Source organism: Anopheles coustani, chromosome 2, assembly GCF_943734705.1.
Source record: "Anopheles coustani chromosome 2, idAnoCousDA_361_x.2, whole genome shotgun sequence".
Classification (NCBI taxonomy): Eukaryota; Metazoa; Arthropoda; class Insecta; order Diptera; family Culicidae; genus Anopheles; species Anopheles coustani.
Genome location: NC_071289.1, coordinates 53,680,040 through 53,752,128, shown reverse-complemented (window position 1 = coordinate 53,752,128; position 72,089 = coordinate 53,680,040). Strand labels below are relative to the sequence as shown.

Sequence of the window (72,089 nt, the reverse complement as noted above, 5' to 3'; positions counted from 1 at the left end):
AAAGTTTTTATGCATTCACCTTCCCGGATGTCGCAAAATATGAATCGGACAGAGATAAACGATAAAAGATCAGTAATGAAAGAGTGTGCTAGCAATACCCGCATTTTTCGCTCCCAGATTATGACTGTGCGTTGGCAATCCCGTTCTGGCCCACTTGAACTGATAGAGCCACGCTACACGAGCCGCAAACTCAAAAACTTTGCGGCGCACTATGGAGCGAAAAGAGCAAATTGCCGGGATAAAATTCGGAATTAAATGTATTGCAATTTTTTTATTGAAATATCGTGTAATACTATTATATTTCACGGAATTATGATGTTTCTGGACAATCCCGCCAGGTGGCGCTGCTAAAACCTCATATTTTTGGATTTTTCTATGGGTGCATTATTTTTTCAATCTTTTTTTTTATATTAACTTAAAGATTTTATTTAGTTTGATATAAAACAAACTAAATTTACAAAAAACTTTCATTCCAAATATTGTTATCCGGAAAATAATTCGTATTTAAAGCATCTAACGTGGACATACACCGTTTTCGAGCCCAGGTAAGCATCGTTCAACTGCTTCTGTATCACCGTTCAACCGCAAGTAAACATTTGACGTCCAAGTGAAATATTGTTGCCTATCTGTGCATGGTTCAAACGTAAATGAAGAAAGTTCAAACGCAACGAAACATTTGATACCTCCAAGCTGATACGTTTACAAGATATAGGTTTAACTTCGTTTAGTTGCTTTCAACTGCAAAGGCCGTTAGAATAAAAATAAACATTAAATTTATTATTAAAGCACATTAAAATTGTTTAACAAACTTCATATTCCGTAAACAAATTTTAATTCATTGTAAAATGTATTTCTTTCTTTCCCTTTTTCCTGGTAAAAAAATATTTTATTCCCACGTATTGTTTTCAACATTGTTATATTTCAACAAACATATAGTTCAACACACATATTTCAACAGTAGTTCATAGTTTGCGACAAAAAAAAAAGTTGCGTATCGCAGAATTAATCATTGATTGGTTCTCCTCTCAAGCACCGTGGAATGTAGCTGTACATATGCAAAAAATAGTTCTCGCAATCGGAAGATGTTATTAGAGACTTCCCATTTTCTATGGCGTTCATAACTTCCTCCTCTGTTTCTGGATTTGCTCGTTTGCAAATTTCCTTCCACTTACTGAACAAATTTTCTATCGGGTTCAGAAAAGGGGAGTAGGGTGGTAAAAATTTAATCCGATCTGGCCCCTCAGCGAACAATTCTTTGATTTCACTACACTTATGGAATGGAACGTTGTCCATTACAACAATTGAGTTGGTAATATTTAAAGACCGCAATTTTTCTTTTAACTCTACCATAAACATCATACAGAACGATCTGTCGATCGCCTTATTACGTGTTTTGTAGTGAACAATACTTGTCTTGTTCATTGCACATACTACCGATATGTTACGAGTACGAATTTGTGGCACAGTTTTCACAGCTCTTGTTCCTACATGCTTACCTTAAAACCAACTTCGTCAACAAATATAATGGCGTTTTCTGAAACACTATTACGAAGGGCAGTGAAATCTATAGCATATTCTTTTCGCACTGTTAAATTTCCTCCTGCATTTCTTCGTTCTGGGTACAAGTACAACCTTTTGAGCGAATAGTTAAAGTCAGAAATCTCTTTGGCTACTGTAGAACGACAAACGTTCACTTGAAATTCTTCCGCAATTTTTTCTGTTAACTTCTGCAACGATATACCACAATCTTCATCTATCCACTGTTGGATTTTGTCCCTTATTAGAGGTGTTATTTTTTTCTCAGTGATTTTTCCACGCCTGTCTGCTTCTATTTTCATAGTGTTGTGGTACTTGCGCAACACATTGTATACTGTACCCCTATTATTATTTAGTGTTTCAGCAATTGTAGCAACACTGCTGCTGTAGCATACGCTACGCACATCACACAATTCCCACGTATCCTTATCACATCACACACTATATTTCAAACCCACATCTCATCACACTTATCACACTTTGTAACAACACAACACAACACGCTAGAACCACACAACGTTCTTAAACCACACTTTGTAACACAATGTACAGTCAGGAAAGTTATGACGAAAACCAGAACCCAGAACCCAAAAACACAAACCATGTAACTGTTACAATGTTGCAGTCACCAACCACTTGTGACCCATAGAAGGAAGAACCTTGACTTAGGTTACAATGTTGCATAACATGCAACGAAAAGTCAATGTCAACCCACTCTTAAGCTAATGAGTCATAAATTAGAAAGAACACAACGCCGACCTTCGAGGCGCTAACGGAGCATAGGCGTGTGTCATACGACACCTAGGGAAAGCGTGAGAACCGCGCGTCGAACCGAGCGCATGACGAAGTGACTCAAAGCGGAACCAGGAAAAAGGTCTTTCTCCAGGCAAACCAGGAAAACTCAGGAAAGGATAACATTAAACAGATGACCAATGTAACAAAGAAAGTTTAACTATAAAATAAAGATCACGACGAACGAAGGGAATCCAGTCCCAGTTGAGTCGTCGGAGAAAGCAAACATCGTCCGTGCCCCTTTCATTTATAGCGACTCACCCACTACGAATTAAACAGCAATAATAATACAGTTACATAGTTGGCGTTAATAGTTGGAGTTAATACATGGCGACCGTGACAAAGAGCTGCAACTCGTATCAAAAGAAAGCTGAGTAAAAATAAAACACTACTAAAAATGAAAAAGAAAAAACCCGCAAAATTTATATATCATATATCCGAACGAAAAAACATTGAAAGAAACATTGCAGGAAAAGAATCGGAGTTTTAAAATAATAAAAAAAAAAAAGTGATCAGAAATTAAAGACAGCAAGTGGCAGCAAGTGATCCGAAATGAAAGTGACATCCGAAAGCATTTTACAGCACACAAGTGTACAGTGATCCGTACAATTAATGAGTGACTATCCGAAATCATACAATATTTAAGAGATTTTCAATAAGAAGTGATTGCGGTACAGCTGAATAAAAGACTGGTCGAAAAGAAAAAAAGAGAGATCCAAAAGTATTTTGTTATATAACAACAAAATCCGAAAAAAGAGTGTAAAATAAAAAAAAAAACGTCCAAAAAACGTCCGAAAGGCACATACACATCCTTATTAGCTCATCAAAATGGGTTGGTTTACTAAGGAAAAAACCACCGAAATCAAGGGAGATCACGCACTTACGATCATTCAAAATCAGGACGCGCACAGTGAGCAGCACTTAACACAGGAGTGGAAACAAAATGCCCTCTTGATTTTAATCACTCTCCTAGTAATTCAAAAACTCGTAAAATATGTGTACAAACTAGTGATGAAGAAGGCGACGAAAAAAGTGATCAAATCGTGCGAACTACCCAAGTGAACAAACGCACATCGCGAAAACTATTAAACACTGTGAACGAACGACCGAAGTGCATCTGGGTGACCGAAGACGACCTTCACCCACATGAAGACAAATGCGAACTACGAGGAAAACGATGACCGAATGATAGCCGCAACCACCCCCGCAGCGAAGGAAAGAACGACAACGTCAGCAGAATGACACCGTAGCAGAGTGAGCAGTACGGCACATCGAGACAACCCCTGCAGCAGAAGCGATGAGCAACATAGATTCAACCCATGGAGGCGAAGCAAACTGATGATGCGGAAGAAAACCCTTAAAGGCGCAAGAAAAAGATAAGTTCACAAATTTTTTTTTCTAAATAAATTATTATAATAAGGACAACATAGAAGTTAGGAAAATGATTAAACACTTGGTATGGACAAGTTTTTCGTATTGCAATTAGAAAGATTAGATAAAATCGGAATAAACCTAAAGAAAACACCGTATAGAAGGTATAGACCACAAACGATAATAAATAAGCTCATTGAAGCTAAAGCGATTTATAACGAAACAATTACGCACTTTAATGATGAGTTTGCAAATGAGAAGAAATTGAAAGAAAAGTTATTGGTATTGAGAACGAAATATTTCGACGTAAAAAGATTATTAGAAGAAAGACTCGGGGAACCAAAGTTGTTCTCGCTAAAAAGCATATCTATTGTCATTATCGTCCTATTGAAGCTAAGAAAAACCGTATTAAACACAAAAATGACGAGCATACTAGAAGCAATTAAGACAGCATCGTCTGTGATGCCAAGATTCGACGGAGACGAAAAGAAACTGGACGGAGTAATAAGTTCCATCGAAGTATTAAATGCAATTGTGGATGATAATAACAAAGCTGTTATCATCAAGAGCATTTTATCGAAGCTTGAAGGGATTGCGAAGGTAGCGGTTGGAAACGCTCCTACAAGTTTGGAAGAAATAATAACCAAACTGAAAGAAAAATGCAGGAAGAAGAGAACACCAGAAATGGTGGTAGCACAGCTCAGCGCGGCCAAACAGAAAGGATCCGTAGAAGAATTTGGCAATGAAATAGAGAAACTCACAAACATGCTCGAAGCAGCATATATTTCAGAGGAAATTTCGAAGCCATTAGCTCTCAAAAAGGCTACGAAAACAGGGCTTAAAGCATTTGCTGATGGAATGATCGACAGCGAAACACGTTGTGTCATTCGAGCAAGACAATTCGAAAAGATCGCTGACGCGATTGAGGCAGCCGTCGAATTGGACAATGGGAAGTCGAGCACGCATGTTTTGGCAGCTCGCCAACAACACCCACAAAATAGACGATCAGATTACAACAACTCAGGCACAGGGAACAGAGAAAATTGGTATCAACCAAGATATCAATCTAACTATCAGCCAAGAGGTTATAGTAACAATTACAATGACAGAAGAGGATTCAGGCAAAACGGATACGGTAACGCAAGAAACAATTGGCGTCCGTCAAACAGAGACCAAAATAATGGTCGCAACAACTATGATCGTAGAGGTTGGCGTGGTAGTAACCAACAAAATAATTACGGATATAACGACAACCGTAATAATTCGGCAAGGCAAGGAGGTAACCAGAACAGAGAGTACAACGGAAACCCCAATCAGCAGCAGGCCAACAGCAACAGCCAGAGAAATAACAACTCTGGTAGGCAAAATGCACCTTGGCAAAATAATAATACACAACCCAATGGAAGAGTGTATGCAACTCAAGAAGCCGAACAACAACAGAACAATGATTTTTTAGGCGACAATCGGCAGTCCAACGATTGCCAATTCTCACAATAAATTTGTCAGCCCATAATTTCATAATCATTCAAACTGATATGGCTAATAATGCAACGTCAACGCTCATTCTAGACACAGGCGCTGATATTTCATTATTCAAGGCAAACAAAATCAAACAGAATCATCATGTTAACAGACAGAACACAATAAATCTAACAGGCATCTCAAGTAACACAGTCCAAACATTAGGATCAACTAGTGCAAACATCACAATAGGAAACCAAGTAATCAGGCATGAATTTCAACTATTACCAAATAACATCGATATTGAAGCAGATGGTATTTTAGGCAGAGATTTTTTCATAAAACATCGATGCATCATCGACTATGAACTATGGTTGTTGAAATTCGATATGCATGGAATCGAAATTTCTCATCCAATTGAAGACAAGGTCAACAACGGAATTGTTATTCCTATGAGAAGTGAAGTAGTACGAAAAATTAGCATCCCAAATTTACAGGAAGATACAGTTGTATTTGCAAAAGAATTGCAACCAGGAATCTTTTGTGGTAACACAATAATTTCCAAGGAAAATCAATTCATAAAGATCGTTAACACAACCGACAAAAATGTTCACATTGACCTAGGTCAATTCAAGCAACATTCCGAACCATTGAATAATTATTTTGTTCTGCATACAAAGCAAGAAAGCAACAACACAGAGAGAGGCAAAATAATATTGAGCAAAGTAAGCATGCAAAATCCAACGAAAGATTTACAGGAAAAACTGAGAGATTTGGTAACAAATTACTCAGACATCTTTTGCATTAATGATGACCCAATCACAACCAACAATTTTTACGAACAGGAAATCTTGTTAAAAGATCAAAACCCTAGTTACATCCCAAATTACAAACAAATTCACTCACAGAGAGATGAAATAAACAATCAGGTAGATAAGATGATCCAGAACAACATTATAGAACATTCTGTTTCATCATATAATTCACCAATACTATTGGTGCCCAAAAAATCATTGGACGATAAAAAGAAATGGAGATTGGTAGTCGATTTCAGACAATTAAACAAGAAAATCCTACCAGATAAATTTCCTTTACCACGGATTGACACAATATTGGATCAATTGGGAAGAGCAAAGTACTTCAGTACTTTAGACTTAATGTCAGGATTCCACCAGATCCCACTCGAAAAAGAATGTAGGAAATACACAGCTTTTTCAACACCAACAGGTCATTATCAATTCACAAGAATGCCGTTTGGATTAAACATAAGTCCAAACAGTTTTCAGAGAATGATGGCAATAGCCATGGCAGGCTTAACACCTGAAGTTTCATTCGTGTACATAGATGACATAATTGTCACAGGATGTAGTGTAGATCATCATCTTAAGAACTTAATTAAGGTATTTGATAGACTTAGGAAATATAATCTCAAGCTTAATCCCGAAAAATGCAAATTTTTTGAGTCAGAAGTAGTTTATTTAGGTCATAGGATTACATATAAGGGAATTTTACCAGACGAATCGAAGTTTGATACTGTTAAAAAATTTCCAGTACCAAACAATGCTGATGAAGTAAGAAGATTCGTAGCATTTTGCAACTATTATCGTAAGTTTGTAAAGAATTTTGCTAAGATGGCAAAACCATTAAACAATTTAATCAAGAAAGATGTACCATTTGTATGGACAAAGGAATGTCAACATGCTTTTGACAGCCTTAAACATAGCTTAATATCACCTACTATACTAAAGTACCCAGATTTTACTAAACAATTTATAATAACAACCGATGCTTCAGACATAGCATGCGGTGCGGTACTTTCACAAATAACGGAAGGCAAAGATTATCCAGTAGCATTTGCCAGTAAAAGTTTCACACCAGGTGAAAAGAACAAGCCAATTATAGAGAAGGAATTGACAGCGATACATTGGGCAATTAATTATTTTAAACCATACATATACGGCAGAAAGTTTTTGGTCCGAACAGACCATCGCCCACTAGTATATTTGTTTGGAATGAAAAATCCAACATCGAAACTAACGAGAATGAGACTAGATTTGGAAGAATTCGATTTCGAAATAGAATTTTTAGCCGGCAAAGCAAACGTAACAGCTGACGCACTGTCAAGAATTATAATTGATTCAGATCAATTAAAAGCGTCTATACCTAAAACGAAATCAGAAGTAACGAAGCCAATATTAATGGTCAATACAAGAACCATGACGAGAAAGAATAAAGTTTCAGAGCAGACGAAACCAAATAAGCAAACAGGGATTGATCACCCCACAGTTTGGGAAACGGATAGGCCATCCGAGGTTAGAAAACTCTTGAAATTGAAGACGACGATAGTAAGAAACAGAATTGAGCTCACAGTGTACAATCACAATTATAATAAAGCGCTAGGAAAAGAAGAAATATCAATGAATAATACTGCGAAGTCAAGCCAAACACTAGAGTTTGCGCTGCATAATGTATGCCTAATCGCAAGGAAATATAACAGAAAAAGAATTGCATTATCAAGTGAAGACAGATTATTTGAATATTATTCCCTGCAGACAATCAAAGAAGTAGCTAACAAAACTATTTCCGATTCTGAAATTGTCATATTTACTCCAACTAGATGGATTAAAGGTCAGGATGAAAGAGAAAAGATAATAAGAGATTACCATGTAACCCCTTCGGGAGGACACATAGGTCAGTACAGATTATACGCAAAATTGCGAGAGAGGTACCAATGGAAACATATGAAGACGGATATCCGCAATTTCATCAGAAATTGTAAAGCATGCATTACTAATAAGACTTTAGTTCATACTAAGGAGAAGACAGTCGTGACGACGACACCTTCAAAACCATTTAGCATTATTTCAATAGATACCGTAGGACCCCTACCCAAAACCAACAATGACAACAGATACGCAGTAACCATACAATGCGATTTAACGAAATACGTCGTAATCATACCAATTTACAACAAAGAAGCAAACACAATTGCTAGAGCATTAGTCGAAAATTTCATACTTACCTTTGGAACATTTTTAGAACTAAAATCAGATCAAGGCTTAGAATACAATAACGAAATATTGCAGAAAATATCAGAAATCCTTCAAATAAAACAAACATTTGCAACAGCTTACCATCCACAAACAATCGGAGCATTAGAAAGAAATCATAGATGCTTGAACGAATACTTACGAAGCTATACAAACGAACACCATAACGATTGGGACCAATGGACCAAATTTTACGAATTTGTATACAATACCACAATGCACGCAGCAACAGGATACACACCATATGAATTAGTTTTTGGAAGACAAGCAAACTTACCACAAGAAATATACAAAACGAAGGTAGAACCAGTTTACAATATAGAGCAGTATTACAACGAAATGAAATTCAAGCTGCAAAAATCAAACGAAATAGCAAGGAAAAATCTTATCGAATCGAAATTCAAAACACAAGCGAAATTGAATGAAAACGCAAAGCCAGTACAAATAGAAGTAGGAGATACAGTTTATATTACCAACGAAAACAGAAAGAAATTGGATCCGGTATACATTGGACCATTCACAATAATAGATATTCAGGATACAAATTGCGTTATAAAACACGATATTACAAACAAAATTTCAACCATACACAAAAACAGATTGAAACTGAGAGGTTGAAGAATAATGTTCCTCATTTCAATCGTAACATTATTCTCATTAGGAGGGGAGGTGTAGCATACGCTACGCACATCACACAATTCCCACGTATCCTTATCACATCACACACTATATTTCAAACCCACATCTCATCACACTTATCACACTTTGTAACAACACAACACAACACGCTAGAACCACACAACGTTCTTAAACCACACTTTGTAACACAATGTACAGTCAGGAAAGTTATGACGAAAACCAGAACCCAGAACCCAAAAACACAAACCATGTAACTGTTACAATGTTGCAGTCACCAACCACTTGTGACCCATAGAAGGAAGAACCTTGACTTAGGTTACAATGTTGCATAACATGCAACGAAAAGTCAATGTCAACCCACTCTTAAGCTAATGAGTCATAAATTAGAAAGAACACAACGCCGACCTTCGAGGCGCTAACGGAGCATAGGCGTGTGTCATACGACACCTAGGGAAAGCGTGAGAACCGCGCGTCGAACCGAGCGCATGACGAAGTGACTCAAAGCGGAACCAGGAAAAAGGTCTTTCTCCAGGCAAACCAGGAAAACTCAGGAAAGGATAACATTAAACAGATGACCAATGTAACAAAGAAAGTTTAACTATAAAATAAAGATCACGACGAACGAAGGGAATCCAGTCCCAGTTGAGTCGTCGGAGAAAGCAAACATCGTCCGTGCCCCTTTCATTTATAGCGACTCACCCACTACGAATTAAACAGCAATAATAATACAGTTACATAGTTGGCGTTAATAGTTGGAGTTAATACACTGCCTTTTTCATTTGCCATCACAATTCGTTCTCGATCTTCGTTGGAAGTCGTCTTCAGTTTCCGCGTCGGCCGATTTCGGGACGGCATTTCTTGAGTATTTTCGTCTGTCATATCTAATATGAAACAAATAAATGTATTTTCAAGCATCTATTGCAATATTCGTAATTGATTCACTTACTCGTTGTCCTCCAGCAGTTAATTGTTTACTTTAAGATTTCCCGCTCAATTATTGTTTATCATCGATTGTCAAAGGCGATAACAGGCCAAGAAACGAAACCGAGCAGTATAAACGTGTATTGATTTCGGCGATGTCAAGAGTTTCGTTGCGTTTGAACTTTCTTCATTTACGTTTGAACCATGCACAGATAGGCAACAGTATTTTACTTGGACGTCAAATGTTTACTTGCGGTTGAACGGTGATACAGAAGCAGTTGAACGATGCTTACCTGCGCTCGAAAACGGTGTAACTTCTGAACTATTCTGAGCTTGTAGCATCATATTCTTGGTTTTGAATTGGCAAGAGTCTGTTACTATTTGAGGAGCTGTAATCTACGAAGAATGTTTTTAAATATGAAAGTTTTATTTAAATTTATTTTTTTTAAATTTAAATAAAAAATTGCTCTCATAAAAATGTCTTTAATATTGAATTCTCGTTACATTTTACGGACGTGTTCTCTTCTATCCCTTCTGTATATTTTATTTCCGCCTTCTGCTGCTTCCTCTCCTAAGGATCCTAATGGACCTTGGTCATTTACAGTTGATGGCTATTAAAATATTTCGAATCCTTTCTATAAGTTCTGTTTCTATTTGCAAAATATCACTCAATTCTTCTATGTTTGAAAAAGCCCGACGACAAACATTTCCCGTCGTACTATTTTTACCCATTTGCCTTGGTACATCTACTTTAACACCAAATTCCTTGTACATCTTTTCCAATACAATGTTTTTTGACCATTGTACATGTTTTTATAATGTTTAGTAACCTTCCGTTTTTTAAATTCAATTCTGTACGAAATGTGAAGCAAGCATTCGAAAAATCTCATCCAACATAAGATAAATTCTCAGGATTTGGAATCTATTTTATAAGTGCTCTACACTGTTCATTTCTGTTAGAATTGCTCCTTCCATACAACATGTTTGCGTATACATAGCGTCGGTTAAATATGCCAAAAATTTTCCATCAATTCAACTCATGTAAAATGAATAATTTACCGTCACATAACTTGTTTCATTTAGCTGAATTGTATAAGGAACTAACCTGGTTATCAGGCTTTTGGTTTCATACTATACTATTTGTATAACTTTTTCTTTTCAATCTTTCGCAATCTTGATCACAATTGGCCTGCAGAACCAACACTTTGGGGCATCAAGTTTATCCAGATGATATCTGAATTGTCACTAATGAACGAAAGACGGATAGGAGTTAATGCTGATACTAGCTAATCACTGTCTCATGCAGTATTTCCTATGAAACCGTGAAACAGTTGATTGTAAATGCTGTGTTCACTAGATCCATCAATGCCCCACGAGCACTGTTACGGACGGACGATATGTTTCGTTCGTGATACCAACGGATAGAAAAACTTTACCCCTGACCGCGAGTAGAAAAACAAAGTATAAGAAATAGAGAAAATGGGAAATTTTATGGGACAAAATTCTTCCATCACAAGACGAGAAAAGTTAGAACAAAGAGGGATGGGACAAAGAAAGAAGGAGCGAGAATGACGCTATCTAGGAAAACCCGAAATATTTGATGTTTTCCAGATGGAAAACTATGCGTGCATAGCAAGTAGGAATACAATCGTGAGCATTGAAGCCACGTGAGATCTTTTAGGAATAAGCGACAATGCATGATGTCGCAAGAGAACGAGCATGCATGCGCTCGAGAGACCAAAAAAGGTCAATTATTAACCACAATTTTTCACACGATTGATAAACTTACGAACCCCGCATCGCCACGTCAGCGTGACGATAACCAGACGCCCCACGCGATGAAGGGTTAATCTTAAGCTGCGGATAGACGGATGCAATATTTCAATGCAATGAAATAAAATTTGACATTTCTACCCAAAATGACAGTCATTGCAATATTTCTACGCCTATTTCATTGCAACATTGCAAAGATCCAAACGGGGAGGTTAAGCATCGAAATATTGCTTTCACTGTCATTTTTGGTAGGAATGTCAAAATTTATTTCATTGCAGTGAAATATTGCATCCGTCTATCCACAGCTTTAGCGCGATCAACGTGACCGAGCGACGAAGCGTCAAGTGGGTCGATGTCGATCGACGCTGCGACCCCTCGTTTTCTCATTAGGAGAAAGTGAGACGTTTAGGAAAAAAGGACGCGTGACAGGAACAGAATACCGCGTAACTTTCTCACGATGCGTAGGGGGCAATCTGGAATTAGAGCGAGATCTTCTATCTTGTTTACACTTATTGATCAAATGTAACCGAAATAGTTTATAAGCGCTCGAAAATTTGAATAAACAAGACATTTTCACCAGGACACTCGTGAGTAAAAGTACCCGAAATTCTTTCACTCCAGTTCATCCGAAATTAGTTCTCAAACTACCTTTCCGCCTTACGCTTGAATTTTCTCTGTTCAGCGGCACGTCACGCTGCAGACCGAATTCACGTAAATCCCTTTCCGAACTTAGCGAAAATTCTGAAGGCTTCTCTCCGACGTCGGCAAGTCACGGCTCGGACGGAACTTTAGAAGATTCAATAAGTTTCCCGCTTCTGCGTGATCCTCTCCGCTGCCGGCAAGTCACGGCTCGGACCGGTCATGCTGACAAGCATTCCCAACACTCCTTGCCCGAAAAGAGTTAAGGATAACTCGCGGAACACCTCTCCGTTAGCGGCAAGTTACGCTGCGGACCGGGTTCTCGGTTCCCCTTAATTTTAGATCAAAGTATCACACGTTGTTTGCACCGTTGTTGGCACGTCACAACACGGGCCGAACACGTTGATACCGAAATCGACAGACCTCCAAACCCGGTGAAGATTCTCGCGTCAGGAACGACGACGCACTCAGTCGAGTTTACCTTCGCGCTCGGCTGGACAATCCGCTTCGTTACAAGCACAATAATACGATGCTTAGTGAATCACACAAAGAAGATGGAAGGTGTCGCAAGATTTCTGCTTTTTGCATTCCAATTATTCTACACGCAGTGTGATTCACCAACTCTTGAAGATTAACTTCAACTTTTACAGGTAAGGGTACAAACAGAACAAAATGTTAGTGTAGGGTACATTTTTAATAGGAATTTTGGGTATAAAAAGATGGGTTTGTGAGCTGTAGAACAAGAAAAAGCGACCTAATGCATTCAAAGCAAACCAAACTAAATTTCATTCTTTGTCATTGACTTGGCTTGTCTTTCCCCATTTACGTGATGTTCAACCACTAACCTGCTACACATTTTTAAGATACGAGCATCGACCTATATTTCATTGAATGAGAATTTCATATATTTCTTACCACACATGATGCTGGATATGGCATGATGGAGACGCCTAGTAGGTGATAAACTATAAGCTTCATATATAAAGTACAGAATAACGTAAAGATGCGCGCGTATGCGCAAAAAAAAACTATTATTTATTGTTACAAAACATTCTAGGCTATAAGTGGCCCAGTTCCTCTCCGAGACTCAAAGTTATCGGACGCGTTTCAGCTACGCTCGCAATCCTTCTGCTGTATTTCTCCACGTGTGCGCCAAGTTTCACTGCAGTTTTTAGTGAAGATGGAGCAAGCCCCCAAATGGGAGAATGCATTCAAAGTTAATTTTGATGCACTCCCGATCAGGCCAAGAGAAGCCGAGGTGCATGATTTACTTACGGTGCATGATTTACGGAATGCTGCTTTCAAAGAAGGGCGTCGTGAAGCGAGCTCATCTGGTCTCGCCGGCGAACACCGTGTTCGTACAGATGAGCTCGAAGGAGGAGGCCGAGGAAATCGTGGAGCAGCACTCTGCTGCTACCCGATTGAGATACAACTCGCGGATGGCGCCACGGACATAAAAATCCTAGACCTGCCATACTTCGTCACCGACTAAACACTTGCAAAAGATCTAGAAAAGTATGGGCAGGTACTGGCCGTTAGAGAGCTTACCCATGGTGAGAACTCTCCGCTAGCCGGTATTTTATCTGGTGTGCGTGTGGTGCGCATGGTGCGTAAGCATCCGATTGCATCGTATCTGCTCATCGGAGGGGAGCTGACACGCATCTCTTACCAGGGGCAGGTAAAAACTTGTCAGTATTGCTGCCTAAAGGCACACCACGGCGTGTCATGCGCCACAAATCGACAACAAAAGGCGGGTACGCCGACTTACGCTACCGCACTTATCAGCGGGCCAAGCGAAAAAACTAAAAAAGTGCCCAAAACAAAAAAGGCACCCGAAAGCATCACGCCTAGGGGACGGGCAGAGCGGAACGAACAGCCAGCGCTCACCGCTCCCCCGAAGCCGTCTTCATCCGCTCCCGTACAAAATGCCGCGACGTCAGCCGTACCTGCCGCGCCGCAGCAACACACTTCGGCTGAGCCAGCCCCAACCAACACAGTGGAAAAGGCCGGCACATCCCTGGAAGACGAGGATCAGCCGATGGTACCCAGCGGTCTGTCAGTCGACGATATCGAATTCGATATCCCGCTCGTATCCCCTTCCGTCCCCCTTCATGACGATGGGACCAACACGCTCACGGGCGTCAAGCGCCCAGGTGACGACCTGGACAGCGATGCTGCAAAGCGTGCTGGACTTGACCCGGTGGTAGTGGTGAAGCGTGCTCCTGGCCGTCCTAAAAAGGCAAAGAAACGGATACTGGCAAATACGGCCACACATTTTATCTGATGAGGTTATGGCCGAGTTTGAATGTAGATAGGACTCGTGGGTCCGTCAGCGCAGGGGCTACGACTCCTGGATGACCTGCTGGATGGAGTGGGTCAAACCCAGGATCGTTTCGTTTTTTCGTTGGGAGACCAACGAGAAGTACAAGGACTTCCGTCTGCACCACTCCATTCTACATGCTCAGCGATCGATACCTAAGCGACCCCGACGAGCTGGCAACCATTAAGATGGTGAAGGGAAGAATGCTCTCCTTACAGAGGCGTTTTTCCCAACACTTCACCAAAATAAATGAGACCCTCGTCGATGGTGAACGAGTTTCCACCTTCCAATTGGGCGAACGGAGGAAGAAACGAACCGTCATTGACAAATTACAGACTGACGACGGAACCATATTAACCATGAAGGAGGAGATCGCCGAGTATTTGTACACACAGTACAAAGACTTATACTCGGCCGACAGTACAAATAACAGACAAATGGACGACTTAAATCCCTACTTTTCCCCACAACGGACGATCCCGGAGGACTGTGATGCCAACAATGACTGCATGGATGAGATCACCCTCAGTGAAATCTTCGATGCAGTCAAAAAATCGGCACCTCGGAAGTCACCAGGCCTGGACGGAATCCCCAGGGAGTTCTATCTCCGCGCGTTCCACATAGTGGGACGGGAGCTAGGGTACGTCCTCAACGAGGCCCTTCACGAGGAATTTCCTCGAAGCTTCGTCGACGGCGTCATAGTGCTTGGGAGAAAGAAGGGGAGTGCAATGCCCTCTTTTCGTCCGCTTTCTCTCCTTAACACAGATTACAAGCTGCTGGCGAGAATTTTGAAGTTACGGGTCGGTGGCATCATCGACAAGTGGCAGATAATTTCCCCAGCTCAAAAATGCAGCAACAAGCCGCAAAACATTTTTCAAGCTGTTCTCTCGGTTAAGGAGAGAATTATGGACCTGAAGAGAAGGAAGAAAAGTGGCAAGCTCGTTTCCTTTGACCTCTCGCAGGCGTTTGATCGCGTCGACCGAGGCTTCCTGTGGACGACCATGACCTCCCTGGGGTTCAATCCCCGGCTGGTCGGCCTTCTCAGGTCTATTGGAGAGCGGTCTTTTTCCCGTCTACTGGTAAATGGCCAGCTATCCTCTTCCTTCCCCATCCAACGTTCCGTCAGACAGGGCGACCCTCTTTCCATGCATCTGTTTGTCCTCTACCTTCATCCCCTTATCACTGAGCTCGAAAGCATTTGCTGCGATCAGGATGACCTGATCAATGCATATGCTGACGATGTCTCAGGCGTTCGGACTGTACTCAGGGGCCAGACTGAACGTGGGGAAGACCATCGCGATCGACATCGGACACGTGACGCCAGCAACCAGGATCCACGTCCCATGGTTACACACCGTGGAGCGTCTCCGACTCCTGGGGATCCTGTTCTCGAACAACATCCGCGAGGCCATTTCGCACAACTGGGACGTGGTGATCCAAAAGTTCCGGCAGTTGGTCTGGCTTCATCGTGTGAGACCCCTGAACCTGGCCCAAAAGGTGCTACTGCTCAACACCTTTCTGCTCCCCAGGCTGTGGTTTGTCGCGTCGGTATGTGGCGCTCGGCAGCAAGACGTGGCAAAGGTCTCTCACATGATTGGATCACTGCTGTGGAACGGCTCTGGAGGCATCCGCGTACCTCTCCACCAGCTGGCATTACCACGAGACCGCGGTGGTCTAAACCTCCACATCCCCTCAATCACTACACAAGCACTACTTACAAACCGGTACCTTGCGGAGTAGGGTTGCTTGGTGATCGGGTCCGAGCACATCGCCAATGCTGGGAACCCACCCGACACCAACTCCGTCCCGTCGTCCTACCCTTGCCTCCGCAAGGTTATCCAGCATCTGGCGTACGTACCAGAGACTCTGCGACGAGCGCCAACAACACGTGGTCTGCGACGCGCAGCAACAAACGCCCTTCCGGACCCAAGGGTGGCTGGAGCTTCCCCACATACGCTGTGGAGAAGAGTGTGGGGAAACATAAGCTCGAGGAGGCTGACGTCAGCACAACGCTCCGCCCTATATCTGCTGGCAAACGGGAAGTTGCGACACGGGGAGCATCTATTCCGTGCCGGCAGAGCCGACACACCATCATGCCCGTTTTGTCCTGCTGTTGAGACCCTGGAGCACAAGTTTGCAGCATGCCCTCGCGTTGCTTTAGCGTGGGACATCCTCCAGACGCGACTGCAACAAGTTGCTCCAGGGTACTAGTTTCGTTTCGTTGATTTGCACTGGCCCGCTCTAAACAGAATAAGAGCGCGTACACGTAGTGCAATACTCTCTGTCCTTGCAAACTACATCATCCACATCACTGGAAACAATGATGCTGCGATTGATGTAGATGTCCTTACATGTTCCCTGTAAAAGCGTTCTGTATGTAAAATCATGCTTTTGTTTCTCATCATGCTGCTTGCCCAACAAGTAACATTGTTAAATAGTACGTAAGGAAAAACTGTTGTACTAGCGTAAATAAATACCATTTTATAAAAAAAGTGGGTATGCATCATATTACAATCTTTCACAATCCTTAGCGATGGCGTAAGGTTAAAGACAGAAAATTGAAAAATTTTCGAGGAGTTTTGCGAAACAATGCTTAATATTTTGTGACATTCAATTTCAATTTTCTTAAACTATCAACAATTTTAGACCATGATAATAAACCTTTCCAAAACTGTGCTTGAAATTCGATTCCGGCCATTATTATAGGAGTTACAGACCTTCAAAGTTGATGGATTTTTTTCAATTTTTCACGCCATATTTTCACAAATCTTGACTTTGACGGGCTGTTTCTCAGAACCTGGAAGAACAGAGGCTCTAGTTTTTGGGTCATTTCTTAGTTTCATCTTGTAGTTTAACAAAATATATCTCATTTTTCTGAATCCAAAAATGAATTTTTGATTTTTATCCCGGCTTCGCTCCATCGTGCAGTGAACCGTTCCGTACTGGTAGCATCGTAGATGGCGATCGAACTGAGAGCAATCTCGATGTAATGCGAATAACGATAAAAACGAAAAACTGATACATAAATGCATATGTCATATAACATACATTATTTTTTATTTTTTAGTACGTTAAGGGAAAAACTTTTGTTTTGAAAAATTATTTTTTCATTTAATTTATTTTTGTGTGGGGGTTGCAGCGCTTCCACTTCAACTATGTCTTGAAGACTCTCGTCTAAGTACTCTATTGGATACTCTGTAGAAAAAAACATAAGAAATATTTTAATTCTGAAAATACCAAACTCAAAGTATCTTGTATTAATACCTTCCACTACTTCTAAGTTTCCCGTTCCGGGCCGAGAAACGAGGTTGTCAGCTAAAAAGCTCATTTGATCCTTATATTTGTATCGGATCGAAGTTGATCCCGACCCAGATGGTTGATTTTCTTTCTCAAGTTTACGTTTATATGCGTCTCGCAGGATGTGCCATTTATTCCGTGCGACGATCCCTAAAACATTATAATTTTTTTTAAATCACGTTAAATTTTCGACTTAAATATTAACAAGGTTTGAAATTAAATACTTAGGCTAACCTACTATGTTATTTGTTTCCGTATCTTTACTTTTAGGTTCCTATCAACTGAAATAACTTTTAAGTCACTATCGTTCTCATTTTGTATGGCCCATAACACAATAAGCGCCATTGTATATGAAACTTGCGATGCCATTTGGAACGTTTTAAACGAGGAATTTATGCCTTTTCCTACAATTTCCGCATTCCAAAAAAAATCGAAAAGTAATTCTTTGAGAAATGGAATTTCCCAAATTGAATTGGAGCCATTGACGGGAAACATGTTAGAATGAAAGCACCGGCAAGCTCCGGTAGTCAATATTTTAACTACAAAAAATTTCATGCTTTGCATCTGCAAGCTGTAGCAGATGCAAAATGCAAGTTCATTACGATTGATGTTGGCGAGTATGGAAGCCGTAGCGATAGTGGTGTTTTCAATTCATCAACATTGCTAAACCTGATTAGTTCAAACCACCTGAACATCCCGGACCCAAAGCCTCTTCCAGGTTTTTCACAAAACATGCCCCACGTGTTTCTGGGGGATCAGGGATACCCATTGAAAACATTTCTTCTTCAGGCCCTATCCAGAGAGTGAAGATGCATCTAAAATACTATTCAACAGTTCTTTGAGTAGGGCAAGAAGGTGCGTAGAATGCGCATTCGGTTTGCTTGTGGCCAAATGGAAAACCGAGCTTCAAGTAACTCCGGAGCATGTTTCTTTTATAGTGAAGACAGTTTGCTTATTACATAATATTTGAATTGATTTGAAAGATACCATCCCAAATCCGGAAATAGTAATAGCAAACTGTAACGCAAACTCTAATAGGACAAACTATTCCTCGCGTCAGGCCGTAGAAATCAGGGATTTTTTCGAAATTTTTTTTTTTTTTTCTGGTTAGATGAAACGTTAGGTAATGTAATGAATTCAAGATTTGATAAATGAATTGTAACGTCCGGATCGAACGCCGGCCGTCGAATTGTAGAAACCTTATGATTATGAACCTTGTAATCCTATATGAACCTTGTAAATCGCGTATCCGGTCAATTGACATGTGTCAATTGACCGCATGGTAATGAAGTGTCACTTTAATAAAGCTCTCTTCATCATTGACCGCCGACGAGGTCGGACGTGCCCTAGTTCGTTCGTTTTAACTGTTGGCTTTGCCGTTGTAATGTGCTTATAATCTCCGTACGTGGAGCCTTATTAACTAATTGTGCCTTTAATCTCCATACGTGGAGCCTTTTACTTATTTGCGCCTTTAATCTCCCTACGAGGAGCCTTTACTTATTTGTGCCTTTAATCTCCGTACGTGGAGCCTTTTGCTTATTTGTGCCTTTAACCTCCGTACGTGGAGCCTGTACTTATTTGCATCTTTTACCTCCGTACGTGGAGCCTTTCGATTATTACATCTCTACCGTTAGTGGCCGTTAGCCTTCCGGCCATTAAAGCTCAGAAGTGGGATACCCATCCAAGTGTTTTCGGACATACATCAACCCGTTAGTGCGCGTGTGCGTGTATGTGCTGAGTTCGCCCTGCTGCTACAATGTTGGGCAAAGAAGACCTTCTACGTGCCCTCGACGAGGCCGGCATCGACGTCTCCGATACTGCAACGATCTCGCAGATCCGGCAAATATATACCTCTTTGGTGCCTGCCGGCCCTGCCCCCGAGTCACCGCTGGAAATCATCACCGCGGAGCCCGTCGATGACGACAACCCTAACCTCACCATCGACACGAGGTCGCAGCAAAATGGCGATGACGCCATCTTATTGCGTGACGTGAACGCATGTGTTCCTCCTACTTCATTGGAAGGCGATGCTGGTGCCAGCCTAATTATTGAACCTGATGCTACCAGCTGCCCTGCTATTCCGCGATTGGTCGTTGACGCTGTTCCGGATCGTCCTCTTTCCGTTCGCCTCCCCGGCCCCTCTGATATGGACGCCCGCATTGACGCGTTACGCCAGCAGCTTCAATGTGCGGAACTTCAGCAAAAGATCCTTCAGTTGGAGACGACATCTACACTTTCCTCCTCTGTAAAGGACTTCACTTCGCTCATCGAACCTTTGGACGCTGACCAGAACCGCGATGTTAAACACTGGTTCCACGACCTGGAATATCTCTTTTTGTTACATCACATCCGTGACCGAGATAAGCTTCTTCTGACCCTCCGGCTTCTTACAGGCACTGCTGCCTCTGTTGCTAAGTCGTTCCGGTTCACCAACTATTCTGAGTTGAAGGATGCCTTGATTGACTATCTTGATTGGCCGTGTACCGCCAGTTACGTGAACGCCGGCTTCAGCCTCAGGAGTCTGCCATGCATTACCTGATGGATATGCAACGCATCGCCCGCCAGGCTGCCGTTTCGGAACCCGAACTCCTCACCATTGTCATCGACGGTTTGGGAAACCCATCCCTCACTGCCGGGTTGCGCTCTCTGGTCCACACCATGGCTGACCTGCGCGAGAAGCTGAAGTGCTTCGAGGCCAGCCGCCGCTTCCGGGCTGTCAAGCCCCCCCCTACCGAGGTCCGAGCCTCCTCATCACGACTTCAGGAAACACCTCGCACCCCATCGGAGTCCGTACGCTGTGTCAACTGTTCGCGCTTTGGACATCAGCAGAGCGAGTGCAGGAAGCCGAAACGCCCACCCGGAGGATGCTTCCACTGCTTCAAGGTGGGCCACCACTACCGTAATTGCCCCGAGCGCCTTACTCATGCCGTTCACCCAGTTGACCCCAAGCCGCTTACCAACCCTGCTGACCGACGTGAGGATCTCGATGTAAATCAGGAGGTGAGTCTGGCTATTCTATACCCTTCTTCCGAACGTACCCGTTTTACTTCCGTCCGATTACTGTTAGATACAGGCAGCCCTGTAAGTTTCATTAGCGATGCCATTATACCAGCCGAGCTGTTAGGAACACCTTCCGTCTCAACTTACCGCACTGTGGTAAAAGGACCACTTTACTCGCGAGGCACCGTTAAGTGTGCGATTAAGTTTAGGAGCCATTCCGTTACTCACCACTTCATCGCACTCTCTAACCTTTCATGGCCGCTTATTATTGGTCAGGATTTATTAAACTCACTTAATCTTTCATTGGTGTACTCACCACCCTTACTTTCTTGCACTCCTGGGCAACCCTTGTTGCAACAAAAAGAATTAAAAGTTAGCCCGGTTCCGCCCCCTTCGGAAAAACTAGAAGATGCTCTCAGGAGCCTTTGCGCGTTGGAAACTGCGATGGATGGTGACAACGAACTTGATATAGGGAAAACCCTTTCCCCGGAACAATCCTCCATTGTGAATTCTATTATAAAACACTCTTATCTTGAATATACTAGCGATGTAATACCACTCAAATCCTCTATGAAGGTCAACCTTACTCACGATACTCCGATATTTACTAATGCCCGTAATATACACAGCATCCCTAAGGAACCGTCGCCTTTTGATACTCTCCATATAGACCACCTTGGACCCCTACCTACTTCTCGATCGCGGAAGCGATATATATTGGTTATCATAGACGCCTTCACTAAATTTGTTAAACTTTACCCTGCCGCTACTACTAATGCTCAGGAAGTCTGTTCTGCCCTTTCTCAATATTTTTCCTCCTACAGTCGTCCTAAACGCATTATAAGTGATCGAGCGACATGTTTTACTTCCAACTCCTTTGAGGAATTTTTAGATTCACACAATATCTCCCATGTTCTCAACGCTACGGGATCTCCACAAGCCAATGGTCAGGTTGAGCGCGTGAATCGGGTTTTGCGCCCCATCCTTAGCAAGTTGTCTGAGTCACCCGACCAAACCGACTGGGTGTCGCACTTACGATCCGCCGAATATGCTCTGAATAATACTATCCACGCATCTACGGGTTTCTCCCCTTCTGCTTTGCTTTTTGGTGTTGAGCAGCGGGGCGAAGTCCCCGACGAGTTGACCGAGTATCTAAGTGAGAGGGTTGACCCCATAGCTAGGGATTTCGAGGCCATGCGGGCCAGAGCGTTAGAAAATATAGAGGACTCCCAATTGCGTAACGAAGAATACTTCCATAGGAAACACAAATCACCATGTAGCTATGAAGAAGGTGACCTTGTCGCCGTCCGTGATGTTGATACTACCGATAGCGGTAATAAGAAGCTTCAACCCAAGTACAGGGGACCCTATGTGGTCCATAAAATCTTGCCTCATGATCGGTACGTGATACGGGACGTGGAAGGGTGCCAGCTCACCCAGCTACCCTACGACGGGGTATTAGAAGTTAATAAGCTAAGGCCCTGGACTAGCTAAATTGAGGGCAATTTATGACCAGGATGGCCGAGCTGTAACGTCCGGATCGAACGCCGGCCGTCGAATTGTACAAACCTTATGATTATGAACCTTGTAATCCTATATGAACCTTGTAAATCGCGTATCCGGTCAATTGACATGTGTCAATTGACCGCATGGTAATGAAGTGTCACTTTAATAAAGCTCTCTTCATCATTGACCGCCGACGAGGTCGGACGTGCCCTAGTTCGTTCGTTTTAACTGTTGGCTTTGCCGTTGTAATGTGCTTATAATCTCCGTACGTGGAGCCTTATTAACTAATTGTGCCTTTAATCTCCATACGTGGAGCCTTTTACTTATTTGCGCCTTTAATCTCCCTACGTGGAGCCTTTACTTATTTGTGCCTTTAATCTCCGTACGTGGAGCCTTTTGCTTATTTGTGCCTTTAATCTCCGTACGTGGAGCCTTTTACTTTTTGCATCTTTCCGGCCATTAAAGAATTATGTATAGTTTATAATTTGTAGATATACAGTCGACTCTCGATAATTCATATGTTCGATAATTCGAAACTCTCGATAATTCGAAGTATATCAGTAGTCCCTCGAAAAACTCTCACTATTTCGAATAAAAACAATACGATTTGGTACACTCGATAATTCGAAGTAAAATTCGAAGCTAGGTTGCTCTCTTCACGCGGTAATTCGAAGCCGTACCCACTCAACTCGCAACAATTCGAAGTTCTGAGTGAGTTGAAACGATAGAACGCGTCACATCGCGGGTGCCCTGTAACACTATGTTGAACGGGGACGTAGATTTTCGTCCGAATTAGACTGCATGGTGTAGACGGGCGGACGGACATTGGGGCACACATGCTTTGTAGGAAGGTGCACAAAGAAAAGTAAAGAAAAAACAGTTAGCGAAAACGGTGGGTAAAGGCATAGCGTAAATCAATACACGCAAACTTATTTCCAGTTCATAACTCAGCAACCGTAGCCACGGACCTCGGTGACAGCAACAACTTTTGGGGAAAAAGCGCCGGTCAATAAAGTGATAACCAACTGGAAATCAGTATCAATTTACTCTGTGACGGTAACATGTCGACGGTAAAACAGTACAAGTCTTTGACTATCGTAGAGAAGAAGAGGGTCATCGAAGCGGTAGAACGTGGTGAAAAGAAGATAGACGTAGCCAGGGCCTTTAGCATCCCGCTCAGCTCGCTGTCGACGATCATCAAGAATAAGGAGAAGATCTTAGAAGCATCATCCTTCTGCGGTGCGAAGACGCTAATTTGTAAAGGCGAGTTTCCTCGTCTTGAAAAGAGTTTGGTGACTTGGATACGAGAATGTAGAGGATAAAACATTCCAGTGAGCGGCCTTTTGTTAAAAGAAAAGGCTAAATATTTCGCCAACGAATTGAAGCTGAATTTTTCAGCCAGTGACGGATGGCTAACTAATTTTAAAAAAAGGAATGGCATTTGTTTCAAAAAAATATGTGGAGAAAGTGCAAGTGTGAATGATGGGGTTACCAACGAGCGGCAAAGATCACTTGTCGATCTCATTAGTTCTTTCGATATACGGAACATATTTAATGTTGATGAAACCGGACTATTTTTTAAGTGTTTACCAGACAAAACCTTGACGTTCAAGGATGAAAAATGCCACGGCGGAAAACATAGTAAGGAGAGGTTAACGGTTTTACTCTCCACAAACATGGACGGATCAGAAAAACTACAACCTCTGGTCATGGGAAAGGCTGCCAAACCGAGATGTTTTAAGGGTATAAAGTCCTTTCCTACCACTTACCGTTCAAACAAAAAGTCGTGGATGACAACAGAGTTATTTAATGAATGGCTGGTTACATTAAATAACGACATGAAAAGAGAGAAACGCCATATTTTGTTATTTTTAGACAATTGCACTGTGCATAATAATGCTCCTTCTTTAACAAACATAAAATTGCAATTCTTTCCGCCAAACACCACATCAAAGCTTCAGCCGCTCGATCAAGGCATAATCCACAATTTCAAAACGTCTTACCGTCGGGAAATAGTAAAAACCACAATAAAAAACATTGAAAATCGACAGAGCGTAAATGTTAGTGTTTTGTTAGCAATGACAATGATAGAAAAGGCTTGGAGAACAGTCACTCCATCGACAATAATGAACTGCTTCAAACATTCTGGCTTCCGAACGAAGAGTCCTGTGGAAGTGCCAGAACCAGACCAACACCTGGATGAAGTGCAAGATCTTTGGTCCCTACTCCCATTACAAGATTCTACATTCGCCGAGTTCGTACAGGTCGACAATGACATCGCTGTGTGGGGCTCTTTATCGGATGCTGATATTTTGGCCGTAGAAGACGAAGAAAACGAAGACGAAGACGAATCCGACGAGCTGCCACCGATAACGGTAAAAGAAGCAGAAAGATCAATAAAAAAGCTACGAGACTTCTGCCTCCAGTCAGGTGTCAGCAATGACGTTGTTTTTCAATCAATATTTACAATTGAAAATGTCATAGACCAAGTTTAACACAATGCTTTGAAACAAAAAAAAATACAGATTATTTAATGTAAATACAACTAAAATTGAAAATATTGTCGAATTTTTTTATAAATAAGAATTCATTTGTTTACATATTCACCTTAAATAAAGATCTGTGTGCATAAGACGTGTTTTATAAATTTTATTTCCTACCACTCTCGATAATTCGAACTCTCGATAAATCGAACTTTTTTTTTGGGTCCCTCCAACTTCGAATTATCGAGAGTCGACTGTAGCAGTAGTTAATAGTGTAGTTGTAATTTTTGTAAATATATTACCGTAGGTTTAGAATGAATTTATTTATACAAGTAGTCTTTACATACCTGACAGATCCCATCTTCCATATTTTGCCATTGATGTTTTTCTATTAGTTTCTTAAATTTTAATATTTTCTTTCAAATGCATCAAATTATTCATCAACCTTTTATAACTTTTTTTACATATGTCATATTTTCACTTTCTGCATTCATATGAACTATGTATATACAACAAAGTTATTGTTTGGAAACCCTCTCCAAAACTAACCATCATCCCAACACCGGCCACCTTTATCTGCCACTGCACCATGTGAAATCCTTTCTGAAACGCTTTTAACATAGTTCACCAATATGAAATAACTAATCTCTATATATATAATTCTTGTGTCACGGTGTTAGTGTTCAAACTCCTCCTAAACGACTGAACCATTTAAACTCAAACTTTGCACACACGTTCCTTAGGTATGAGAATAGGTTTTTAACTATATCTCATATCTGGAAAGTTTATACTTTTTTAATTAATTACAATTATCTATCGTCATACATTGGTTTGTTTGTTTTGTTTACATTCAGCAATGACACATAAAGTGAACTACAACAAGTATAAACGGACACAGCAACATGCCTTTTCACAGACTGTGGTGGTGAGTTTAATACGTAGGTGGTGAGTTTAATTCAAACAAGTCGTTACATATAAGTGACGATAGTAAAATCTTTGTTAATTTTTGGTAATAATAACTAATGTTGTTAATTGGTGGTAATAGAGTATGTGTGCAAATTATTGATGCATAGAGCAGTGAGAAAACCTTCTCATTTACCAGTGTTGTGAAAACGAATTTCAGTATAGCTACTACAGCGAGGCTATGAACTCGCGAATAGGGACGAGCATGCTTATTCGTCACGTTTACATGCAATCCAACGTGGCGTAAGTTTTATTGTTACCAGGACAAAATGCGGCGCAAAGTCATGATATAACAAAACGTGTGTTCAAACATTAATGTCGCTGATAAACTCTATTACAAAACTACATGTATTTAATCCAACACGCTATGATTAGTATCGAGGATCTTTGCATGGTAATTGAAAATTTGCCGCTAAGTTATTATTATGTTTTAGGTTCGCCGAATCAAAGTGCATCTAATTTGATGGACACTGAAATAAGTCGTGAACTGCAGCATAATATTGCAGTCATGTTGGATATCGTTTCTCACAACGTATCAATGTTGACTGATGAACAAGCATATGTTTACGAACGCATTATCATGACAGTATCAACGGGACAAAGTGGTATCTGTTTTTGCATGCCCCAGTCCGAACTGGCAAAGCATTTCTCATATCGCTCTTGCTTTCCAAAATACGAGCAAACAATGACATTGCAATACCAGTTGCTTCATCTGGAATTGTAGCTGGAAATGGAGGTAGAACGACGCATTCATCATTTAGGCTACTTCTAAACATCAATAGGAACCCAAAAGCCGTATGAAACATCAAAAATCAACCACTCATGGCCTAGGTCATGGAACAGTGAAAAATAATTATCTGGGAAGAATGCACCACGGCAAAGAAGCATTCTCTTGAGGCGCTGTACAGAACACTCAAAGACGTGAAGTGTAATAAAGATTGTTCCAGTAATACAGTAGGTCCCTGCAGTACGCTATTCTCTATATACGCGAATTCGCAGAACGGGATTTTTTACAACTGACAGCTCATAGGGTTGCTCGACTTCTGATTAGTCAATTTTACTTTGTTTTGGTAGAATGAAGTTTTTAATATGCACTTTTTAACAGAGATATAATGACACAATAGAAAAAATGGAACACTTTTTAGTGATTTGGATTGAAGATATGTTAAATAAGCGTTTCCTTCTCAGTGTCAACTCTTCAATATGAAGTGTAAACGAAATGGCAGAGGAAATCCGCAATACGCGAAAATTCGACATACGCTATTGCGTTCGGTCCCAAACATTCGCGTACTGCGGGGACCAACTGTACTGTGTTTCTCCTCTCAGGTGGATTGTGGCACTACGGGAAGAGTTTGCCTGAAATCCCCTATGCTGATAAGATCACCTGAGCTTGCCTTACTCATCGGTGTTGTGGAGCAATTTTGAAAAACTTTAGCTAAGCATAAACAGGCACGTCCAAATGCTACAGGATACATCAGCTTCTACTTTCTCCAAACAGTTATTAGACATCGGCAATACACCTTAGCAGTTTCTTAAAAAGCTCTAATAGAAACCCGATTTAGAAAACTAATATGTACGTCATACATGGCTTACCAGGCGTACAAAAAACATCGTTCATTCAATTGGTCTGCTTGATTAATAACAAAATAAGAATGATAATCATTAGCAGCCTCACTATAAGCTTATTACGACGTAAAAAGTGTAAATACAATGGATTAATGTACTTAAGAAATATAATGTGACCTTTAAACCAATTTTTAACAACATCAAACGGGTCAGCTAGTGCCTTAATAAAAAATCAACCTGAATCGTCCTGATTTAATACACTGCGTCCCAAAATGATAGCCTCACCCAGTTTTTTCATTCATATGCTATTTTAAATGATCACAAGGTAAAATAAACGACAGAAACATATTTCCTAATCTAAAAGAAATGTGTTTCAGTTCTAATTAATCAGAAAAATATTTTATTATAGCATTTTGGTCAAACATTTCAAAAATGGAGTGTCCCATAATGATAGCCTCACTTCAAAAATCATTCAAATTAACAAAGCATCCCAGTTTCTAGCCACGTCACCAGTTGACAAAAGCAATTTGTGATTTGTCTTCCTTTAATTTATCATTTAATTTGAACATGGGCCGTGGAAAACAACTCACGGACAGAGAAAAAGGTCAAATAGATGCTTATCGCTTAAGTGGGAAGTCGAATCGTGAGATTGGTGTCCTAATAAATAGATCCGCGAAAGTCATCAACAATTATGTACAAGATCCCAGTTCATATGGGCTTCAGAAGTCTCCCGGTCGTCCTCAAAAACTTTCCATGCGTGATAAACGGAGAATTTTTAGAGTTGTTTCAAATTCAACCAAAGGTTGCCGTCGGATAAAAACCGATTTGGGGTTGAATGTAAGCAAAAATACTGTGTTCCGAGCGCTGAATTCTTGTCCTCATATTGTTGTCCAAATTGACTCTAAATGATCTAATATTTTGTCACTTTTATGTAACGTATGGCATTTGATTATATTTTTTAAACACCGAGGCTTTCTTTTACTACCTGATTATGGTATTTAACGAATACCGAAGAGAAACTGTTTTAAAATTCTTAAAATTTTGAATAAATTACATAAAACGGATAATCCTCAGAGTGGGGCAAGATGCACCGGCCGAGGTGGGGTAAGACGCCCTAGCATTCCAAATGTAAACAATGGGGCAGGACGCACCATTAAAACAAGAGCCAGTCGCACGGTGCCTCCATTATCCACGCATTGTTGATTTATATTAGTCTTATATTTTACATGTCATGTGAGTTCCATAGAAACGAATAGTTTTTAGTTCTTCATATGAAATTTGTGTAAATTTTTTATGATGTTCACCTGTGTTTTCAAACCACAGATCATCTGGATTACAAAACGTCAAATTTTGACTCTGTCAAAAGTGCTAACTGCAAGGTTGATGAAAGGTTGTACTAAGGCGGTTTGTATAAAAGGCCAAAAACATTCACGGATCTGTTTTTGGCCTTTTATACAAACCGCCTCAAATATTCAATAATTGTTCGGAATTCAGCAACGAATTTATACCCAAACTGTCTTTTGAATGGTACACCACAAAATTCAATCCAATGTGGGTTACATGGGCTCAGTATCGGACTGTTTACTAGTGTCTCTGCATAGACTAACCTTTCAACAAGCAACCTTGGTCCATCTCCTGTCTGTTTTAGGCCATCTTGCCCCATGCTTACGTAGTGGCGCGTCCTGCCCCACCGGCTGGGCCATCTTGCCCCACTATTGTCAACGGAGCTAAAAATTGAAAGGCCCTTCGAAAATCTTATTTAATATAAAATTGATTGGTTTGATATGGTGTTTAATATTTTTATACATAAACAAGATGTTTATTTATCGAACTATGAAAATTAGAGACTTTTTAATAAACGGAATAGAAGAAAATAATGTTTTTCGCTTAAGGGGCGCGTCCTGCCTCACCTTCCCATACATTTTGTTATCGTGTGAGTAAATGGTGACATTTGACTATGAAAGCTAAACATACGTGTACCTTTGTATCATGTGTCAACTTAAATGTGTCAACCGTTTTATTTGTGAAGTGTATATTGTGGAGTTTTGTAAAAGGATCTTCAAACGAACAAGTAAGATAAATAGATACACCAAATGGAAATATGATCAATATAAAGCACTTATTTAATGCATGATTATTCTAGCTTCCAAAAATGGACCCTAACAACAACGAGAGCAATATGAAGAAGCTGATGGAAGAACATGTGTTCCAAACGTTTAAATTATCAATAGCAGTATGCGGACTGCAAGTGGATCTAAGAGAAGTCAGGGATACAATTAGGAAAGGAAATGTCCAGCTTTCCCCGGTACCTCAAACGCAGTCTGTTCCTGCAATAGAACCGCAGCCAGCGTTCCATTTGCAGCCGGTTTCTACTCCTAAGGAGTTGGCAACTTTAGAAACCAATCTTCAGAATGAAGAAAATATGCTGCAAATGGAACGCTGGCTACAAGAACGGGCTAAATGCGAAAAAGATCGTAGAAGAATGCTGCATACAGCATTCTATCTAATATTTGAGCGTCAATTCGTGGTGCGATGCAGCTGAACGGGAGATGGCAAAACAGGCCCTAAATGCTATATTAAAAATTGTACAACTATTTTGAATCTTTTTAAGAAGCTAAGAAACTCCACGATCAATGTTGAAAGTTTTATAAGAACTAAGCTGAAAAATTCTAATAGTTCGGCAAAACAAAAGGAAGAATAAGCTGTGCACCTCATGTTGAACACAAGAGGAAGAGGACGTAAAAGCAATGCATATCTCAACAAGTAAGATGCACTGCTTACTTTTTATCTCATATTGATTTTTCCTAATCATGCACTTTCCCTTTGGTTTTGTTGAACTATTTTAATTTTTCAGCTTAGGTCTAATAGTTTGTAAATTATATGAATTACTTTAGTTAATAATAATCAATAATGAAATACACAGTTTACATTGGGTGCATGATCAAATTCGTTAATTTTCTAGTTTTGAAATATATTCCATTTTTATAAAATACATGAATTCTCATTAAAACAAAATAAATGATTTATTAGGTACGGTCACACGAGACGAACCCTGCTCGAATTTGGACGCTCGGTGAACCTTTTCTTGAATGTGTTAGTGAATCGAGCTGAGTTCGCGAACCTTTTTCGAGCAGAAAAGGTTCACCGATTAGGTACGGTCACACGAGACGAACCCTTGATGGCGAACCTTTCGCACACTGTTACAAACGAATGCCTAAAAAAGGTTCGCCGAACCTTTTAGCGTTCACACGTAACGAATCTTTCGCCGCTTTTCACCATATCGTTTTGTTAACAAACGGTGGATCCAAACGGAATCTGTCAAAAAGGTTCGCGGCAAAGGTTCGTGCTATCCACCAAAATCGGTGAACCTTTTCTGCTCGAAAAAGGTTCGCGAACTCTGCTCGATTCACTAACACATTCAAGAAAAGGTTCGCCGAGCGGCCAAATTCGAGCAGGGTTCGTCTCGTGTGACCGTACCTATTTTGGTGGATAGCACGAACCTTTGCCGCGAACCTTTTTGACAGATTCCGTTTGGATCCACCGTTTGTTGGTGCCCATGGCGCAGCGGTAGCGCGAGGAAACACCACACCACAGGTGTGTGGGATCGAATCTCGAGTCTGGCACCCTCCGGTATTACGAACGGCTGACCACCGATCTATAATATACCGTCTTTCGGTCACACAAACTCTCTTCGGAGAGAGGCCTTGTCCCACTAGGGGATGTCGTGCCACATAAAAAAAAAAAAAATTACATTTTACATCAGTGCACGCCACGTCCACCCTTGTAGTAGGAGAATTCAGAAATATTTTATAAGCTTTCAGCTCTTGTGACTTTTCACAACACTCTTCACTATTAGTATTAGTATTAAATAAAGTATTAAATAGTTCTTGACATGTATCTACTTGAATCCCAATTATTGACATTGTAGACGGAGCGGTTCTTATTGCTTTCACAAATCTAACAATTTTTGTTGGTTTAGTTAGGAACCAACTACATTTCAAATCGTGACCCGAGGGAAAAACCATCCATAACAATCAAGCGTCCTCTTAATTTAAATTGGGGGTATATAGAATTAGCACGATAGATAGTAGGCCTTCTGTATCTGGCTCTGTTCCGTAAGCCGACCAGCCACTTGTTCTGCAATTTTGGTTCCGGATCTTACACACGGAATTTTCAGGTAAAAGCGGTTTAACCGCTGTTTAAACGTAGCTGGAATTCCCGGGGCGGGAACGGGAAAAAGTAGCCCAGATTCGACAGAATATCCAGCGGGAACGAGCTTATTCGTCCGATCTGTCAAAATGAAGCTTTGTTTACGTTTTAGTTTGTTTACGTGATCTAAATTGGTGGCAGGTAAAAAAGGAATTGTGAATCATTATCAAATATAAAGTTTATGATTGGTGTTGTTGAGTTCCTCCTCCAAAATTTTGCGTAGAAGACTACTCGCATTTTGGTTTCTCTCCAACAACATCGGCCGCATCCATATACGTTGCCCATACCGACGTTGTTGTAGCAAGCGAATGAAACTTTTCATGAAACGTTTCAATTAAGCAAATGCGTCCATTCCCGCCAGGTCGTAGTTTCGCGATTTTTAAACATAGCGGGAACGAAATCCGTTTTTTTCATATGGAGTTTTCCGTCGTCCAGCGGGATTCCCGCTTCCCGACAGTTACATGTTTGTGTTTCGGGTTCTGGGTTCTGGCTTTCGTCATAACTTTCCTGACTGTACATTGTGTTACAAAGTGTGGATTAAGAACGTTGTGTGGTTCTAGCGTGTTGTGTTGTGTTGTTACAAAGTGTGATAAGTGTGATGAGATGTGGGTTTGAAATATAGTGTGTGACATGATAAGGATACGTGGGAATTGTGTGATGTGCGTAGCGTATGCTACACTATGTTGGATACACCTTGACATTTGTTTACAAGCTTGTTTTGCTTGTGTTAGTAAAACTGAGTTTAAATTGTAAAATTTAGATCATTTTATCTAAAATTAGTGATCAAACAAACCTTCAACTACATCTGCAGTACTGAAACTTAATGTGTGAAAAGTTTCAAAAGCGACGGTTTAGTATTGGTCGAGTTTTTAGTGTACACAGAACTCCAGTTTTAGTGTACACAGAAATACATAAAAAAAAGCAAAAATATGTAGCAGATTTATAATCTACGGTGAAAAAACTATCTATCTATCTTATATGTTATCGTTCTATCTTATCTTGACTGCCTAGTTCAATTCAACTTCTATTCTTAACTCAACGAAACTATGAATCTTATGGCGTGACTACATCAAGCGTACCATACCAAAAAACTGGTACGCTTCAAGTGTCAAAAACCGATTTTGCTGTCAGAATCGACCGATGCAAGTGTAGTCACAAAACCTCTCACTCTAACCCTATGCTTTTTTCCTGCTCACCTTATACATTCAAATTAAGTCAAGCAGTTTTCGGTTAAACGGGAAGCCGTACGAAATTTATATGAAAATTCCAGGAAAATACCTTGTTTACGTATTGCCGCTGTGCAATTATTAACTCGTCAGTCATTACCGTGTGTTTCGCGAAGATATGGATTACGCAGTTGAGTTTGCTAACGCCTCACTCGTTTTGTTAACTATTGCCAATAAAGAGTTGCAAGATAGAAAAAAACCTAGAGAATGGTGGATGCGGCCTGTTTTATTCCGTCGGAATGAAGATGGGAATAAACTACTAGATGACCTCCTGGAGGAAGAAGTAGACAAGACTATTAGAAACTTTTTTCGGATGAGAACGAAGGATTTTGAATGGTTGCTTTCGATAGTAGGACCAAAAATAGAAAAGCAAGATACGCGATTTCGCCGGCCAGTAACTGCCAAAGAAAGGCTTATTATAACGTTAAGGTATCTTGCGACAGGAGAAAGTTTTACTTGTCTGCAATATTTGTTTCGGGTGAGCAAGGCAAATGTTATAATACTTTTTCGGATTAAAAAAGCTCCGCTCAGGCGTCAGGCCAATACCACTCAATGACCTAGTCCGAGTCGGAATCCTTAGTTAACGCACTGCTGCGGGTGTTTGAGTTTTAAAAAAACTTAAACTTTATTTCCTACAACATATGTGCGGGTTAATACCCAACTATCGTGTTCGGATGCTCGATACCAACTGATGATCGGTTCGCAATCTGGATCGTTGGTTCACGGTCTTCTGATTCTAGGTGGTCCGCGTCGCTGCGGGAATCTGCAATCTCAGCATAATGCGGGCGTTGCTATGGGAAGCTGCAACTCAGCATAATGTTGTGGTCCGGGGGCCGCGTCGCGATGATCGAATGTTGACTCACAATGTATGCTCTGGCGATGTCCACAATGTATGCGATGGCGTTGTCCACAATGTATACGCTGGCGTTGTCTTGACTCCTCCCTTCTTAAATGACTTTGTCCTCAAAGTCTTGTTGCTGCGTGGAATGATGTTGGTCTGCTTACGAATGTTTCTCCGCGTTGCGGTTCTTGGTTTATGTTTACTTTTACCATTCTCTTTCTATTGAAAAATAAGCAGATAACGGTTGCGCATATGAATAGTAACATGAACGTTCCTCCGAATGCATGAATTTTCCATTTGATGGAATTGTTTTGTAGATTTATACTTTGTAGCGTTTCTCGATGTTGCAACGTAGGATTGTTTAGATATTCTATCGGTGGTCTGTCTTCAATATCGCTTATGTTGACTTTTATTCCCGCTGTCGAGTGGTATGGCTTACCGGGAATGATGGCTTCATTGTTTGAATAAATTTCTCCGTTGATGATTATGTTGCAATTTTCAAATTGTATCAAGTATGACCCGTTCAATGCTTGGTTTGCATTACTGCAATTTGACGATATTTCTGCGATTGCATCATTAATGAGAATATTGGCGTCATTAATGCGTTTCACCAATCCTTTCGAGTAAATTTTTTCGTATTGACATTCAGCGTCTTCTCGTTTCACGAGTTTTTCTATGCATTTGGTGGGTTATTGCAGATTTACTTGTTGGCATATGTAGAAATCTTCCTGCTCTTGGCATCTTTCCGTAATTTCGAATACATGCGTTCGATTTCGTATTATGAAATTTTGTTTTACGATAATCCGTCTCTCGTGCTGGATTATGGAGTCAATGTATTCGTATTCGTACATTTGTGTGGTTACTTTGGGGAACTTTAGTATGTAGATAATATGCGTTTGGTTTACAGCAACTTGCGCAGTTGATTGCCCTAGCAATTCCTCTGGAGTACGGTAAGTAATGTTGTTACTCTCTAGGAATTGGGCTATGGAGTTTAGATCATCTAGGGATAGTAGCTTGCTGTTTGGAATCCCGTGTTTCGCGAGTATGATGGCATCTTCAATTACTTCTAATTTTTCTTGTAGCATATTTATGTTTGATAACAGGATTAATTGACGAATCTCTGTCTGGTGCGTTTCGTATCGTTGATTTTCAATGTTGATAACCGTGTTGGCGACTTCTGTTATTTGTTGGAGTCGTTCATTTAAACCTTGGTTGATAACTACTTGTTTGTTGTTTTCAGCAATTAGGGAGTTTATCGTTTAGTTAATAATGTGTAGGTCGTCGGCGTCTGGATTTCCTGCGATCCATTTCCAAACTTTTCCGATCGTGTCCCATCGTTTTTCTCTGTTTGTAAACGGTCTAATCTTTCTAAAGGTTTCCTGTAGCGTTCTAGCTTTTATATTAATCAAACTTTCAATTGATGCCGTATAGATTCCATTTGAAATTTCTTCTAACGTTTTTTCTACTGCTTCTTCAATGTTTGATAAATCGATTGGATGTATCGTCCTTACATATCCGATTTGAACTTAAGCTTTACTTATTGGTATTATAGCTAAGGGATTATTACTTAGATCATATGTGCTTATATCTGCTACAATAAGATTGATCAACAGGGTTGTAATCACTCTGTAACGATAGTTAAAATAATTTTAAAGAGTGTATTAATATTTCTTCCTTATTTTCTTAGATTCATTTTATGAATTTTTCGATTATTCGAATCAATTATATAAGTTGAATGATTCTCCTTTACTTTTATTATATTAAAACGACTTTCGCGTTTATTATTTGTTTTCTTCCTTTCATATACGTATTCATTTTCTTCATAGTCTTTATATTTTTCGTCTTTGATTTTTTCATCATTCTTTTTGAATATTTCGAGTATTCTTTCATTTGTAGCTTCTCTTATTCTTGCTCTTTCTTGTGGATCATCTGATCGTTCTCCTACGTACACATTTCTTGGTGTATCCTTTATAAATGAGTGAATAGTATGATTATATTTATAAACGGCTTGTTGCACTAATGTTATGATACTCATTTCTGGATTGAGTTTTTTCGTACATCTCGCTATTTCTCTGATAGTCGAATGGCATCTCTCTACTTGACCATTCGTTTCTGAACGATTAACTGGAGTTTTGAAGATTTTGACGTCTAGATTTAGTATTGATTGTTCGATTACATTCGATACAAAAGTACATTCGTTATCTATAACAATTTGGGCTGGCAAGTCCCAGTCATATAAAAGTTGTAGTAATACTTCCGGTAAAAGAGTAAATGAGGCCCCGGGCTAGATTCTCCTCTTCCTGCTGGTTCACATTAAGCGCCTGAAGCTATGCAAAGCGCGACACATGCATTCGTTTCGATTTTTGAACGCTAACGGTTCGCTTAAAAGAACATAACGGTTTAAACTAATCACGCAGTGGAGGTTGAATGCGGGTTAACATACTTTTACATGTTAAGTTACTGGTAAGTAAACTATACCACACATGATGGACAGCATGAAACAATGAGTTTAGCCGAAGAAATGATTTGGAAACGGCGGCGCGCCCGCAGCGAGCGCAGCGAGCGGACTGCGCTAGGTCTACCGAAAAAGAGAGTTTGTTATAGTTTTGAGAAATAAGGGGGGCCCGTGGGCCCCCCTCATACCGCACCCCCTAGGTTGATTGCGTAGCAGAAATTAACGGTACACACTACGGTTCAAATATTCGTAGGTTGAATTTAACGAATTAATGTTTCACCAATTGCATACATTCAGTTTAAACGTCCACAAGAGGTGTAGCCACGATCGAAAACATGGCGGCCGGGGCCTCATTTACTCTTTTACCATACTTCCTTTATGTCAGCAATTGATTTCGATTTTATCGGTCGAATTTTAACGTACTTTGAAAATTTATCGATTGACGTGATAAATAAAAAATTTGCGTTGTATGCAAATATATCAATATGAATTATCTCTCCTGGATATGTCGGTATTGGTGTTTTTACTGGTATAAATACTTGTGGTTTTCTATCGTATTTTTCGGTTTTGCATATCTCACAATTTTTAACAATATTTTGAATACTTTTTCTCATTCCGGGGAAGTAGAATTTTTTTATAAATTGCAATGAATTTTCCTAAGCGTTTCTGTGTGCAAAATTATGGATATTTTTAATCTCTTCGATTTGTTTTTCTACGTCGCAAAGATCTTCGACTTGTATTTGAGAAAATCTAGCTTTAACTGTTTTTGGATTGTAAAGATTTTTATAGACTTCTTGAATAATTCCCATTGTTTATTCATCTGTGTAAATTCCATTAATTACGTTTGGATTAATAACTTTTTTTAATTTATCCTTGATAAAATCGGTAGTAAAATTTGGTTCAATGAAAATATGCCTTTTAAATTTCGGGAAAGGGCTTATTAGTTCGGAAGAGGAATTAGTTCCGATTTTAAATATTAGTTGGTTGCGGAAAACATTAATAGGTGCTTCTGTTGAAGGGATATATGAATTATCGTCTTCATCAGCTGAGTGCTGGGTTGGTGTTAGTGAGTTAATTTGTATTCTGGAAAGGGCGTCGGCTACGACGTTCGATCTACCTGGTTGTAGCATAACTGGTAATCGTGTTCCTCTATGAATGATTTCCATCGTTTCAGCTTTGCGTTGTTGTTCTGCGGTGATAAAGCAAATGTTAATGGTTGATGATCAGTATGGATATTAATTTTCGCTCCGTATATGAAATTTCTCAGTGTGTGTAGTGCCCACACGATGGCAAGCATCTCCTTTTCGTTTGTTGCATAATTTTCCTCAGCTAGGGAAAGAGTTTGGGAAATGAAGATTATTGGTCTATCTCCGTCGTGGCATTTTTGTGAAAGCACAGCTCCTAGTGCTTTATCTGATGCATCTGTTGTCAGTTCAAATGGCTTCTGGAAATCTGGAAAAACTAAAACATCATTAGAAGATATTTTGTCTTTCAAGGTTTGGAATGCGTTCTTTGCATTTTGATCAAATTTAATAGGAACATTTTTTGATTCGTTTTTTGAAATTTGGCGATGGCCATCCTCCCCTCTTAGGAGTTTAGTGATGGGTTTTGCCAAGTGTGCATAGTTTTTAATAAACCTGCGGTAATAACCTGACAGTCATAAGAATCTTCTCAGTTCTTTAAGGTTCTGTGGTTCTGGGAATTTTTTTATGGCTTCAACTTTTTTTATGTTTGGCTTAAGTCCTTCACTTGAGACAATGAATCCGAGGAATTCTACTTCTGTTTTTAAGAATTCGGATTTGTCTGGCTGTATTTTGAAATTTGCGGCTCGCAATGTGTCTAAGACAATTTTCAAATTTTGCAGATGTTCTTCAAATGTTTCACTAAAAATGATAATGTCATCGATGTAAACGTGACATATTTTTCCTATATGTTCTCTCAAAGTGTCGTCCATGACGCGTTGGAATATGGAGGGTGCATTTTTTAATACAAAGGGCATGCGTACGAATTCATATTTTCCATTGTTTATCGAAAATGCAGTTTTTTCGATGTCGTTCTCCGACATGGGTACTTGATGAAATCCTGATGCTAGATCAAGGGTAGTGAAAAATTTATTTGAGCCTAAATTGGCTAAAACAGTAGATGGATCCGAAATAGGATATTTATCACTTATTGTTTGAGTATTTAATTTTCTGTAGTCTATGACAAGTCTATATTTTTTTTCATTGGCAGCGTCCAGTTTTTTTGGAAAAATCCACACTGGTGCATTGTATGGGGATTTTGAAGGTCTGATGATTCCATCATTTAGAAGTTTTTCAATTTGCCTGTTAACTTCACCTTTAAGTGCTTGGGGATAAGGATAAGTTTTACTGTAGATTGGCGATTCATTTTTTGTCCTTATGGTAGCTTCTACTTGTGAGGTAAAAGGTAATTTAGAATCAGGTGGTTGGAAAAGATCCTGATATTCCTGTAATAGGTTATGTAGCTGTATTTTTTCGTTTTGGTTGAGATGACTATCGCGGATGTTTATTTTATTTACTTCCTGTAGTTCATATTGTTGCAGGGGTATTACATTTGTGCCGTCAATGATTAATTCATCATTGGCTGTATCAATAACTGCTTTGATTTCTTTCAGTGGCCCAGTGCCCTATTATGGCATCGAATGATTTCAAGTTTTCAAGATGATAAAATTTTAACATTTTATCTGAAAATGGTTGGAATAAACGGGCTTGTGAATAAGCTTCGATTTTTATGTCTCCTGCTACAGAAGATACATAAAATGGTTTATCGATTTTATGGGAAATTTTAGCATGTTTCGGGTGGATATAGTTCTTATTAGAACCGGTATCAATGAGCATTTTTAATGGCTCCGAGGCGTTACCGTAAAAAAGAAAATAAGGCAACGCCGATTTTAGTCTAAAAAATTAAGTTCTGCGACTTCGACAGTGTCACTGAAGTTGCATCCTTCTTGTTTTTCAATGGTTCGGAGGTATCTCTCGAACGATTGTAATGTGTTGTTATCTATTGTGTTGTTCGCGGGGTTACCGTTTTCGAATTGTTGTGGCGGATTGGCATCCGTTATGTGGTTCACCGTATTTGAGTGTCCTGGTTGTGTTTGGATATAATTGACCCTGAGACGTTTTGGGGGTCGAACGTTGTTTGAGTTAGGGCGGTTTCCATAGTTTACTTGTTGTGTTCTGATGGAATGGTCAACTTCCATAGGCTCTGGTGGCGGTTGACGTTGAAAATTGTTAAATGGTTTTTGTTGGTAATGTTGGTTGTTCTTTTGGGCGAAATTATTAAAATTTCTGTTTCCCGTGAACGGTTTGGGATGGTAAGGCCTTGGTGGCGGATGTGGATTTGTATATCTTATGGGCGTTGTGGGCGGTAAGGGAATCATATTCCTTGGTGTCGTTGGTGGGATATATGGCCTTGGTTTGGTGAGTATTTTTCTACACTCAATATTTTGAAATGAAATGCAGTAGCTGTACGCTCCTGCAAGGGATGTCGGTTCATAATTTCTAATGAATTCATAAACGTCTCCATCCAGTCCTCTCATGAAAGCATCGATTGCTTTTTTGTTGTACATTTCGATTAAAGCTCTTGAGGCTTCGGGGTGTGTGAATCTTTCGTCAGTGTTTATTTGATTTGCTATGAGGGAGAGCAATCTATTTACTTCATCGTAGTATACTTCCAGTGAGCGATTCTTTTGCTGCTCGCTCATAAGTTGGAAGTCTAATGTTTCCAAATCTCTCTTTTCACCGTAATACGTGACCAATGTTTTTTTGATCAGGTTCCAATTAATGCCTACGTTTGAAGCAACGAGTGAATCGTTTGCTTCACCGCGGATTTTTCTACGAATGAATTTGCAGATCATATGGTATTTGTTTTGGCGTTCAAGAGTGTCTGTACTTTTAGTTTGGTACAGTTTTACCAAGCTGTCTACGTCACTCAACCAGCTATTCAGTTCGCTGGGATCCCCAGTGAAATTTGGTAGATCCTTTACCAAATCAGGGATTTTTTCAAAACTTTCGGGATTTACACTTGTTCCATCTGGCTTTGTGAAGTAAAGCGGTGGATCGGAATAATCGATCTGAGTGGGGACGACATTGCACGCTTCGAGTGCGGCAATGCGGTTAATAATTTGGTCAAGGTCTGGTCTCGACATTTTGAAGGAAAAAGATTGTAATGAATTTATAAGATCCTCCAGGATTTTTTGTTTGTTTTAACACGTTTTTCACTTCACTAGGTAATTTTACTTAATATTTGTTAATCGCGTTTTTGTAATCACTTGATTTTTGTTTTACAATTTTGTGTTTGTTTCACAATTTTTACTTACTGTTTTTTTTTGTTACTTACAGTACCATACGCATCCTGTATCGGGCGATGGTTTTATGATTTATGATGCTCCTCTGACGGGCGTTGTGTTTTACTGCTCCTCTAGCGGGCGTAGTTTAGTTTCTGGAAAACCGGCTGTGAATGACTTCCTTCTCGGTGTAATGGATGGCTCTTTTTTGTCCTGTGTGAGCTGCTAACTGCACAGGTGACTCGGGACCCTTTTTACACGGCTGCACTCGGCGATCAGGAAAGTCTTTTTAAGTTTGGGATTCGGTGGTAACTATCACTCTAGCGTGGTTACTTTCACTTTCACTTGTACTTAATTTCACATAGCGCGGTCCCTATTCGGGCGCCAGTTAACGCACTGCTGCGGGTGTTTGAGTTTTAAAAAAACTTAAACTTTATTTCCTACAACATATGTGCGGGTTAATACCCAACTATCGTGTTCGGATGCTGGATACCAACTGATGATCGGTTCGCAATCTGGATCGTTGGTTCACGGTCTTCTGATTCTAGGTGGTCCGCGTCGCTGCGGGAATCTGCAATCTCAGCATAATGCGGGCGGTCCGCGTTGCTATGGGAAGCTGCAACTCAGCATAATGTTGTGGTCCGGGGGCCGCGTCGCGATGATCGAATGTTGACTCACAATGTATGCTCTGGCGATGTCCACAATGTATGCGATGGCGTTGTCCACAATGTATACGCTGGCGTTGTCTTGACTGAAAGTTCCAGCTCTCAAACCCCGCCACAAAATCGCTAGATTGGAGTTTGCTACGGAACATATGACATGGAAGAATGAGTGGAGAAACGTATGTTGGAAAAGTTTGCTTCGATTACAATTTCTTGTAACTTTATTTTACTAAAAAAAAACCGTGCTACGCGGCGTTACAAAATTAAAAGTGTTTTAGTCGCTTTTCCAACAGAATCAGGACGATGGCTTTCTGTGACTCCTTTTTATCACTTCCTTCCGCTCCTTCTGTTGGACTTATTCGCGATCCTTTTAATCTAACTCCGAGCCATCACTAATCACTCTAATCAATAATTTGTCACCTGTCATTTACCTCGTGATCAAGTACGTAAACAAGTTTCGCGATCACGTTTGTAAACAAAGTTTACATTTTCCCCCGCAGTCCAGTGACTCCGTCGGGTCGCTTGACTTCTGTTTACGTGATCGCTCGCATGTGCTCTTACGGTTCCCTAACTTCTCTAATTCTTGCTTGTGTTCGCAAGGTTCAAATATATACGATTGGACAAGCTTTTCTACCAATCTTTGCTGTTTTAGCTCGTTCTTCCACCAGCTAGCTGGTAAGTAACTATCTAACTATTGTTCGGTCCCTGTCTCAGCATAACGCTCAATAGAGTAATTCCGCTCAAAAATAATTCCGCCTTGCAGCATGTCAACAAGAACCCGTCGGGATGTTTATAAGCCCCGCCGGCTTATGGTGTCCAACACTAAGTAGATTTCCGTTCGCCGTACCTACGAGAAAGTGAAGCGATATTAGTGTAGTGACATTAGTAACTGCTATCGGAAACATCTTAGCTGAGATGATCAATCTCTCCAAACATTTTCCGCTCACTGCACTTGACTTCGTATCGCCCGACTCGATCAGCTGACACTGCACGGACTTGAAGTACGTCGCTCCTGGCTCGCTATCACTCCAATCGAGGTTTGGCCAGCTATACTGTATCTGTATTGACCCTGTGTCCTTTCCCTTCCAGGATCCGTACGGCTCTCGTCTGACACTCACAAGTGTCTTGCTGCATGCAGACACTCCAACGTTGTTTCCAATACACGGTCCAGACAACTTATCGTTGAAGATATGCGGTTGACCCTTCCATGCCACGTCGACTCTCGTCAACTGCACCTTGTACCTCGTTACATCACGGACCATCTCTTTCGTCCTAGCACGCCAACGCATATCGATTTCGTCGACGACTACCAGCCTCATGTGTAGATCATAATTCACGATTCTTCGTTCATTCGTCCAGCCTTCCAACTGGCACCACCAGCCAAGGATAATCGAAAACAGTACAAGGAAACTGAGCAGCCAACGGATGTCGCATTTATCCTTGCGGTTTGCAGCCGTAGTTGACCAGCCAACGCCGGAGTTCGCATTAGGTGTCTGCTCGCATTGGCTCTTAGCGGTGAGTAATTGCTGATTTGCCAACTGCCGCTGATGCTTAACCCGTTCCCGTTGTAGTCCCTGCAGCTGTCGTAGCTGCTCCACCAATCTCCGACCCTGCCGCCACTGCCGCTGGCGCCGTTGAACCGCTGGCCGCCGATGTCGCTTCCGACACTGCGTCCGCTGATCGAACTCCTGCTCCAATTGTTGCGGCTGCTGCTGTGGTTGAATACCCTGACCTGAATGATCCGGTCTCAGAAAATGCTGTTGCTGACTCTGATCACCCTGCTTACTAGGATCCTGCTGCTTATCCTCGGACATCCTACCGTTATCAACAGTCCAACTGGCTCCCATTTCGTCATTGTCTCTGATGCTGTTCGCACAAATGACGTAGCTATGAGAGCCTTCGCCCGATCCTCGTGTCGCAGATCCGCCAACATGATTTCCGTAGACAATCCATCCGAGTGATGTCTGTGCTGCAATCGGCTCGAGTTCTCCACCCGTTGCGTAGCGCTGTGGCTGGGCGAGACGTTCGTTGTCCACGCCGATGATAATCTGCGGTCTGGCATCCTTGTACGATGGGAGTGGAATGTCCTTCAAATGGCCGTAACGGGATGCCAAGTCCGATGCACATACTGATTGTGCTGGTAGCGACAAGCGCTGAAGGGTATGTGCCTTTGCAATGTCGTATATTTTGGCTCCATCCGCTGCTGCTATCTTTAGGGACAGCATCTGAGAGTCCTTCTCCTCCTTAGTAATGTTTCCCGTCCATTTTAAGGTTAACGGATGCGGCGTTCCTTCCAGGTCCAACACATCAAACAAGCTTTTCTCGATGAAGGTACCGGTCGATCCGCTATCTAAAAAGGCAAACGTATGGACCGCTTTCTTCCTGCCGTAGACGGTGATCGGCACATATTTTAGCAGGACATTACTCAACGCTGTGCTCACCGAGTGGGTGTGAATGGATTCTAACGCAGGCCTTCTCGGATCCCTGTATCTGGCGTCGTCATGCAGAAGCGGATTGTGGAAATACCCACAACCATTTTTCCCACATGGTTGCGTCACATGGCACTTGGTCTCGTGCACGGTCAAACATTTCCGACACAGGCCGAGCTGTCGAATTGTGTTCCATCTTTCTTGTGGTGGCAGGTCGAGAAACTGCTTGCATGTTGCCAATCCATTGCAGCTACTGCTGCACAGCACACAAGTCGCGTTCGGCGGTGGTGACGTTGCCCTCTGGTCTTCCATCCGGTGCGTGTTCAGGTAATGGCGCGATTTCTCTTTCCTGGGTTCATAATCTCTTCGTTCTGTTTTAGGAAAACTGATGGATGGTAACGATATCAGGCTTGCTGCATGTACCAACTCGTTCAGCCATGTACTAAATTCTGTTAAGGTGACCCATTTCAGCACGAGTCGGTGCCGCGCCCAATCGAGTCGTAACGTATCCGGCAACTTTTCCGCGAGTTCGTACAGGAGCGTGGCATCGCACAAATACTCGTGTACACCAGCAGCGTCGATCGTTGCGCACATATCCTGCACGGCTACTCCGAAATTCACTAACGTATCCATATTTTCCAGGCGTGGTGCAGGCATCCTCCGGATCCGCTGCATGATTTGGTGGATTATAATTTCGGGTCGTCCGAACAGCATCCGTAGAGTTTCGATCACACTCTTCAAGTTTGCAGGATGCAGAAGCCGCGATCGCACCGCATCAAGGGCCTTACCGCTGAGCGCCTTTTGCAGCCTCAACATATTTTCCTCATCGGTGTACCCACACATGTCCGTCGAGCTTTCGTAGCTTGCGATGAAGATGGCCCATTCCTCGGGCCGTCCAGAAAACGGTGGTAACTCCTTGCTTCCTCCCTGCCTTGCCAAAAGTTGGCTTTGGTTTAGAAGCATGGTGGTTTCTCGCGGCTTCGATCCTTCCGAACACTCCATGAAGGTGAGGCGAGATGGTCGTGGGCCCGCTTTGAGGAATGGGGAAGTGGCAGCGGTCGCGCCAAACAATTGTTTGCTCGCCAATCCGGAAACCACGCTCCTCGCGCCTTTCGATGCGCTTGTTGGCAGCCCGGGAAGCCCGCTCGGGGTCGCCATCGCTCTTTCGGCCATTTTCAACGTATCCTGGTAGAGGTGAATACTGTTGCGGCCTTCGATCAAACTCTTCTCAACTCCAATTTGCTCTAATTCAAGCTGGAGCATCCTCCTCTCAATCCCGATCTCGCGCCGTCGCAGATCATTTAAAATAGTATAATCCACCGCGGAAGTGTCTTCGCCGGTCCCACTGTGCAAAGGTGGTGTAGTGCAGTTTGTTGTGTTCTGTGTACGGTGTGGTCGTGCGGTTGAATTCGCGAGCGGGTCGGGATGGGCCTCTTCTGCCGGTGCAAGCGGCGCTTCGGGCCCCGTTTCAACCGTGGCTAACGGCAAACCTCCCAACATTTCAGTCGGTGCCAGCGACTGGTCTTCCGCCATACTTCCCGCCGTGGCCAGCGGCTGGCTGAACTCTCCGCGCTCCATTTTGAATCCGTTCAAACTCTCGGTCAAAGTGCACTGACCGTAGCTCGCAGCTTGCACTCGAACTAACACTCGTCGCAACACTCGCGGTGTTTCGGATTATACTTTTAACCCGGCGCTTTCGATCACAGCTCCTCAGCAATCCTTTCACTCAATTTACACTTGCTTGAGGAATTTTACAACTTGCCAAACTGTACTTTGCAAGTAATTTTACTTCAACCGTGTGAAGCCCAAAATCTCAAGTATTTTAATTTTGTAAAATGTTGGAAAAGTTTGCTTCGATTACAATTTCTTGTAACTTTATTTTACTAAAAAAACCGTGCTACGCGGCGTTACAAAATTAAAAGTGTTTTAGTCGCTTTTCCAACAGAATCAGGACGATGGCTTTCTGTGACTCCTTTTTATCACTTCCTTCCGCTCCTTCTGTTGGACTTATTCGCGATCCTTTTAATCTAACTCCGAGCCATCACTAATCACTCTAATCAATAATTTGTCACCTGTCATTTACCTCGTGATCAAGTACGTAAACAAGTTTCGCGATCACGTTTGTAAACAAAGTTTACAACGTAAGTTGTCAGCTTGCAGTGTTGTCCAGGTTTTAAACCATTAATTTATTTTAGGTGGTTTGGAGCGATGAAAAAAAGTTTAATCCGGATGGACCGGATGGTAACACCCACTATTGGCGTGATTTGAGACGTAAGCCACGATTTTTCTCTCGACGTAATTTTGGAGGAGGTTCCTTAATGATTTGGGGTGCGTTCAGCGGTCATGGAAGGAGTGAATTGGCGGTTGTAATAACATGTATGAACAGCGATATGTACATCGATATCTTGGACAATCATTTGAAGCCATATCTGGAAAACCACAACGCTCAACAGCTCATTTTTCAGCAAGATAATGCTGCCGTGCACGCAAGCAAGACAAAAAGAGCTTACCTTACACGATCAGGTATAAAAACAATGTCTTGGCCAGCTGTTTCCCCAGACCTTAATCCAATGGAAAATGTTTGGGGAATGTTAGTTCGATTGGTTTATGAAGATGGGAGGCATTACGAGACCACACAAGAGCTTGAAGCTGCTATCCGGAATGCTTGGCGTTCCTTATCAATAGACACGTTGGAAAAATTGTCGGATAGTATGCCATCAAGAATTTTCCAAGTAATAAATCGTAATGGAGGACCTACTGATTACTAAATCATGACTTTTTAATCAATTTATGCTGTTTCCGTTGATTATTTAATCAAAATCCTAAGTGAGGCTATCATTTTGGGACACCACTGATTTTAGTTTTTTGGACCGAAAGGGATTGTTCATTCGTTTTTTTCAACAGTATTTATGCAAAGTAGTCGTTTTATACTTACAAATATTTGTGAATTTTTTGGAAAAATTTATATGCTCGGTATTCGCCCTGCACAGAAAAAACTAGGTGAGGCTATCATTTTGGGACGCAGTGTATATCAAAAACTGTGTCCAGCTGCAGCCCCATCATCCCTACACCCACCTCCTTTATCTGCCACCAAGCGACCTGAAATACTGCATCTGCACCTGAAATGCTTTCTTAAACGCATTGAACTTGATAACTAATAACAATATGAAATAGCTAATGCTTCCATAAAAAAAAACAAACTGAATCGTCCTGGTTTAACATATAAAACAACTGTGTCCGGCTAGATCGACGGTACGGAGAAGCCTCGTTGTTGGGATCACGGTATCAGTGATGATCGAGTAATACACACCATGCACATTCAGCTCAGCTCCAATCGCGTTCCATGCTTTAGATGCCACACATTTATTCTTATAATTAGAATCTTTGTTATGATACCCACAGATGCCGGCGCTCTTGCACCAACAAAATTAATTTTTCCTTGTCAATGCGGACGTCCACCATGGTTGCTGCTTATTCGTTGTATACAAACAACTATTTTCTGTTGTGTGGTCGAGAAAAAAGCCGCAAATTCAAGTTTATACAACCAAGTTAAGTTTGACAGATTAAATCGCACGACAAAATCAAATGATTTTGATTTTATCGTACGATTAAATCGTGCGAAGCCGGCAGCTGTCAAATCCCATACATTTTCGCCTCTCAAAACATCGTGCGGTAAAGCCTAACCTAGAGACATAGATCTCTATTGGTTAAGGACCGACTACTAAGGCCATTTTGGTTGGTAAATGGTTTGGGATCCGGTGCAACATGAGGCTCCATATATCGATCTTTGATAGTGGCCATTCACCCCCCAAACAACTCCTACCCTACCTCCTAGTGGTGCCAACCGGGATGCGAGTAACCTTTGTGAAGATCAGGTAACCAACCCTGGTGGGAACTTGGGTCGTATGCTGACAGGGAAAGGGGGGTGTCTACAGGGTACGCTCTGTGGGCGCTTTGTGAGCGTCTGTTCACCAGTGGTGCGGCTCACCAATCTCCACGAGCGTCTGTTCTCCAATACGAGCGGCTCGGAACAGCGTCTGATCTCCAGTGGAGCGGCTGAAGCTGAAATGCGGATCCTCGTCAGCTATACCTAAGGTGGCAATCCCATCACGAGGTGTAGGCTGCGCATCACTAGTAAGGAGGCCAGCCGAATTAACATATACTACGAATAAACAAATAATGCAAAATACGTATCAGAATAACGGATCCAGAGCCGGGCTACGAATAAAGGACAATGATTGGAAGCTTGGGACATGGAACTGCAGATCTCTCAACTTCGACGGAGCTAATCGTCTTCTATATGACGCCATAAACCCTCTCGGTTTTTCTATTGTTGCGCAGCAGGAACTTTGCTGGAGAGGAAGTAGAGTGTGGAAGCCTCGGCACTGTGATGCCACCATTTACCAAAGTGGTGGCAGTACCAACGAGCTCGGTCCTGGCTTTATAGTGATGGGTAAGATGCAGGAGCGCATTATTGGATGGAGACCCACTAATGAGCGTATGAGTGAGCTGCGAGTTGAAGGGAGATTCTGCAACTACGCGCTCATCAACGTACACTGCCCCCATGAAGGCCCGATGATGAGAAGGATGCCTTTTATGCGCTAATGGAACAGGCGTACGACAGCTGCTCGAGGCGTGACATCAAGCTCGTCATTGGGGATATGAACGCGCAAGTTGGCAGGGAAGAGTGTTTTAAAGCAACCATCGGGACTCACAGCCGGCATGCTTGCTCTAATAACGATGGTCATCGATGCATTAACTTTGCAGCCTCCCACACGAATGGTTGTCCGCAGCACCTTCTTTCCTCGCAAGGATATCCACAAGGCTACCTGGAGATCACCGGACCTACGTACCTGCAACCAAATCGACCACGTGCTAATTGACGACCGCTTTTTCTCGGACGTCACGAACATTCGCAGCTATCGGCAGCCTAATGTGAGTTCTGACCACTATCTGCTCGGTGTCTGCATGCGATCAAAGCTAGCAATGATCTACAAACCCCGGGTTGCTAGAGCGCACCGCTTCAACATTGACCTGCTAAAGGATAATGAAGTGGCTGTGCGCTACGGTCAGACTCTAGAGGCGGCACTTCCATCAGAGAATGAGGCTAGAGATGAGTCCAAAGAGCGGGAACTGTACGGATCGATCCCATCCTAGGCGCGAGCGACGGATCCCGATTCACAAAGCAGCGATCTGGCGGATCCGACGGATCGTCCGTTCAAGCCAAAATCTTGCATGAGACAGCTTTTTCTCACTCTGACCTCACAAACTCTTTCTTCGTGGTATCAGTGTCCTATGGCAGTTCAAAGAGCCGCGGTAGTTTTACTCACCGATCAACTTATTCACCAAACTCCGAAGGGAAACAAGTCGACGATTTCATTCTGATAATCACGATCTCATTCAATAATAAATTAAATGAAAAAATAAATTTTCAAAACAAAAGTTTTTCCCTAAACCTAATAAAAAAAAAAAAATGTATGTTAAATGACATATGTATTTATGTATCAGTTTTTCGTATTTGTCGTTATTCGCATTACATCGAGATTGCTCTCAATTCGATCGCCATCTACGATGCTACCGTAGAAGCACCATACTTGGCGCGGGTCCAAACTTGGCGCAGTTTCTAATATTTTCTTCGATATTATACTATTTCCAAATAATTTCAGCCAAAAATATGGAGTTAAATATTTGTTTATGTTTGTACAATACATCCACATCAAAACATGTTATTGGTTTTTAGTTATTGAATGTATATATAATTAAATGAAAAATTCCATCTCACAAGTGCGCCAATTTTTACTCGCGTTAGCAACGCTGCTAAGGAGTGGGTTCAACTGTTTCCAATAATGTATACGCAAAGGAAAAATTATTAGGGATTTTATTTATCAGAAACTGTTAAAAAGTAAGTATTTTCAATAAATAGTGGATAGATTCGGCGCTTTTTGAGATTTTTATGCTAATTTTGAAGCGAACAATTTTGCGCCAAGTTTGGCTCACTATGTTCCTAATTATTCACCGTGGAGAATATGACTGTTTGCGCTGCTAGATATTTCTGAATCATAGAAGGCTTTGATGGATGAGATTATAAAAGTTAGCGATGAGATAGTTTTATTTCCACGAGAGAAGCCAAAGTCCGCTGCAAAAAAAGCTAAATTGTTTTTTAAATTGCTGTTGAAAAGAGCTTCTATTGTTTTAAGTTGACTTTTGAATATAGCTGTTGAATTCAATGAACTACATCCATTTTGTTTTAAGTGCGCCAAATTAGGAACACATCGCGCCAAGTAAGGAACATTGCAAAAACCATGCGCCAAGTTAGGAACATAATGTGCCACACAAAGAGTTTCTGAAACTTGAAGAAATAACAATTTAAGAGTTTCTCACTTATTTTTCTTATATTCTATGGTAGTTAGACTAGCACTGTGCAAAAAATGGTATGATTTGACCGAACATTTTTTTTGTTATTCAACTTTGTGTGCAGAATTTCCTTAACTGCGCCAAATATGGTACATCTACGGTATGCGAATAACGAAAAAAACGAAAAACTGATACATAAATACATATGTTATTTAACATACATTATTTTTTATATTTTAGTAGGTTTAGGGGAAAACTTTTGTTTTGAAAATTTATTTTTTCATTTAATTTATTTTATACTTTTACGTATTACATGAACAGAGAAAACAGGATTGATTCTTTTATATGAAAATTGTCCTTAAGTTAGTTGAGTCGGAGTGTTACAATTCATTATCAAACTAAAGGAAGGAGTAGAAATCCACTGCCTGTTACTGCAGGATCTGGCGCAACTCGTTTTGCTTTTACAAAAAAAAACATTGTATTAGTTGACGTTCAACCTGCGGGTTATTTTGACGCGTCTTTGCTCAAGCCGAGGCTTCGCTTCAACACTTTTACATCCTTTTAAACTAGTGCTGATTTTTGATATCTCTAGAAGAGGAGAGAAGAACATTTTATTTAGTGTGATTGATTATTTTTACCAGACTTGAAACTCATATTTTTGAGTTCGAAGATCCACCACCATACCACGCCGCTATGCCACTGCAGTGATTTGTGCAATTTATTAGTGGGGTGAAAATCCATGACAGTTACGATCCATGAACATCCCGGAATCCAGGGAATCCCGCTGGACGTCGGGAAACTCCTAAAATGTTGGGACAGATATTCCAAAACTAATCTCCAAAGACTAGTGTCCAACGGCCCGAGTTTAGAAGCTCACAGCTTTGAAGAGAAAGCATATAGAGTTGTTAATGTCCTTGAAAATAGTATGAAGGAATGGATTAATGAAAAAGAGATAAAAATTTACGATCATAAAAAGTGGAATACAAAAAGTTTAGATCGATTAAAGTGTAATCGGGACGAAAAGTATAAACAATTTTTAAGAAGCAATAGACCTGCAGATTGGGATGCGTATAGACAACTCAGAAACAGGTATTCAAAGGAGATTAAGAATACAAGAAAACAATATTACGCATCCAAATTTTTGAAAACAGAAATAATAGTAAATAACTTTGGAAGCTGCTACCGAAGCAGCTACCTTTGGAAGCTGCCTGCTGGAAGGCATTACCGAAGCCTTCTAGTGAAATTAAAAGTTCGGCTAAACCTCAAACGGTGGTCGCAGTGGTGAGCGTGAGCCAGCCGTTAATTTCGGCTACGCAATTAATCTAGGGGTGCGGTATGAGGGAGGCCCGAGGGCCCCCCTTATTTCTCAAAATAATAACAAATGAAGGTATTTTAATTGGGAGCGCGGAAACGATACGAACTGTCAGATTTCTCGTCGCGGTCCCATACAAAAGGTAAACAACACCTTTGAAAAAAGCGAAAAAATGGCTAGCCGCGTCGTTTCGTTTCCGCGCATCGTCTCGACACGTAGGTGGCGTCGTTTTGGATCGTCGAGACGGCCAGCCATTATTTCGCTTTTTTCAAAGTGTTGTTTACCTTTTGTATGGGGCAGTGTCGAGAAGTGTATCGTTTCCGCGCTCCCAATTGTAATACCCTCAAAACTCTCTTTTTCGGTAGACCTAGCGCAGTCCGCTCGCTGCGCTCGCTGCGGGCGCGCCGCCGTTTCCGCGCGTTCTCACGGTCAGCACTGCAACCACCGTTTGAGGTTTAGCTTCCAACGTTAAATTTTTTCCAAAAGTTCCAACATTAAATTTGATAATAGCATAGTTTACGACGAACTGACTATTGCGCGGATGTTCAATCGGTATTTCGTGGACAGTGTCTTGCGTGTCCATCTTAGTATTGACCCTGAGGTCGAGCCGGTCGAGCTAAGTATGGCTGCTCCTGTAGTACATGAGTTTCATTTTCATCCAGTCGGTCTTGACAAACTTAAAACAATATGTTTTGGCTTGAGGAAGACAGCTGGATTGTTTAATGTTAATTCTCAAATTACACAGGACAGTTTTGAGGTCATTGGAATGGAGCTACTCAGCATCGTCAATCATGACCGGTAGTTTTTCCACCACGTGGAAAGAATTTGTGGTAGTTCCTATTCCTAAAGTGCCTGGAACTATCGTTGCGGAGGAGTTCCGGCCCATTAACATGTTGAACATACTTGAAAAGGTTCTGGAAGTTGTTGTTAAGTAACAACTTGTAGAATACTTGACTTGTAACCAGTTGCAAATGCCGGAGCAGTCGGGATACCGGGAAGGGCACTCCTGCAAAACCGCTCTGAATATGGTATTAGCAAAGTGGAAACATGTTATGGATCGTGGACATGTTATTCTTGCTGTCGTTTTGGATCTTAAAAGAGCGTTTGAGACGACATCGCGACCTTTACTTTTAGAGTATTTGAAGAAGTTTGGTATCAGGGGTAAGGAGCTCAATTGGTTCGAAAATTACCTTCGGGATAGAACCCAGAGGGACCATGTTTGGGAGCTCTACTTCTGAAGCGTTAGAAAATACACTTGGAGTTCCACAGGGCAGTGTGTTAGGCCCGATATTATTTATTTTATATATAAATGACATGAATAAGGTTTTGCAGCACTGCGATATAAATCTGTTTGCAGACGATACAGTATTTTTTGTCGATAACCAATCTAAATGCGAAGCTCTTAGACGTCTCAATGACGACCTTGCTGTCTTGAAAAAATGGCTAAAATTTGAAAAGCTGAAATTAAATTTGTCAAAAACTAATATACTAGTGATTTCTCGTAGTCCAGAAGTACTTCCGTCGCAGGTGAGCATAGGTGGTGTTCCGGTTAATGTAGGGCAGGAGACCAAGTACCTAGGAGTAATTATTGACGAGAAACTCAGGTTTACAGCCCACATTGACAATTTGATTAAAAAAATGGCAAAGTGATGTGGTGTCTTGGGGAGGTTAAGGAGTGACCTGAGCTTGGTTGGTTGAATTTAGTTGTACAATTCTCTGATTATGCCACACCTTGACTTTTGTCCGTCGATCCTGTTTCTTGCCACACAGACCCAGTTTAATAGGCTACAAAGATTGCAAAATAAAGCCATGCGATATGTACTGGGTTGTAATCGGTTCACATCGTCTAATACAATGCTTATCATTCTGCAATGGATGTCAGTTAAACAGAGAGTAGTGTACCGCACCATGGAATTCGTCCATAAGCTTCTTAAGGGTCATCTACCTGGATATTTAAGCGAGAGAGTGGAACGAGGCTGTGATATCCATCGTCACTTTACCCGGAGAGCAAACGAACCGAGAGTGCCAAGCTATGAGACGATTAGTGGCCGTAATTCTTTGCTTTTTAAAGGTGTTCAGTATTACAATAAACTACCAATCACAATTGTCAGTGCGGTTACACTACCTGAGTTCAAAATATTGTGTGCGGCTTATTTTAGAAGTAGTTTGGTTTAGGATAGTTAGTTGGATAAATTAGGAGTACGCTAGTTAGTTGGATAGAAAGTAGGCCATGTGTACACAGCATGGATAGAAAGTAGGGGAATCCCGCTGGACGTCGGGAAACTCCTAAAATGTTGGGACAGATATTCCAAAACTAATCTCCAAAGACTAGTGTCCAACGGCCCGAGTTTAGAAGCTCACAGCTTTGAAGAGAAAGCATATAGAGTTGTTAATGTCCTTGAAAATAGTATGAAGGAATGGATTAATGAAAAAGAGATAAAAATTTACGATCATAAAAAGTGGAATACAAAAAGTTTAGATCGATTAAAGTGTAATCGGGACGAAAAGTATAAACAATTTTTAAGAAGCAATAGACCTGCAGATTGGGATGCGTATAGACAACTCAGAAACAGGTATTCAAAGGAGATTAAGAATACAAGAAAACAATATTACGCATCCAAATTTTTGAAAACAGAAATAATAGTAAATAACTTTGGAAGCTGCTACCGAAGCAGCTACCTTTGGAAGCTGCCTGCTGGAAGGCATTACCGAAGCCTTCTAGTGAAATTAAAAGTTCGGCTAAACCTCAAACGGTGGTCGCAGTGGTGAGCGTGAGCCAGCCGTTAATTTCGGCTACGCAATTAATCTAGGGGTGCGGTATGAGGGAGGCCCGAGGGCCCCCCTTATTTCTCAAAATAATAACAAATGAAGGTATTTTAATTGGGAGCGCGGAAACGATACGAACTGTCAGATTTCTCGTCGCGGTCCCATACAAAAGGTAAACAACACCTTTGAAAAAAGCGAAAAAATGGCTAGCCGCGTCGTTTCGTTTCCGCGCATCGTCTCGACACGTAGGTGGCGTCGTTTTGGATCGTCGAGACGGCCAGCCATTATTTCGCTTTTTTCAAAGTGTTGTTTACCTTTTGTATGGGGCAGTGTCGAGAAGTGTATCGTTTCCGCGCTCCCAATTGTAATACCCTCAAAACTCTCTTTTTCGGTAGACCTAGCGCAGTCCGCTCGCTGCGCTCGCTGCGGGCGCGCCGCCGTTTCCGCGCGTTCTCACGGTCAGCACTGCAACCACCGTTTGAGGTTTAGCTTCCAACGTTAAATTTTTTCCAAAAGTTCCAACATTAAATTTGATAATAGCATAGTTTACGACGAACTGACTATTGCGCGGATGTTCAATCGGTATTTCGTGGACAGTGTCTTGCGTGTCCATCTTAGTATTGACCCTGAGGTCGAGCCGGTCGAGCTAAGTATGGCTGCTCCTGTAGTACATGAGTTTCATTTTCATCCAGTCGGTCTTGACAAACTTAAAACAATATGTTTTGGCTTGAGGAAGACAGCTGGATTGTTTAATGTTAATTCTCAAATTACACAGGACAGTTTTGAGGTCATTGGAATGGAGCTACTCAGCATCGTCAATCATGACCGGTAGTTTTTCCACCACGTGGAAAGAATTTGTGGTAGTTCCTATTCCTAAAGTGCCTGGAACTATCGTTGCGGAGGAGTTCCGGCCCATTAACATGTTGAACATACTTGAAAAGGTTCTGGAAGTTGTTGTTAAGTAACAACTTGTAGAATACTTGACTTGTAACCAGTTGCAAATGCCGGAGCAGTCGGGATACCGGGAAGGCCACTCCTGCAAAACCGCTCTGAATATGGTATTAGCAAAGTGGAAACATGTTATGGATCGTGGACATGTTATTCTTGCTGTCGTTTTGGATCTTAAAAGAGCGTTTGAGACGACATCGCGACCTTTACTTTTAGAGTATTTGAAGAAGTTTGGTATCAGGGGTAAGGAGCTCAATTGGTTCGAAAATTACCTTCGGGATAGAACCCAGAGGGACCATGTTTGGGAGCTCTACTTCTGAAGCGTTAGAAAATACACTTGGAGTTCCACAGGGCAGTGTGTTAGGCCCGATATTATTTATTTTATATATAAATGACATGAATAAGGTTTTGCAGCACTGCGATATAAATCTGTTTGCAGACGATACAGTATTTTTTGTCGATAACCAATCTAAATGCGAAGCTCTTAGACGTCTCAATGACGACCTTGCTGTCTTGAAAAAATGGCTAAAATTTGAAAAGCTGAAATTAAATTTGTCAAAAACTAATATACTAGTGATTTCTCGTAGTCCAGAAGTACTTCCGTCGCAGGTGAGCATAGGTGGTGTTCCGGTTAATGTAGGGCAGGAGACCAAGTACCTAGGAGTAATTATTGACGAGAAACTCAGGTTTACAGCCCACATTGACAATTTGATTAAAAAAATGGCAAAGTGATGTGGTGTCTTGGGGAGGTTAAGGAGTGACCTGAGCTTGGTTGGTTGAATTTAGTTGTACAATTCTCTGATTATGCCACACCTTGACTTTTGTCCGTCGATCCTGTTTCTTGCCACACAGACCCAGTTTAATAGGCTACAAAGATTGCAAAATAAAGCCATGCGATATGTACTGGGTTGTAATCGGTTCACTTCGTCTAATACAATGCTTATCATTCTGCAATGGATGTCAGTTAAACAGAGAGTAGTGTACCGCACCATGGAATTCGTCCATAAGCTTCTTAAGGGTCATCTACCTGGATATTTAAGCGAGAGAGTGGAACGAGGCTGTGATATCCATCGTCACTTTACCCGGAGAGCAAACGAACCGAGAGTGCCAAGCTATGAGACGATTAGTGGCCGTAATTCTTTGCTTTTTAAAGGTGTTCAGTATTACAATAAACTACCAATCACAATTGTCAGTGCGGTTACACTACCTGAGTTCGAAATATTGTGTGCGGCTTATTTTAGAAGTAGTTTGGTTTAGGATAGTTAGTTGGATAAATTAGGAGTACGCTAGTTAGTTGGATAGAAAGTAGGACATGTGTACACAGCATGGATAGAAAGTAGGACATGTGTACACAATCATAGATGATGATGATGACTTGTTTGTCACGCACCTTGTAAAGATTTGTTTTGAGTTGATCTCTACAGGCGGGCAACCAGTCATCCTTACGAGGACTTTGTAGCGTGATTCTCTGATCATCCATTCGTAAAATGATATTTTGTTTTTATAATAAAAGTATGAAAATTTTGTGTTTAATATTATATATCTTAAAGATAATACGTCTCATCTCAATCCTGTGCAGGGGTATGAGGTGGGCCATCATCATCATTGTTGATTATTATTATATACAAGCTGGGGGTCCGCGACAGCCGAGCGGTAGTGCCGGTTAGAAAATCGGCCCATGAGCGCCGGGGCTCACCACCTCGACGGCGTGGGTTCGAATCCCAACCGAGACCGGACCCTCCCCTGTACGAGAGGACTGACTATCCACGTACGACAGGGAAACAAGTCTCGTAAGCCCTTAACGGGCAGGCATGACCAAGAGGTCGTTTTGCAAAAAAAAAAAAAAAAAAAAAACAAGCTGACCCAACGAACTTCGCCTCGTCCAATATTAATAATCAACCAATTCATATGAGAGCAATGATCCAGTCGCTGCTGCAAGTTGGAATCGTGTATCTTATGTTTTTTTTGCTTGCTGTACTCCTGACTCAAGAGTTCTTGGAGAATTCCTTAACCATTTTTCAAATAAACTAAACATTGAAATAAAAAACCAAACCTGTGGAATGCACAACAACGTATCGGCTCATTTGATACTTATTTCATCTCCTTCAACACCATAAACCGCCATATTCCTTCCGGCGATGTACTTGCAAACTTGTTTGATAGATTTCCCTGAACTTAAATACTTAATATTCATATGTGTTTAGCATGCATTACACAATAAAGGCCAATATGATATGAAGTTGGTGTTTTCGAAAATAATGCACATGGAGAGCTTTTAGTAAATTCATTGGACAAAACATACTAACGAAGTGGGATTGTAAAGTCCGCAGGCTCAATGCACCGTTGGATCAACAATGTTCGCTATTTGATCTGACGGAATCTTGTTCACCTTCCATAGAAAAATGTGTACGTGCAACAAAGCTATTTTCTGCCACTCAACAAAATACATTCAACACCTATCAAAACCAAATACACGAGATCTAGGCGATCGCTTGTTTGATTAACCGAGATGAAATATTTCGATTATCTGTGAATTTGGACTCGGTGAATTTTAATCGCTGGGTAAGGAAGAAAAAATCATCCCAAAACTTCGTTACGGTTGGCCAAGCGGTTTCTTAGTTTTAGTTATAAATCGTATATTTGATTTGATTGTATGGGAAATTTTCCGGCTTTTCCTTAGGGAATTTAATAGTTTTATTTTCGTTGAACCTTCCATGAATAAAAACGAACAAATACCGATTACATTATCAAGATTGGCACAGCCGATTTTGAGTTTCAGCGTTCACAAACACAAACACTCATTTTTTAAGTTTCCATTGTTGTATGGAAAAAATCCTTTATCGAGTTTTCTGGCTTTCTGGCTTTTCCTGGGGAATTTTCTAACTTTTCATTGTTTTTATTGGGATAAAAGAAACAAATCATCAGAAAACTTTGTGGAGATGAGCTCAACCGTTTTTTAGTTTTCGTTAGAGAAGGTAAATTTTAGTTGTTAATATAAAAAAAGCCATTTTTACCGAATTTTAGAATTTTACGGCTTTTCCTTGAGAATTTTGACGTTCTCTTTTTTCCTAAACCTTCCTTGGGTAAAAAGGAACAAACCATACGAAGACGTCATCAAGATTGGTCCAGCCGATTTTGAGTTTTAGCATCACGAACATACAAACATCCATTTTTATAGATATAGAGAAGAGAAGAGATAATTGCTGAATTGAAACGTTTCATGACAAGTTTCATTCGCTTGCCACAACAACGTCGGTATAGGCAACGTACATACAGACGTACGTAGATGCGTCCGATGTTGTCGGAGAGAAACCTAAATGCGAGTAGTCTTCTACGCAAAATTTTGGGGGAGGAACTCAACAACACCATTCATAAACTTTATAATTGATAATGATTCACAATTCCACTTTAACCTGCCGCTAATTTAAATCACGTAAACAAAGCTTCACTTTGACAGATCGGACGAATAAGCTCGTTCCCGCTGGATATTTTGTCGAAACTGGGCTACTTTTTCCCGTTCCCGCCACCGGGAATTCCAGCCATGTTTAAACAGCGGTTAAGATAATGAGAACACGCTTACGCGTTGGCCACACCTATGAGACCGTTGGCCGCACCTTTTAGCGGAAGTCATTTTTCTGAGCCTTTGGGTGTGAGCCAAAGTGTGTTCAGTTCAGTTCAGTAATTTGAATTTTCCGTTACGTATCAATATTTTTAAATTTTTATTGTTTAGCGGGTCAGCTGATCGGGTAAATGACATGCGGCGAAGCCGAAAAGTTCGGTTGTAGTGGGGGGCGATCGTTGTTTTGCTCTCAAAACGCTAACGAAGACGTAAATTTTTTAATCCCGTTCGAATAAAATTGACGCGTTCAAAAATTACTGTTATCGCGTGACTACACCCAGCGTATTATAACAAAAAATTGATGCGGTCCAGGTGTCAAAAACCGATTTTTCTATCAGAATCGACCGATGTAAGTGTAGTCACAAAACTTCTCACTATAAACCTATGCTTTGTCCTGCTCACCTTATACAGTAAAATTAAGTCAACCAGTTTTCGGTTAAGAGGAAAGCCGTACGATATTTATATGAAAATTCCAGGAAAAACCTTGTTTATGTATTGCCACTGTGCAATTATTAACTCGTCAGTCATTACCGTGTGTTTCGCGAGGATGGATTACGCAGTTGAGTTTGATAATGCCTCATTCGTTCTGTTAACTATTGCCAATAAAGAGTTGCAAGATAGAAAAGAAACCTAGAGAATGGTGGATGCGGCCTGTTTTATTCCGCCGGGATGAAGATGGGAATAAATTACTAGACGAACTCCTGGAGGAAGAAGTAGACAAGACTATTAGAAACTTTCTTCGGATGAGAACGGAGGATTTTGAATGGCTGCTTTCGAAAGAAGGACCAAACATTGAAAAGCAAGATACGTGATTACGCCGGCCAGTAACTGCCAAAGAAAGGCTTATTATTACGTTAAGGTATCTAGCAACAGGAGAAAGTTTTACTTGTCTGCAATATTTGTTTCGGGTGAGCAAGGCCCTCCAACATCCGAAAAAGTATTATGTGTGTAGTTACTTGAATGAAACTCTCAAGGATTTCGTGAAGGTAAATTGATTTATGTTTTTATTTCGAATTATGCACCTAGTCCACTCAGGTGTCAGGCCAATACCACTCACTGGCCACAAAAGAAGAAGTAGAAAATACACCTAGTCCGAGTCGGAATCCAAATATTCTGTTTCCGTGATGTTGTTATCGGGAAATTCGTCAACTACTGCCCCAATTCGGCGCTCAATAATAATCCTATCGCCAAATTAGCCCGGAGTTTTGATTCTAAATATTTTGTAAAGGGGTCCACCGTGTTTTCCTCGTCCGTGCGCTTCGTTATTTTCTAGCACAACTTGTTGTAGTTATGCAGCGCCTCCTCCAATAATGGATTTGTCTCGGTTTTCCGATGAATCCGAGGCACTGGCTGTCGTGTGTTCATCAACGACGCCATTGGGGCGCTGAGGGCAACGGTGGTTCGGCCGTTATTCTCCTCCGCAATTGTCAACGGAAAGAAGCTGTATCGGAAGACCCACTCGATTAGGGTTACCTTTGACGATGATGTTCTTCCGTAGTTTCTGATCCTCGGGGGCATCCGCGTCCCTATAGCGAGCCCGTTTGAGAAAAGGGTTTTGACCTGCGGCAAGTGTAGTGCGTAGTTACCATACGGACTTCTGCAGCAACAAGCTAAGGTGTGCTAAGTGTCGTGGAGACCACTTGATTAGCAGCTGCATGGCCCCAGAGTACAGATGTGTGCATTGTAAAAAAGAGTGGTATGAGATTAACTTAACCCTTTGCACTCGAGCGGCGCGGATACGGCGCCCAGCAGTAGCGTAGCACCAACTCGAGCGGCGCTGCTACGGCGCCAAGCCGTAGTCCTACTCAATTTGCAGTTCTTGATCCATGCGCTTCTACGTTCAAAGTGATATTTTGATATTTACGATGAATGAATTAATAAATAAACTACATAACTGTAAACTTTTGCTACGCTGTTTCATGAAAACAGTTTACGCGCGCACGTATAACACGTTTACCCAGTGGCGGATTCACACTCATTAGGGCCCTAAGCGGTAAAGTTCACGGGATCTCTTCGCTACACCGTAAAAAATAATAAATTTGATTGTTTCCAATTGATACTCTTCAACTCTGATTATATACCGAACCATCTTTTCATTATTTCCTCATGGTTCTTGGCAATAATTTTTATAGGATGCAGTAAAAGTATCCATTATTGACCGGTTACGATTTATTACTAGTCAATCATTGAAGAAAGCCAATGAAATCTATAGAATGTTTGTTAAAGTATGAAGGTTCTGGGCCTCTTGCTAGCTCGGGGCCCAACGCGGCCGCTCAGTCCCCGCACCATTTAATCCGCCACTGCGTATACCAGTTTGGTAAATTTCGCCTCGAGTTGCTGGTTTGCGCAGGTGAAAAAGCTTTCGAGCGCAAAGGGTTAAGCCCGATGTAGAAACGTACGCAACTGAAATTTAAAAAGGGAAAATTCCAGCTTGCTAACCGAGCTTCCTTGGAATGCACCCCTCGGCCCTGAAGCGTGGCCTACCGAGCGAGGACGCCCTGAGGGAGTACGCAATGCGTCTTCTTGGCTCAAAAATCCCAGGCACCCTATCGCCCAATGGAGCGGGATATAAGGTCGTCATGGCTCGCCCGCGGGGCAGTCGTGCCCCTCCCGAAATGGAACGCGCAGTGCTAGACGATCTTTTCCCCCAGCACGATCCCTTCGCGTGGCCGACCCAACTGGACTCTTAAGGTGACGCTCCTCCAGTGCGCGCCGTCACAGAACAGGAGCTTCTGGTGATCACACGCAGCTTGGCCCCCCGGAAAGCGCCTGGCCTCGATGGGATCTGCAACGGGGCGCTGAAGGTAGCCATAGGCCAACACCCCGAGGCTTACCTGCTTGAAAGTCCTGCTTTGACAGTGGCGTGTTCCCGTCGCCGTAGAAGAAGCAGCGACTGGTAATACTGGCAAAGCCCGGCAAGCCCCAAGGAGAGTCTTCGTCGTTCCGACCCCTGGGGATGCGTAACGGCGCAGGCAAGATCTTGGAATGCCTCATGCTCAACAGGCTCAACAAGCGCTCCAGACAACCCTCGCCTCCACCCGGCGCAGTACGGATTCCGTCGGGGTCGATCGACGACACAGGCGATCAAGAGAGTCGTTGGCGAATGCCGCAGAGTACTGTCGCTGGACACCATGGAGCCGGGCACGAGTCGCCAGTGTGTTCACCACTGCTTCATGGTGGTGGCGCTCGACGTTCGGAACGCACTCAACACAGCGGGTTGGCGTGAGATTACTGCAGCAGCCCAGGACATGGAGGTCCCACCCGACCTGCAGAGGATGCTTGCTAGTTGGATGTGCGATCGTCAACTCGTATTCGACACCAGTGAGGGACCAGCGTTAAGGCACCTGAGTGCGGGTGTCCCACAGGGGTCGATCCTCGGCCCCACCCTGTGGAATACCATGTATAACGGTGTTCTCTCCATCGAGCTCCCGGATGTAGTGGAACTGGTTGCATGTACTGGTCCGGAGGCGGCCTCAAGGCGCGCGTCGGGTGCAGTCACGGCGGTGAACGAGAGGATGGTGGCACGTCAACTCAGCATCGCGCCGCTGAAGGCGGAGGCGGTTCGAAGCGGGCCGGTGACAACTCAGTCTCCGTTTATCTGTACTCCAAGATATCGGATCTCCTTGCTCGCACAGTCACTACTTGCCCGTTGATGGAAGTTATCATGGTTTCCGCATCTTTGGGGTGTTACAAAGAAGGCACAACGAGTCGGTAATGTAGTTTCCAGACTGATGAGGAGCCATAGCGGCCCCAAAGGAGCGAAGAAGCGACTGCTTGCATCAGTTGTCGAGTCGGTTCAACGCTATGCGGCTCCGGTGTGGCACACCGTCGCTGAGAAACCGAAGCGCAGCGCAAAGTGATTCAGAAGGCAGCCACGGCCTTCTACACTGTCTCCTTCCGCGCCGCCATTGTGTACGTCTGGAGGCTTGCCAAGGAGGACGCCAAATGCTACGAGCGCTAACATCCAGGGGCACGCGACAGCGCACACCATATCCGGGAAGAGGATCGAGCTGCAACCATCCGCTCGTGGCAGGAGCAATGGGATGCAGACGCGCAAGTCGCCGAGATTACCTCGACGACACGCTGGACGCATCGCATGATCCCCGACTTATTTGCCTGGTTGAGCAGGACGCATGACGAAGTGAGCTTTGCCAGCTCCTCTCAGGCCACGGCTTTTTCAGGTCCTACCTCCATAGAATGGGCTTCACCACGGCGGTCGGTGCCCCGCAACGGAACCAGGTATTCCACATTTGAAAGAGAACTCCTCGCCATAGTTCTGGGTCTAAAACACTTTCGTCACTTTCTGGAAGGGAGAGAAGTCACCGTTTTCACTGATCACAAACCCCTGACAAAAGCGTTAACATCCAAAGCAGAGAAGTCACCCCGTCAAAATCGGCAGTTGGATTTTATTTCACAATTCACATCCGACATCCAATATATAACTGGGGAAAGCAACATAGTTGCAGACGCCTTGTCAAGAATTGGGGAAACACATGCGATTGCGGAAAATACATATGAATTTTTTTCCAGAGAGTAAAAGAAGGATACAGAACTAAAAAAGCTAATGCAAAACGAATCAGATGCAAAACAATCCAAAATCAAACTTGAAAAAATTGTTTTGGACAAAACAGAATTGATGTTTGAAGCATCAACTAAAAACAATCGACTTTACGTACCGCTGTCGCTTAGGAAAACCACTTTTAACAGCCTCCACGGATTGTCGCATCCCGGAAAACGCGCCTCACGCAAACTTAAGGCAGAAAGATTTTTCTGGCCGGCAATGAACAAGGATGTTGGAAACTGGACGCGAGCATGTCTAGGATGCCAGAAAGCAAAAGTAATACGACACACCCGATCGCCGTTAGAAACATTCCAAGTACCGAAAGGCCGGTTTGACCATATCCACATGGATATATTCGGTCCACTGCCGCCTTCGGAGGGTAAAGAATACTTGCTGACCATTGTAGACAGATACACTCGATGGCCGGAATGTTTCCCAATATCAGACATCACGGCATGCACCGTGGCGAATACGTTTGTAGAACACTACGTCTCGCGATTTGGTTGTCCGTTAGTCATAACGACCGACCGTGGAAGACAATTTACGTCAAGACTGTTTGAACAACTTACAAAACTATTAGGCACTCACCACATAAAAACAACGGCATATCATCCCCAAGCGAATGGAATGGTGGAACGATTCCATCGACATGTGAAAGAAGCGTTGAAAGCGGGAGGGGACACAACACATTGGAATCGAAGACTTCCACTAATATTGTTAGGCATCCGTGTGGCTTATAAAAAGGATCTGAAAGGTTCGCCAGCGGAAATGACATGCGGTTAAAGTCTCAGGCTTCTAGGCGAGGTAGTTGTACCAACAGATAGCAAGAGCTCTGAGGACCTCCCGGATTTTATCAAAAACTTAAAACAAGCTTTCAAATCGGTTGAACCTGCCCCTTCAAATTCAAAAAATTCTCTACCTACTCATGAATCGAGAAGTTTGGATACATGCAGCCACGTTCTAGTTAGAGTGGATAAAGTAAAAACGGGACTTCAAAACCCTTATGAAGGACCCTATGAAGTAGTACGAAGATTTAGAAAACACTTCACTGTAAAAATTAAAGAAAAAATGAGTCAGTATCAATAGATCGACTCAAACCGGCATTCATAATGGAGAATCTTACCAAAAACAGGCCTATAACGAAGAAAGTCCGCTTTAGCGTTTAACAATAGCCAATAGTCCACAAATTGTGTTTGACGGCTTCTTACTATCCAATTAAATTGTCGTGACTCCGTCACTGGTGGGGGGTTGTGTGGTGATACCGGCACCGAGATGCCGTAAGCAGATGCGCGGCACGGACACTCTAGTGTCTCGGATTGACATTTGGCGTAGCTGGTGCTAGCGGGATAGCACAGATTAGGCTAACACACACACACACTCACACTAAGTAAGAATAGGATTAGCACACACTAAGTAAGGATAGGAAAGTAAGCATATAAGAGTCGAGATGCGCTCGAGAAAACTCTGTTGAATTGAAACCGCAAGAAGGACCGGACGTAATAAAGAAAGACCAGAGGCATAAAGTAATACATTATCACCTTTCTCCGGAAGCTAAGGCTGACTCGAAAAGATCAAAAAGGATCTCCAAACAATAGCAACGGCAGTATTTCCGTAGTTTTTCATCCTAGGCGATTTCAATTGCCATGGAATAGATTGGGGATGTACACGTGACGATAACTGCGCACCAATAATAAGGGACCTTTGCGACACTTAAAGCGTAACAATTCTAAGCTCCGGAGAGGCAACTAGGGTTTCAACAATCAACTTATCTCTGTACACCAGATCGCAGGATCCGAATTGCAGTGATCGCTTACCGATTAAGATTGCGATCACTAATGGTCTCTACCCGGTGGATAGACCCGGAATATGAACTGGGCAAGATACGGCGAGCTTATGTCAGCTTCGCTTTCTCTTGTAGAGCCAGTTTCTAATCCCTTGGAGCAGCGGTCTCTTATTGGGTGGAATAACCGTAGCGTTGGGCCACATTTTCCTAGGGGTGATATTGACTCATGTCTGGCGCCAAACTGTACCCTAAGACAACAGGCGGACGACAGTGTTATCTCACTCACAAGCAACAGCATCATCGGACTACAGTTGTTTTAGATAGAGGTACATGTACCACATACCCCCGGAAACTAAAAACCGTAACGGTCGTAAAAACAGGGTTACTAAAAAGGCCATTAATCTTCTAGTAACAGGTTGGCTGCTAAGTCCCCGGTCTGACACATAGATGGCGCCGCTAGTATTAAATGCATATTATTTGTATATAGTACCAACCTTCTAATGATTCGTGTCAAAATTTGACGTATGTATGTCAATTAGTTTGTGAGACAGAGCGTCTTTTGTCAAGCAACTTTTGTTATTGTGAACGCCACTTGTTGTTCCACCAAGACAACGCACCGTGCCACAAGTCATTGAGAACGATGGCAAAAATTCATGAATTGGGCTTCGAATTGCTTCCCCACTTTTTTTTTTTTTTATGTGGCACGACATCCCCTAGTGGGACAAGGCCTCTCTCCGAAGAGAGTTTGTGTGACCGAAAGACGGTATATTATAGATCGGTGGTCAGCCGTTCGTAATACCGGAGGGTGCCAGACTCGAGATTCGATCCCACACCTGTGGTGTGGTGTTTCCTCGCGCTACCGCTGCGCCATGGGCACCCCCGAATTGCTTCCCCACCCACCGTATTTTCCAGATCTGGCCCCCAGCGACTTTTTCTTGTTCTCAGACCTCAAAAGGATGCTCGCAGGGAAAAAATTTGGCTGCAATGAAGAGGTGGTCGCCGAAACTGAGGCCTATTTTGAGGCAAAACCGAAGGAGTACTACCAAAATGGTATTAAAAAATGGAAGGTCGTTATAATCGTTGTATCGCTCTTGAAGGGAACTATGTTGTATAATAAAAACGAATTTTGACAAACAAATTCGTTTTTCTGTGAAAAACAAATGTGTTTTTCTTTGTTAGACCGGGGACTTACCAGCCAACCTGTTAGATGAGTCTCTACTACTGCAACACGGAGAAACAGATACGAGCGGGATGGGATGCTCTAAAAACAACGATCACGAACTGTGCCAAAAATATATTGGGAGAACGACGTGGCAACACCAGATCTGGCTGGTACGACGAGGAGTGTAGAATTGTAAATGAACGCAAAAACTGCGCATACCGAGCAATCCAACAGAAGCAAAGAACACGGGCATGCGCAGAAGAATACCACCGGTTCAGACGAGAAGAGAAACGAGTTTTCAAGCGAAAGAAGCAATTCTGGGAGGACGCTAAAATGCGAAAACTCGAGGAAATCAGAGTGCGTTACGGACCCACAAGACAGTTTTACCAAGCGATAGCAGGCCACCGAAACACCTGTACTCCGAAGGTGATCCACTGTCGCAGCAAGGATGGGGATCTTGTCAGCAACCAGCCAGAGGTCCTTTCGCGATGGGCTCAGTACTTCGATGAATTACCAAATGATCAGTTTAACCAGCAGCTGGAGGCTCCACCAGCAGATGAAATCAGTGTTGGGTCATATGAATCTTTCGACGAGATTCATTCACATGAATCTTTTACGGAAGATTCATTCAGAATCATTCATGAATCTTCAGGAATTCATTAATCTCTCGGGATTCATGAATTTCTCGGGATTCATGAATCTCTCGGTATTCATGAATCTATCGGCATTCATTAATCTTCATGAATCTTCATTAGGAGTTTCATGAATCTTCATTGATTAATGAATCCTTAGGGATAGGAATCTTTAGGGAACAGCAAAGCGCGATAGAGGTAGAGGAGTTTTGGGAAATATATATTACATTTGAACACAAACTCGGCCCAAAAAGTTGTTGTGTTGAATTTTGACGTACTTGTTTAGTGCACGTATTTTATTCACCCTTAGTTTGTTTAGCGCATCTACATTTAAAATTCACTGAGAAAACAAACTATAACAGACAACGACGATGTGTTGACCCATCATCTCTTATTTTAATAAAGTGCACCCAGTTGACAAAAATTCAAAATTTTTGCAGCTGCCATGTAGTTACAGCAAGTTTTTCCATGGCAGATTGCTGGGCCTCTTGCTGGAACTACATGTAAAAACGCCAGGCAATGATCCTGCACGGTTTTCTCCAAGCCCGGAGTCGCAACTCCGACGAGGAAGCAAAGGGGTGAGACTAAGTTGGGACACCAGTCGATTGTAGCTAAGAATTCTAGTTTTATTGAATAGAATGCGGAGCATATTGAACAAGGATATGCTCCGCTAGCGCTACTTAAACCTACCCTACTTACACAATTTTCCCTACTAAATACAGTTACCCTTGTAGCTACGGAATACGGAAACAGCAGAGCCTGTGTGCGGAAGAAAATATTACACGCGGAGGGAAATACTATCTTACGGAAGCAAACTTAAGACGAACTTACATACTAATGCGTGCGTGGGCGTGGCCACGCGCGCATCCTATCCTAATTGCCCTACCTGTCTTCCTACCTGTCCTAGCTAGCTTCTTTGTGTTGCGCATTGCCCTAGTCCCTATCTATCCTACTCTATCTTATCGGCGCGGCCCTAATCCCTATCTATCCTATTCTATCCTTCCTTATCATTATAATCTATATCAACCTTATCCTAGCGACCTATATTTAGCCTATATAATAATTTTCCTTCCGAGGGTCGACCATGGCCCAACAAACACGCGCGCGAAAAGTAACCCTTATTCGATCGAAGTCTGATTCGATGTCGCTACTAATTCAAAATCAGAAAACTGGGCTTGCTTAACAAAACCGACCCTTCTGTGCGTAATTGTTGGAATTTTGTGCTGTTAGTGTGTGTAAGAATGAGAGAAAGAAATAGGGAGAGGTAGAACGAGAAAATGAGAGAGGAAGAGAGAGACATACAGTAAAGATAGAGGCAGACATAGTGGGGAACAGAGAGACAAAAATGGAAAGTATGACAAGGCGAGGCATAGGTATAGGGATAGATATAGCCCGAGAGGGAGAGAGAGAGAGAGTGAGATAAATAGAAAGAGAGAGATAATGAGAAAGAGAAAGAGGCAGTGTGAATACGATGGGAGATGTGGCAGGCAAGTTAAGAAAGAGTACGATGGAGAGAAGAGAGATTGTTGATGAAGGATGGAAGATGGGAGATGGGAGATGGGAGATGGGACATGGGAGATGGAACATGGGAGATGGAACATGGGAGATGGGAAAGTTGGGGACAAAGAGTGGTAAACAAAGAAAGAGCGGGATGAGAAGTGGGAGAGAGATAGAAATAGAGCGAAAGAAAGATAAAGAGAGAGGGAGTGAAAGAGAAAGAGAGGAAGAGAGATGAGATAAGAAAGAGAGAAAGAGAGCAAAATTTAGAGAGCGAGAGAGAGAATGAGAGAGAGATAGGGAAAAGAAAGAGAGAGACAGAAAATGAGCGGCATAGGACGGTATGTCTGAGCTGAATTAGCGATTATGTGAGAAGGAGTGAGAACAATCGCGCTCGCATACAGGATTAGCTTACAACGCATCCAGTTGATTCGAACTCATATCTCTATGCATGTGTTAACGGATCTACCACTACAAGAAAACAAAACAAGAACGTGAGAAATGGGGATCGCTATCCGTGGCCGAGCATACGAAGGCCCGATCCGAGACTGCAGTTGTGCAAGCAGGTAAACGAACAAGGCAAGAAAAGGGAGATAGTTCCTTCCGCGAAACACAGAAGATGGTGGATAGCAAGCGGCAGAGTGTGCTGGCCGTCCAGCCGATACTGCACCTTTTATGAATCATCACACACATGGAAGAATTCTCCATTACAAACGAAAGAAAGAAAAAATCGATGGGGGGAATAGTGAACCACAGAACGTGCAGCGTATGCGGCACTGATGGCACAGGGAGAGAAGGATGTGTCCCGCATCGCATCGCAATAATATGGATTATCATGCGTAGCAGAAGTGTTACGCTTAGTTTACACGGGACGCAAAAGCCTGATAAAACATGATCAAATGTCAGTTTTGCTGTCATTTTTTTTCGTTTCGTGTCGCCGCTACTATTCGTGAGCCGATCCAAATGAAAGCGCATTCAAGGATTATTTGAGTGCTTAACTGTGAAACAATAGCAGAGAGGTAATGTGTCCACCGAAATCTTATCAACAAACATTAAACATCACATTAAACATTAAATCATCACAAACAACTATTTTCCATCCGCTTGCTATCAATACCAGGTGCACACATTTTTGCCTACTCCTTTTTTAAACTCGACGACCGAAAAACAAATTTGCGCAGATTTTGACAACTGACTAACTAACTGGCAACATTCTACCGTTTGCTTTGTGCTTCATGTCCGACCCACACTTTAAAAAGTGGCGTAACCACAGGACATGCGTAAGCTTGCATGTACTGCGTAGCACAGAAACTGGTACAATATACTGTAACTCGGTTTAAGTACATGTCTTTGAAAAACCTTTTACTAACCGGGCTGTTTGACAAACACGTTTGGTTTGGTATTTGGTATCATTTTTCGATATAACTGTAATTTTACATTTATATCGATGGGGGCTACAATCAAAGGGAAATATCCTGTGCGCCAAGATTAGGCTCTGGTCGAACAGGGAGACGGTCAGCTTACTTCGTATCTTATCGTTGGTCCCGCAATACGTATTTTGAACCCCCTTACCGTTCTGCAATTGCCGATACAATTGAAACCATAAAAGGACGACATGGAACCATCAAAAGGGCGGTAGGGGAACCAGGGACTGCCGACGGGCCAGGTACCTGGCCTAAAAAAGCAAAAATTTTTGTATTTTTGTATTAATATTAATTTTTGAATGTTTTTTTTTTGTGTTTCTAACCGTTTTTGTTTTCCATAATTTTAATAACTTTTGCGATGCGATCGCCGTCGGGCCTCCAGTCTGCAGCCGAGCTTGGAAGCAAACGCTTCGGAGAACTTCAGGTGGTTACAACGTCGCGGTTTTGTGTTACATACAACGTGTTCGAACGTGTTCAAACTCAAGTGGAAGCATAACGCAGCCGATCCGTGCTTTAGTTGGTAGAGTGTTGCTAGCGTTATAGCCTCATCGTTTAAGCCGCGCGCGTTACGACCGTGCAGAATTATCGCTGTTTGTGAGTGAATCCCGCCAGTTCAACGCGCGTAACTCAAAGTAACTATTGAGTAACGACTTGAACGCTGAAGAGATAGTAGGAAACTATCAGAGGGAATTCCGAAGAGGGAGAACAACAACTGATCAGATCTTCACCATGCGGCAAGTCTTGGAGAAGATGGCAGAGTACCAACAAAACACTTTCCATCTTTTCATTGACTTAAAAGCCGCATATGATAGCATAGCCAGGGTAAAACTGAATCAAGCCATGAGCTCATTTGGAATCCCGGCTAAATTAATCAGACTTGTAAGAATGACCATGACCAACGTCACTTGTCAGGTGAAGGTGGATGGAAAACTCTCAAGTTCCTTTGCTACCACCAAGGGACTGCGCCAAAGGGATGGGCTTGCCTGCATTCTCTTCAACCTAGCGCCACAGAGGGCCATCCGAGATTCGGAGGTGGAAACTTCGGGGACCATCTTCTATAAGTCAATCCAGATCCTGGCATACGCTGATGATATTAATATTATTGGTAGAAGACTCTCCTATGTAGCAGTAGCATACCAAAGGATCGAGGAAGCGGCGAATAACCTCGGACTGCAGATAAACGAGGGAAAAACCAAGATGATGGTGGCACCATCAGCGGCCCTGCCAACAATTGCCGAAAGCCTACGCGGGGGTGATGTGCAAGTAGGTGAACGCACTTTTGAAGTCGTCCAAAATTTCAGCTATCTTGGCTCAAAGGTCATCGCGAACGCAAGACTTCAGTCCATATCGATCGGTATCACTTTATCTATCGGTAACGATATCTACTCGAATTAGCTACCGCGAACGCTCTTCCCATATCGATAGATAAAACATAATCAATCGATATGGCATAATTTCTGTTTCTATTTTGGAAAAGTTTTTGTTTTCCATAATTTTAATAACTTTTGTGATGTTTGTGTTTTCCTTTTACAATTCACAATACGGACTACGAACCTATTGCCCGAGCTAGACTTGAACAAAGCCTTGTACGGCCCTTTTGGAAAGGTTAGTATATTTTTGAAAGTTTTATAGCTTAGTTTAAGTTCAGCTGCTGGTGTTTTAGGACTAACAACCAGAAACTAACATACGATAACGTATGCTTTACTACTGAATGTTGTTCGTTAACGTTATGGGCATAAGAAAGAGCCTTCGAAATATTTTAATAGTTTTGTTAATCCAACTAGCAATACACGTAAATGACAAGAGCTAATCACCAACCGGCAAATAAATTATCTTCTGCTTTACAGATAATTTTTCAGTCCACAAACTATGATTTGTTTTTAAACCAGGATGCATCGAATAAAATAATGAATTTTGAAACCAGGAATACGTCGATCATATGTTGTAGTATTGTTCCAACCATAAATGCAACCGACTGCGCTTCTGTATGCTTTTCTCCGCAGGAGGTATTACGCTTTATTGGTGGTCCGCGTAGCCTTGAGAAGCTTTCCAGAAATACCTCGCTGATCTTCTTGTTTCCTTCGCGGTGAAACCTACTGCAATGCTGTACTGATTTAATACCGTTCACCAGTGTTCAAAGAAAGGGAACAAAGAGATTTTCCTCTTACTTCTACTCGATACTTTCAAAAACGATACATACAAACATACTGATTGCTCTCGGTAGGCTAACTTTTCTATTCAGCACGACCGATCTTCTTTTTTTCAATACAGCCAACCCTTCTTCTTCTGATTTCTAATGCCATTAGCCGATCATGCCCGAACGCCGCAGCTGCACGGCTCACCAACGAACGATGAAGGTACCCAAGCGCCACAAGCTTCGGGTTGAGGCTGGAAATCAATGGGCAAGAGCGAGATGGTGATAGCCTTGTCTCTTTCACACCAACGCAGAAATTCTCCCGTCCCGCCACCGCCAGAAATCTCTCCTTACCGCGCCCATCTGTTGCCGCGGCAGCCGATCCGAACTGAAAAATCGAGGTTTGTGCATCAAAGTGCGCATGCGCAATGCAATACGGTACGAAGTTTAAA

At 42.0% G+C, this 72,089-nt stretch overlaps 1 protein-coding gene across 1 annotated transcript; it reads right to left on the bottom strand.

The window, feature by feature from the left end:
* Window positions 1-41,783: 41,783 nt before the first annotated feature.
* On the bottom strand, window positions 41,784-44,408 carry LOC131264632 (uncharacterized). The gene has a single exon (XM_058266902.1). It carries the CDS (start codon window positions 44,406-44,408, stop codon window positions 41,784-41,786), a length of 2,625 nt encoding a protein of 874 aa, XP_058122885.1.
* Window positions 44,409-72,089: the final 27,681 nt, after the last annotated feature.

Excerpts from the sequence above, each read along its gene's own strand:
- LOC131264632 (XM_058266902.1), bottom strand. The coding sequence starts at position 44,408 with ATGCTTCTAAACCAAAGCCAACTTTTGGCAAGGCAGGGAGGAAGCAAG.